Genomic DNA, 68,070 nt, shown 5'->3' with positions numbered 1-68,070 from the left:
CACATCCACACTGACAGAAAAGCAAATAGGAGCTACAAAACCCGTGGCTGGGCCCAGCTGGAACACATCTGGGCCTGGTGTGACTTTATCTGCCACCACCACATTCCAAAGGTAGAAGCAAGAAGAACTGGGCAGAGAAAGTGTTCAGATGAGCAGGAGACTCCTACAGCCCAGTGCCAATCCTGCAGGCACTCAGAGCTTCAAAAACAGCCTCCAAAGTCTAAATTTAGATCCAGCTTTCCACTGTGTAAGTTACAAAAGGATTAACTCTTCCCCACCAGCACCAGAACTGCCCACCCAACCATCTACATCATGTGAGTGACTGAGAAGCTAGCAAACACGGCACAAAAAGGTGATCCCAGGGTAGGAAAGGGAAGCTCTTCTCCTTCCCCCATCCTACCTTTGCCTTAAATTCAGTCACCTTAAATTCCAGGAGCAAAACCTGTCCCCCAGAGCTTCCCCAGCGCTGCCTTTGCACTCTGTGGGCAGTCTGGAATACAAAGCAATGCAGGGGAACTGCTGAGGTCCTTTCTGAAGTGTGGAAACTCAGCCAAAGCAGCAGCAGCTGAGCCTTTGCACCTCTGCATTCCAAGGAAATTCCCACTCTGCAGCTCCCTGAAGCCACCAGCTCCCTTCCCAGCTGGGAATCAAATACCCTCCAGCACTGCACACCCTGCTCCTTCTCAAGCTGCTTCTCCTAGGAGGAGTCTCCCTTACTGGTGAGCTCTCTTTCAGCACCATTCCCATCTTTCCCTCCAACTTCCCCTCCTGTTTCTGGGCACAGTTGGAGCAACAAGACAAAAAAATCCCAAACCTCAAGCACTGAAGAATTCCAGCAACACCAAAACCCAAACCACAAACCTCCTGCACATTTAGGCATTATTTTGGGGGGGGGGGGGGGGGGGACATAACCATAACAAAAGGCAACTTGCAGGACCTTCAAGAAACACCGAACACATCAACAATGCAACAATGCAGCCACAGAGTGATTAGGGTTGAAAGAGACCTTAAAGGTCATCGAGTTCCAACTTCGCTGCCACGGGTAGGGAACAACCAACAGGCAAATCAGGCACTAAAGGACAAAAAGCACACCCACGCCCTGCTAGCAAAGATGGGGCACCCAGGGAGGAGCACCACTCGGCTTCAACACCCATCAGGAAGCGTGGCAGGTCCTTCAAAGATAAGGTTTTAAGCCTAAATGCGCTTCTGGAACAAGCTAATGCGGAATAAAACAAATATCTGCATGAAAATCTCCTTTCTGGCCGCTGGCCGAGGCCGGCAGGCTTCAGCGCAGAAGGCTGCAAGAGTTCCGAACTCCTCGGAAGGCGCTCAGGCCCGCAGCGCAGAGCGGGGGACGGGGCAGGGGCGGGAGGGACATGCCGGAAACATTGGGGTTTGTTTATGAAACCTTCTCTGCAGGAGCTACTCTGCTCCGCACCGCTCCCCAGCACGGGGCCCTTCCCGCCTGCCCGGCCGCCTCATGCCCCAGGGGCCTGCTTCCGTGAGGAACCGGGCTCCGGACAGCCTGGAATCCCCGAAAGAAGGCCAGGCCGGGCCGAGGCGGCTCCTGCGCAGCGCCGCCGCACCTTCCGCAGTCGCCGGGCAGCGGTTAGTCGGACCATACATCAACAAATAGGCGCGCTTATAAGAGCGAAATGAACTAAACACAGCCCCGAGCGCGGCGGGACAGTTCCCCTCCGGAGCCGGCGGCCCGCCGCGGCGGGGGGATGGTCGCTCCGCGCAGCTCCGGCCCGCCGCCGCCGCCTCGGCCGGGCTCCCGCCGTGCTCCGCTCCGCCCAAGCAGGCCCCGGCGGCCGCCCCAGGCCCTCCGTCCCCTGGCACTCACGCAAGAAGGCGGCGCCAGCGCTCACATAACCGGGCCGGGGTACCTGGACGCACAACGAAAGCCCCCTCGCACCGGAAGTGCTGCGGGAATACTTCCGGGTCACGAAAGGGCCGGCGGCGGCAGGCGCAGCTGTGGGACCGAACCACTGGCGGGCAGGGGTGGGGCGAACCATTCGGGAACGCGGGGGGAGCGGCCCCGGGGCTGGACTACCGGAGTGGGGCGCGCCGGGCTGTACCACCAGGGGGCCGCGGGAGGGAGCCGCGCCGCACGGAGGGAGGCAGCGCCGGGACGTGGGCTGCGAGTTCCCCACCCGCGGCACCAGGGTGTCCCGCAGAGGCAGCGCTGGCCAGGGGACTCCCCCCCGGAGCTCGCTGTCCCTTCCCTGGTGCCCCCAGGTTTGGTGGAGTAGGGGCGCAAAGGCCACCGAGTGTCGAGGATACGAGGCCCGTGGGGGGCTGCGCCCCGGCTACGGCGTGCTAGCGGAAACGTGTCACCCCCTGGCCGAGCCCAGCCCCGCCTGCGGTACGAGCTGCCGCCGTCCCCACCGGAGCCGTGGGGCAGACCAGTGGACGGGGCTTCCTCTGCCGAGTGCGCTGGACCGGGAGCCCGCCGGTACCCGGGCAGGGAAGCGCGGTCCGGGAGGGCACGGACCGAGTCCAAACGCCGCGTTAAGGCGCAGCAGATCGCGGCCGAGTGCCTGTTCCCTTTCTAACTTCGCGTAGCTGGTCCCAGCCCAAGTGTTCCCGTTCCTCGGGGTGATCGTGCGCACGTAACTCTCGCACTGTTCCGTCAGCTGCGGTGTTCTGCCGAGCCCCGCCGACACGGCGAGCACGGCCGCGGCTGGCCCCCGCTGCACGGCGAACACGGTCCTGGCTGTACGCCCCCGGCACGGGGCGCCCGGCCCCAGCTGTCCTCGCACGGCCCCGTCCCCGCCGGCATGGGGAGCACGATCTTGTCCCCACACGGCCCCGTTCCTGCCGGCACGGGGGGCACAGCCCTAGCTGGCAGCTCCACCTCGGCGCGGGGAGCACGGTTCTGTTCCCGCCGGGATGGGAAGCACGGTTCTAACCCCGCACGGGCGCATCCCCGCCGGGACGGGGAGCACGGCCCCGGATGACCCCGGATGGCCCCGTCCCCGCCGGGAGGGAGAGCACGGCCCTGGCCGTCACCTCGCCGTCGTCACGGGCAGCACGGTTCTGTCCCCGCTGGGGCGGGGAAGCATGGTCCTGTCCCCGCACGGCCCCGTTCCCACCGGGATGGGGAGCACGGCCCCGGATGGCCCCGTGCCTGCCTGCCGGGATGGGGAGCGTGGCCCCATCACCGCTGGCAGACGGACGTGACCGACAGTTAACGGACGCGTCCTCACAGACACTCGGGGCATTGTCAGGAGTCAGACAGGGGCCGTGGACAGCAAACAAGGTCCCGTTCCTGAGAGCGCGGAGAGCCAGCCCGGCTGCTGCCTGCCCGCGCTGCCGGGGAGCCCTGGCAAAGCCGCGGCCACAAGCGCAACGGACCTCGAGTGTGCCAAGAACCGCTCTGAAGGGAGAACATTTCAATGGGACATTAAGTGATATGGGTTTTGGGGGTACGACGGGGCATGTCCTCCTTCGGGCTGCCCCCCGCGCCCGCCGCGCCAGCAGGAGGATGGAGGAGGTGCAGGGACTACCATGCCCCGCACCGGCGGGCACAGTGCCGCAGCCCCCGCACACCCCTCGGCACCGGGACCGAGTGCAAGCGGAAAACAAAGGGCAGAGCCTCGGGCAGGGCCCAGCGAGGCTGTCCCGGGACAGTAGCGGCCGTGTCAGCAGGACATTCATCCCGGAGATTAAGAGCTGAGCCGCGGGCTCGTCCGGGGCTGGGGGGCAGCGGAGGCCGAGGCTGAGCAGCACCCACTGGCCTCGCGTAGGGCCATCAGACCCTCCTCTGGGCCTGGGGTGGGAGAGGTCTCGACCTTCCGTATTGATTTATTTTCTTTTAAATAACCTCCGAAATGGGAGGCACCACCTGGAGGCAGCGTCAAGGGAGGTGGTGGAGCGCAGCAGCTGAGGGCAGGCGTGGCCCAGCCTGCGGTGCTGGGAGGAAGGTGTTGGGGTGGTGCCCAGCACAGCTCTTTCCACACAAAATACCCGTTTGTGACCGAGTGCTTGCCGTGGGGCCAGCCCACTCCGCAGCCCATCTCCCTCCAACCCAGCCCCGTGCTGGGCGGGGGGGAGATGTAAAGATGTGACTGCTCCGACCAGCTGCTGGGGGAAAACAAAGCCCCCGCACGGCACGCACGCAGCTCGGCAACAGAGGAGGGCATTGTACCAGCTGTCACGCAGCAGAGGGGCTGTCCTCCCCATCCCTCCTCCCCACCAGCCACGGGGCAGTAGAGCCGTGAGGAGCTGGTAAAGGGTCCAGCCAAACCACTTGGGGAGGGGGAACTGCCACCAGCTACCGGCACGACACGTGTGGCTTTGGTTCCACACTCTGCTCAGTGCTGTGCGGGAAGAGCACCACGCTGCAGACCACCACGATGGCTGGTGCCGAGGAAGCTGTCTTGAGGCACAGAATCATAGACTCACAGAATGTTCAGGGTTGGAATGGGCCTCAAGGATCATCCAGTTCCAACCCCCTGTCATAGGCAGGGACACCTCACACTACAGCAGGTTGCTCACAGCCATATCCATCCTGGCTGGAAAAACCTCCACCACCTCCCTGGGCAGCCTGTGCCAGGCTCTCACCACCCTCTTGGGCAACAACTTCTTCCTCACAGCCAATCTCAATCTCCCCACTTCTAGTTTTTCTCCATCCCCCCCATTCCTATCCCTCCCAGACACCCTCCAAAGTCCCTCCCCAGCTTGCTTGGAGCCCCCTACAGCTCCTGGAAGGCCACCAGAAGGTCTCCTGGGAGCCTTCTCCTCTCCAGCCTGCACAACCCCAACTCTCTCAGGCTGTCTCCAGAGCAGAGCAGCTCCAGCCCTCTGCTCCTCCTCCTGGCCCTGCTCTGGACACCTTCCAGCACCTCCAGATCCTTCCTGGAACAGGGGGTCCAGCATGGAGTATGCAGGGCTTGAGTCCTTTTCTGGACAGCCTGTGCCAGCCTTTCAGCAGGGATATGCAGGATGGGCACCAGGTTGCAGACCACCACCTGGTGCCAAGTAAGCTCTCATGAGGCATGCAGGGTTTGAGTCCTTTTCTGGACAGCCCGTGCCAGCCTTTCAGCAGGTGTCTGTCCACTGTTCAGTTGGGGGTCATTGTCGCACCCTAAGTGGTTCTTATGCACACCAGGAGTACTGATGAACTGAGGTCTCACCAACCATGCCCACTCCTCCAAACACTCTGGTTTTTCTCTCTGGGAGGAAGGTGTGTGGCTGTGGGTGGATGGCAGTCAGGTGGCCATCTCTGTGTGTCTTCAAAGAGGTCCCTTCACCTTTTTAGATACAAGGAAGAATGTATTTATGCTGAGGGTGCTGAGAGCCCGGACCAGGTTGCCCAAAGAGGTAGGAGATGCTCCATCCCTGGAACCATTCCAGGTCTGGTGGTCTGGGGCTCTGAGCAGCCTGCTCTAGTTGCAGGTGTTCCTGGTGACTGCTGGATGATCTTCAACGTTCCTTTCCAGCCTCAAGTGCCTTATGATGTTGTGACTCCCCCTTGGTGGGACAGTGCTGCACCGTCTTTGGGGCTGAGGCACCCAGATATTCTCCGTGTTCAAGCGTTTGTTTGCCGGGCGGCTGGTGGGGTCAGAGCGAGCTCCTTCGGCACGGAGATGTCCTCTGGGACACTGCGCACATCTGGGAGGCTTTCGCCGCCCATGCTTTTCGGGCGGAAATGAAGGTTCTGGAAGAAGACTCTTGGAGAGTTGGGACCCGTTACCCCTCGAAGCCATCGTCCCGAGACCCTCCAGGCTAGGGGACACCCCTCAGCACCCCGGGGCACACGGACAACCCACACGCCCCACCGGGCAGGGAACAGCACGGAAGAAAAACGATTAAACCAATTAATCTAACAACGTAAAATGTGACACCCCGACGTGAGAGGCACGCACCCGCGGGGAGCACGGCCGGTGGCACCCCGCAGATCCCGCCCGCTCCCAACTTCCCCCCCGCCCCCCTCCCCGCACCGCCTACGTGCGCCCCGACACTGCCCTGATGGCACGGCCCCGGCGGACCGTACCATGGGCCGGGCTGCGGCGGGGGCGGGACGGGGACGGCCGGGAGAGAACGGGAGGAGGAGGGGGGCAGTGAAGCTCCGGTGGGGATGGAGCTGCCCGCGGGCAGCGCAGCGGGGCAAGGGGGGCGCCGCTGGCGACCGGCGGCTTGCGGCGAGGCGGGGAAGGGCGGGGAGGTGGGGGTCCGGCGGGGCGGAGAGCGCGGGAGGCGGCGGCGGCTCAACAGGTACAAATGGTTCCTCCCCGCAGCAGCGACGTGCAGAAGCGAACGCGCCGCGCCCGCCGCTGTCACGGCCCTGGGGGGGGGCCCCCGCGCCGCCGGCCTCACCACGCCCCGCGCCGCGGCCATTGGGCGGACCCCGAGCAGCCATTGGACGCTGTGGAGAGGGGGCGGGGCCGACTCTCCGTCGGGCGGCGCTGCTATTGGCCGGAGAGGAGCGGGGGGCGGGGCGTGGGCTGTGGCGCGCGGCGTGGGCCGGGCCGGGGCAGAGCCAGAAGTTGGCGGCGGCGGCGGCGGCGGGGGGAGCGCTGACGAGCGGCGGGAGCACAGGTGAGCGGCGGGAAGGGAGCCCCCGCCCCGGCACGGCGGGGTGCAGCCGGCCATGAGGCAGCACGGGGAGGGCCCGTCCCAGGGGAGGGATGGGCGGTGGGAGCTGCAGCCCTGGGTGCCGGGGAGCGACTCCCCTGAGCCCCGTTCACGCTGCCCCGTGTCTGCTGTGCTGCAGGAGGGTCCCGCCGCCCCCTCCACGTCACCCTCCAGGAGCAGGTGAGCCACTGACTAACGCACATTGTGCTCTCGGCGACTCCACTGTGCGTGTGACAGCGGCTAACCTGCTCCTCGGACATCGCTGGGCGGCCGCCGGCGCCGCGCCCCGACGCCACCGACCCTCAACTCCGCACTTCGAATCCGCGCCTTGATGCTACGGACCCCGTGCCTCGACTCCTTGACGCCTGCATCCTTGTCCCACCACCCAGGTGAGGGGCTCCGGCGTGCTCCCTCATCCAGCACTGCTGTTCTGCCTCCAGCGCTTTCCCCTCCGCGGCCCGGTGATCCCGCGACGTGCAGCCGGTAGCATCCCGCGGTCATCCAGAGCGGGAGGTCCCGGTCCTGGCAGCGGGGCTGGGTACATCCAGCGGGCACGGCGGCGAGGGGATCGGAGTCACCCAGGAGGGATGGTGTGGGGGCCTCTCTCCTCCCTGCTCATCTCCAAAGTCACTGAGCTCTTGTGGATTCTGTACCAAGTTGAGGAGAAGCTTCGTCCCAGGCGGTGACGTCTTGCTACCCAGTCAGTGACTAACTGAGCTGCCATTGCCAAGGGTGTGCTAACAGAGCCGGTGCCCGGTGTTGCCCGGGATGAGTCACCTCTGGTCTGTTCAGTGAGCCGTAGAAACGAGCTTCACTTTCCTTTCTCCTTCCTGTTCTGCTTCTCCTCTCACCCCCCAAACTTTGCTTGGTGCTTTCTGCTCCTTCTGCCAGGGCTCCATCAGTCCCCCAGGCCTGGCTGGGCGCTGGCATCCTGCCGTGATGTCACGCTGGGCACTCTGACTTCATGGCCCCGAGGGGCAGGGAAGCAGCTGGGCAGGGACTCCTCCAGCCGCCCGGGGTGGCTGTCACCGGAGGCAGAGGAAGTCACAAAGCAGGCTGCTTCTCCTCCAGTTCTCCCATGCAATTTTTGGGCCAGTGAACAAAACCTGAGCAGTTGAAGCATCTTGTTTGGAGGCACAGTGGAGGTTCAGCAGTAGCTTAACCTCATAATAACCAGGTAGAAGTCACTGCAGCCTGCTGAGATCCCCCAAAGGGCTCAGGTAATCCTTCCTCTTGCTTCATGGGTATCCCTGGACCACTGCAAGGGCTCGACCTGAAGGAAGTGGCAGTTCTGTGGTCAGTAAGTAGTTAAGTGCACAGAAGGCAGAGCAGTCTAAAGTCTGTCCTGGAGCAGTTTTGCCTGTCCCTATCTCCCCTGCTTGAGCTCATTTCTGGTTTCTCCCTCTGGTCCCAGAGGAGCATCTGCTCTTCCACAAGAAAACTCAGCTGCCTCGGTGCCCTGCACAGGCTGAGCGAGCCCAGGGTGCTCAGGCATGCTGGAAAGAGAGGAGGACCACCTGCCTTTACCAGAGCTGCTTCCTTGCTTGCTCAGAAACCAAACGAGCCCTTTTTTGGTGGCTGGGAGGGCACAAGTTTGGAGCTTTCTGAGCCCTGGAAGGTTTCTCTCCTCCCTTCCTGCACCTCCAGCATCTTCCCACTGCTGGTCCTGGGCAGGGTGTAGCCACGTGGAGAGCGGGGGGGAAGCTGGTGCCAGATCCACTCGTGTGTGTGTGAGTGTGTCTGGTGAGCTGAACCTGAAGCCCCACCCTGTGTCCCCCCTCCCCTTCACAGGTGGCAAGCCTGTGTCCTGGTTTCACCCAGCCTGCTCTAACGTGACACCCTGTGTCTGCCAGTGAACTGCTCTGTTTCTCCTGGAAGCAGCAGCCCTGTGCTCGGGACTGTGCTGCTGGGTGGCCACCCCCTGGAGCTGCTGCTGGCAGAAGCAGCTCTGCAGGTCGCCTGGCAAGCCTTGTCCCAGTGCCCACCAGCAGTGCCCTGGGTATGGATGCTTCCAGCTGCCTACAGACCCATCCTGCTCAGCTCCACTAAGCCAAGGCAAGGGCTGAGGTGGTTTGTTTGTGTTTGCTCGGTCTGTGTCTGTCTCCGGTGAGCAGGGAGGGGGCATCCAGCTCAATTCCTGTTTTTAACATTCCTGTGGTGTGATTCAAACCTCACCTGCTGTGCTGTCACCTGAAGCCTTCAATAAATAGTGCAAAACCAGTGTTTGGGTGCTTCTTCCCATCATCCAGGGCTGGAGAGGCAGGCTCTGCCTTCCTGCTGGCACAGCTCATCGTGTGCTGCACGCCCTGCGCCTCCCAGCCCTTGGCTTGCCTCTGTGGCCAGGGAGGGGGGGCTCAAGAAAGAGAGTGGCAGGGAGTGACCTGGTTGAGCCTCCAGCAGAAACCCCAGTGAGTGCTGGTGGCTTTGCTCCTGCCCAAGACACACTAGAGACTGGAAAGGGAGACACTGGCACAGGTTGCCCAGGGAGGCTGTGGATACCTCCTGCCTGGAGGTGTTCAGGGCCAGGCTGGATGAGGCCTTGAGCAGCCTGTGCTGGTGGGAGGGGTCCCTGCCCAGGGCAGGGGGCTGGAACTCTAAGGACCCTTTCTATGAGTTTATGCAAGTCAGCAGAGCTCAGGTGTCCCCTGAGTGTGAGTGCTTCAGTAGCTAATAAAGAGCTTCAGAGGGTGATGCTTAGCCTGGTGACAGGGGTGCTAGAAGCTCGTGCTCAGAGCTGGTGTTCACAGAATGATAAAGAACTTGTTCCCAACATCCAGTTTAAATCTCCTCTGGTTTGAAGCCATTGCCCCTTGTCCTGCCACTGCATCTCCCTTCATCCTTCCTGGTACTGGCAGGCTGCTCTGAGGTCTCCCTGGAGCCTCCTCCAGGCTGAACACCCCCAGCTCCCTCAGCCTGTCCACATAGCAGAGCTGCTCCAACCCCCTGATGGTTTTGGTGGCCTCCTCTGGACCTGCTCTGGCAGGGCCAGGTCCTTCCTGTGCTGAGGCCTCCAGCCCTGGCCCCAGCCCTGCAGGTGAGGTCTCCCCGGAGCAGAGCAGAGGGGCAGGATCCTCTCTCCAGCTCTGGCCACGCTGCTTTGGCTGCAGCCCTTTGCCTTCTGTGCAGCAGGGTTTTGGGGTGTCCCTCAGAGGAGGAGCAGGCCTGTTGCTCTGCCAGGGACTCTGTTCTGTTCCAGCTGCTGGCAGAGGGCAGGGATCAGCCCCAAGGCTCCTGCAGAGCGCGGGGAAGGGTCTGGCGCAGCTCCTGGGCGAGGTGTGCTGGGGGGGTAGCTCCTGCAGGGTGAGCCTGGCTGGAGGAGCAAGCTGGCCCCTGGGGAGGAGGAGGCCATAAATTGTTTAAGAGGAAGTCAGTTAGCTGAATGTGAGCAGAGACTTATATAATAGCTCCTAAAAAAGCCAAAGCAGAAAATGGAGAGGGAGATTTCTGCTGGCAGGAGGTTCTGTGGGGAGAGAAAGTTGCTCATCCATAAACAAGGAAATTTCCCAGGCTCCTCTGCTGCTTCACCATTCTGGGATTTATAGATGCTTGTGTTCATTGTTTCTCCCCTCTTTTCCAGGGCAAGGCAGAGTTCTGCTCACACCTTCACCCTGAGCCACAGCAAGGGACAGCAGCCCAGGCTCCCTGCACGGCCACCCGAGCTGCTTTGCTGTTTCTCTGCCTCATCTGCAGTGCCTGACCCTCAGAGGAGCCAGGAGCAGGCAGCAGAGCATCAGTGGTGGCATGGGGAGCAGAGCTCCTGCAAGCCCTTCACACCTTCCCTTATGTAACTGCTGCTGCAGCCTCTGCTGGGAGATGTGCTTGCCGAGGCCCAGGGCTGGGAGGCAGCACAAACCCTTCTGGCACTCGGGAGGGAATTCAGAGTGGGGGTGGGGTGGGGAAACAACTCCCAGAGCCTTGAGGAACTTGCACAGCTTCACAGCTGTGAGCTGGGGGGGGTTCAGGTGTCTGCAGCTGTTCCCTGCCTGTGAAATGGGGCTGGCCTGGGGCAGAGCTGGGCCCCTGGCTGCAGGAGACACCAAGGCATTGAATCACAGGAATCATTTGGGTTGGAAAAGACCTTTAAGACCTTGCTGTGTCCCTGGAGGTGTTGAAGGCCAGGCTGGATGAGGCCTTGAGCAAGCTGTGCTGGTGGGAGGTGTCCCTGCCCAGGGCAGGGGGCTGGAGCTGGATGAGTTTTGAGGTCCCTTCCACATGGCTGAGGCTCCATCCCTGGAGCTATTCCAGGTGAGGCTGGACAGGGCTCTGGGCAGCCTGCTCCAGTGGGGGATGTCCCTGCTGACTGCAGGGGATTGGACTGGATGAGCTTTAAGGTCCCTTCCCAGCCCAGAGCATTCTGTGATTCTATGATCATTGAGTCCAACCATTAACCCAGCACCCCCAGGTCACCTCCAACCCATGTCACAGCAGCACAGAATCGTGGCCAAGCCATTTCAAATCATCAAGTCCAATCCTTCCCTACCCCTGCCTCTGCCATCTCTACTCTTCAAGCATGTTCCACAGCAGCACAGTTTTGAAACCCTCCCAGGGATGGTGGCACCACTGCCCTGGGCAGCCTGCTCCAGGGCCTGATGCCCCTCTCAAGGCAGACATTATTCCTCATGTCCAGCCTAAGCTGGAGGAGGTGGGTGAGGAGCTGGGAGCCATTGCTCCTGGGCACTGCTCAAAAAGGATGAAGCAACTGGGGAGGACAGAGAGGAGAAAGAGCCTCCAGGGAGGCTGGAGGTGACCAAAGGACTCTCCTGAACGATGCTTTGTGCTGGCAGAGCCTGCAGGTTTGTCTTATTTGAAGGTTGCTGGCTGTGTTCACCAGCTGGGGGGGTGGGGGGGGAAATCAGCTCCAACCTCTGCTTTGTGATTTGTTTCAGTGGCACTAAAGCTGCTGGGGAGGAGGCAGAAGCCCTGCAGCCCATTCCCAGATGCTGTAGGGAAGGAAGAAGCTGCCTGGCAGGGCCTATGGGGGCACAATTCCCTGCTCAGCCACCATGTATGGATCCCTGCTTCTCCCCCAAGCCTCTGCCCTCCCCAGGAGGCATCTCTGTGGTGGTTTTATTTTTTCCTGAGGGCAAACCCCCAACAATGAGCTGCAAACAAAGCAAGAGCAGCCTAGAAAAGGGCAGCATCAGCCCCCCCCCCCCCAACCCCCTCCCTGCCCCAGCAAAAAAAAAAAAGCCTTCTCCCAGGGCATCAAATTTTAATTAGGAACAATCAGGCAGGCTCCTGAAATGGGAAGAAGGGGAGAGGGGAGGGGGGGAAGGGGGGGGGAGAAGGCAAAAACCCATCAATAAAATATTCAATGGCAGAAATGTATTATTGACACAGCCTTTAGAGGAGATAAAAGCAGGGCAGGTATTGAGCCTCACTTAAATTATGTGCTGGGAGGAATATAGGTCAAGCTGGGGGGGGGGGTGGGGGTGGGGAGGGTGGTCCTAAGGTAATAAATGAGTTTAATTAACTCCTCTCTCCCCCTGCCACGGCCGTGGGGAGGGAGGAGTTAATGAAACTCATTTGTTACCTTCCCAAACCTTCCTGCTGCTTTAGAAGACCTCCCCCCCAAACCCCAAAGAGAAAATCCCCACCCAGCTGAAGAGCCAAAGGTAGCCCTCAAGCCACCAGCCTCTCCCCCCAGGTGGTGCTGGATGCTGAGTGCTGCTGCCCCCCACCCCACACAGCCTCAGCAGCTAACCCCCTCCTGCCTTTCACCAGTGGATCAAAGCTAACTGCTCAGGGCAGTGTTTAGTGGCTTCATTGTTAGCCAGGGGGGGTGTTGGGGGGGTTGTTGTTTGGGGGTTTTTTATCCCACCATAGAAAGTTGGTGCTGGGAGCTGGTGAATGGACAACAGTCCACAGGGAGACAGAAAGAGGCAAAGGCCACTGGGCACAGGAAGAACCAACCAGATTCCAACCACTGTCTGCTTCCTGGCTGGAGAATCACAGAGCTGGCAGGGCTGGAAGAGACCCCAAGGCTCAGCCAGCTCCAAGCCCCTGCCATGGGCAGGGACACCTCACACCACAGCAGGTTGCTCACAGCCACCTCCAGCCTGGCTGCAAACACCTCCAGGCAGGAGGCTTCCACCACCTCCCTGGGCAGCCTGTGCCAGGCTCTCACCACCCTCCTGGGCAACAACTTCTTCCCCACAGCCAATCTCAATCTCCCCACTTCTAGTTCTGCTCCATCCCCCCCAGTCCTGTCCCTCCCTCACACCCCAGAGCAGAGGGGCAGGATCCTCTCCCTCCACCTCTGGCAATGGGCACTGGCAGCCCAGAAGCTGAGCTGCCCTTGGCCTTCTGGGCTGCCAGTGCCCATTGCTGCCTTTCTGTCCCAGGCCTGATTCCTGCCCCCCTCAGAGGTGTCCCAGACCCCTATCCCTCCCTGACCCCCTCCAAAGTCCCTCCCCAGCTTGCTTGCAGCCCCCTGCAGCTCCTGGAAGGCCACCAGAAGGTCTCCTGGGAGCCTTCTCCTCTCCAGCCTGCACAACCCCAACTCTCTCAGGCTGTCTGCAGAGCAGAGCAGCTCCAGCCCTCTGCTCCTCCTCCTGGCCCTGCTCTGGACACCTTCCAGCCCCTCCAGAGCCTTCCTGGCACAGAGGCTCCAGAGCTGGCCCCAGAGCTGCAGCTGTGGTCTCAGCAGAGTGGAGCAGAGGGGCAGAATCCCCTCCCTGCCCTGCTGGCCACACTTCTGCTGCTGCAGCCCAGGCTCTGCTTGGCTCTCTGGGCTGCAAGTGCTCCCTGCTGGCTCCTGCTGAGCTTCTCCTCCCCCAGCACCCCCAAGGCCTTTCCTTCAGGGCTGCTCTCCAGCCAGTCCCTGCCCAGCCTGGATCAGTGCCTGGGATTGCCCTGACCCAGCTGCAGGACCTTGCCCTTGGTCTTGTTGAACCTCCTGAGGTTGTCCTGGGCCCAGCTCTGCAGCCTGTGCAGGTCCCTCTGGATGGATCCCTTCTCTCCAGCTGTCAGCAGCACCACACAGCATGGTGCTGAAGGAGCCTCAGTGCCACTGCCCATGGCCCCAGCAAAGATGTTAAACAAGATTGGTCCAGAACTGATCCCTGGAGGTAAATCTATAAATGGAGCCCCCAAGATTAGATACTCCTCTCTTTAACCTGGGGAGGTCATTTTGTTTCCCCCCAGAGGTTATCCCAGGCTCTGGCCAAATCCAAGGAAGATGCTTTTTGGAATCCAACTTCCAGGGTTTTTTTTTCCCCTCCCAAGCAGCACTGAAATGCTCTTTGCAAGCTCTCAACCAGGTGGAGACTCATTTTAAAGCAAGAAGGGGAAAAAACCTCCTGAGTACAAGCCCAAAAATTGAGCAGAGGGAAAACTCTCAGAATCACAGAGTGCTCTGGGCTGGAAGGGAGCTCCAGAGCTCCTCCAGTCCAACCCCTCTGCCCCCAGCAGGGACATCCTCCCGGGCAGCAGGCTGCCCAGAGCCCTCTCCAGCCTCCCCTGGAACAGCTCCAGGGATGGAGCCTCAGCCACCTCCCTGGGCAGCCTGCTGCAGGGTTCCAGCAGCCTCCTGGGGCAGAACTTCTTCCTCACATCCAATCTCCATCTGCTCTGCTCTGCTTTGAAGCCATTGCCCCTGGGCCTGGCCCTGCAGCCCTTTGGGCACAGTCTCTCTGCAGCCTTCTTGGAGCCCCTTCAGGTCCTGGCAGCTGCTCTGAGCTCTGCCTGGAGCCTTCTCCTCTGCAGGCTGCACAGCCCCAGCTGCCTCAGCCTGTGCCCAGAGCAGAGCTGCTCCAAGCCCCTGAGCATTCTCCTGGCCTCCTCTGCAGCCTCTCCATCAGCTCCAGGTCCTTCCTGTGCTGAGGGCTCCAGCCCTGGCCCCAGCCCTGCATGTGAGGTCTCCCCAGAGCAGAGCAGAGGGGCAGGATCCTCACTCCAGCCCTGGCCACACTGCTTTGGCTGCAGCCCAGGCTGCCCTTGGCCTTCTGTGCTGCATCTCTCCCTGCCTGCTCCTGGCCAGCTTCTCCCCCACCAGCACCCCCAAGGCCTTCCTCAGGGCTGCTTTCTGTCCCCTCCTGCCCCAGCCTGTGCTGGCAGTGAGGATTGCTCCAGCCCAGGGGCAGGACCCTGGGACACCTCTCCCCATTCTGATTCCAAAGACGACACCTCTGCAATGTCACCTCTGCTGCAGCCACTCTGCAGTCACAACCAGAGGCACACCAGCCAGCCAAGCAGGCTTTAATCCTTCCACAACACTTGACCAACCTGCTGGGTTGCGGTGGCACCAGAAAAAGCAGCTTTGCAAGGGGCATTCCCCCAGGGACTGGAGCCCAGCAGAGCCCCAGGGGAGATGCTGATAGAGAGCAAGAGCTGATGTTCTTGCTTGTGGTTTGCCAGGTGCAGCTGGAGAGGCTTGAAGGTGGATGGGAACTTTCTAATTACACAGAGCCCCAGCATGGTGGAGTTGGAAGGGACCTCTGGAGATCATCCAGTCCCACCCCTGCCCCAGCAGGGCACCCCCAGCAGCTTGCCCAGCAGTACAATGCATCCGGGGGGGGGGGGGTTGGAAGCTCTCCACCCCAGAAGACTCCACAACCTCTCTGGGCAGCCTGCTCCAGGCCTCCAGCACCCTCACACCAAACAACTCAGATGGAACCTCCTGGCTGCCACTTTGTGCCCCTTGCTGTCCCTTCTGCTGTCCCTGGGCACCACTGAGCAGAGCCTGGCCCCAGCCTCTTGCCCCCCACAGCTCCTTTAGCTCTTGCTGAGCATTGCTCAGCTGCCCTCTGGGGCTGCTCTTCTGCAGGCTCTCAGCCCCAGGGCTCTCAGCCTTTGCTGCTCCCAGAGCTGCTCCAGGCCCCTCAGCAGCTTTGCAGCCTCCCCTGAGCTCTCTCCAGCACTTCCCTGGCCCTCTGCAACTAGGGAGCCCAGCATGGGAACCTGTGCTCCAGCTGTGGCCTCCCTAGGGCAGAGCAGAGGGGCAGGAGAACCTCCCTTGCCCTGCTGGCCACACTCTTCCTCCTGCCCCCCAGGACCCCCTTGGCCTTCTTGGCCATGAGGACACACTGCTGGCTCCTGGGGGAGCTTTTTGTCCACCAGCACTCCCAGGTCCTTCTCCTCAGAGCTGCTTTCCAGCAGGTCTCCCCTCCCCTGTCCTGGTGCAGGAGCTTACACCTGGCCTGGCTGAACTCCATAAGGTTCTGCTCCTCCCAGCTCTGCTCTGCTGTGCAGCCCAGCACCGTCCCTGCCGCTCGCCTCCTGGCCTGGAATGCTCTGTGCTGCTGCTGTGCATTATTAAAGTGCTGCCATGTTTCATCCAGGAGATGGCCAGCCTCTCACTGGAGATGCTCACTGGAGGGAAAGCACTTTGTGAGCTGAGAAGGAGGGAAAAAAACCCCCATCCAGCAGCAGCAGAGCAGCGTGGGGGGAAGCCGCCTGTGGGCATTAAATACTTACAGCTTTCATTCGGTGAAGGAGAAGAGGGGGCTGGGAAAAACGCAGGGGGGGAGGGGGGGGGGCTGTGGGTGGGCAAACACCTTGGACCTGCCCCTTGAACGCTGCCCCCCAGCAGCAGGTGGGGCCAGCTCTCCCAGGGCCGCCGCAGCAGCAGGCTCGGACTCGCTCGGCTCAAAGCCTTTCCCAAGGATTTATTGGAAGGGGGGCGCAGCACGGAGGGCTCCGCGGCGGGGCCGCGCTGGGCGCTCGGGCAACCTCCCGGGGAAAGCCAGCCCCTCCCCGGACCACCCTCTGCCGCTGCAGCTCCAAACCCGGGGCAGCCCACACCCGAGAGCAGCTACTGGCCACGGAGCGCAGCAGCAGGGGAGGGTCACGGCCCGGGCCCCGCTCCCTCCCCGCCGCCCCAGCGGGCGAGGGCTGCTGCTGCTGCTGCTGCTGCTGCTGCTCGCTCCGCTGAGAAACCAGGTGAAAAACGAAGCGGGCTGAAGATAAAAACCAAGCCCCCTGCTGCCTCGAAGCCCGGTCCACAGCACAGTGGAGAAGAGGAGGTTCTACTGCAGGACTCTCCAGAGCGCCGATGGAACGAGGAGGGGGGCAGAAAGCTGTCCTGAGGCCGCTCTTGCGCCCGGGGTCCGCGGGTGGTGCCGGAGGTCTTGGTGAGGCTCCCGCACCCTGCGGCCGTAAGAACTGGCTCCATCCAGGGGAGGCTCTGCTCCAGAGCAAGGGCACCTTCAGAGGGGGTCTTCTGAGGAGGTTCCACGGGGGTGAGAGCACCAAAGAGCTGCTGAGTATCCAAAGCACTTAGGAAAATAGAAGGTGGTGGTCGGCGTCCGTGGGCAGGGGCCGAGGGCTGCTCTGTGTCATTGGTTGCTGGTTTGAGCTTACAGTCAGTAAAAAATAACTCTGTCCACATCCATCCAGGATAGAAAGCAGTAAAAAATAATTATATATATATTCTCTCTATATAGCTCTCTCTATAGATCTCTATGTCTCATCTGGTTTATTTGTGCATTTACACTTGCAAGGCTCCTCTGCTGGCTGGGGCCCTTCTACCTCCAGGTGCTCTGCCTGCTTGATACAACTGCAAGAGAAGACAAAACCACCTCAGTGAGGTCCAGAGATTCACAGGGTCTCACAGCAGGGCTGGGCTGGAAGGGAGCTCAAAGCTCAGCCAGCTCCAAGCCCCTGCCATGGGCAGGGACCCCTCCCACCAGCACAGGCTGCTCAGGGCCTCATCCAGCCTGGTCCTGAACACCTCCAGGCAGGAGGCAGCCACAGCCTCCCTGGGCAGCCTGTGCCAGAGGCTCCCCAGCCTCACTCTCAACCATTTCTTCCTCCTCTCCACTCTCAGTCTCCTCTCTCCCAGCTCAAAGCCATTGTCCCTCAGCCTGGCACTCCCAGCCCTTGGCCAGAGTCCCTCCCCAGCTCTCCTGGAGCCCTTCAGGCACTGCAAGGCTGCTCTGAGGTCTCCCTGGAGCCTTCTCTTCTCCAGGCTGCACAGCCCCAGCTCTCCCAGCCTGGCCCCATAGCTCTATCTATGAGGCTTGAGCCTATAACCCTACCCCCAGCCCAGCCCCCATCTCTCTCCTGGCTTTCAGCAGTTGGAACTGGGCTGGCTGGGAAGCTCTCCCCATGCTGCAGCTCTCCTGCCCTCTGCCAGGGGTGGACATAGTGAGGGGGGCAAGTGAGCCCCAAAACCAGGTGAAGCCTCAGCCTTGGTGGGATGCTCAGCTCAAGACCTTCATGCTGGTCCCAGGTGGTGCTTGTCCTGAGCTCTGACAGAGGCATTGGGGATGCAGCTGAGCAGTGCTGGGGGTGCCCATTGCAAGGGGCAATCATTCTCTGTATAGAACTTCCTCCTAACCTCCAGCCTAAATATCTCCAGGGATGAGGCCTCAACCATGTGGAAGGGACTTTAAACATCATCCAGGTCCAGCCCCTGCCATGGGCAGGGACACCTCCCACCAGCACAGGCTGCTCAGGGCCTCATCCAGCCTGGTCCTGAACACCTCCAGGCAGGAGGCAGCCACAGCCTCCCTGGGCAGCCTGTGCCAGAGTCTCCCCAGCCCCACTCTCAACAATTTCTTCCTCCTCTCCACTCTCAGTCTCCTCTCTCCCAGCCCAAAGCCATTGTCCCTCAGCCTGGCCCTCCCAGCTCTTGCCAAAAGTCCCTCCCCAGCCTTCTTGTAAGTCCCCTGCAGACATTGAAATGCAGCTCTGAGCTCTCCCTGGAGCCTTCTCTTCTCCAGGCTGCACAGCCCCAGCTCTCCCAGCCTGTGCCCACAGGAGAGCTCCTGCAGCCTCTGATCATCTTCATGGCCTCCTCTGGACCTGCTCCAGCAATTTGATTGTGAAGATTGTGAGGAGACAAAGGGAAATGGGAAACTGGACACAAGCAAGCACAAAGCCTGGGCTGGGAGATGGACATGCAGATGGTGAAGGAGGTGGTGAGATGGGGATGGAGCTCTGGGGTCGTGAGGTGGTGGCAAGTGGTGCTTTGCAGAGGGGATGGTGGTGTGGGTGGGATGCAGGTGGCACCACCATGGCAGGCAGGGGTAGCAGAGTTTGCTTTAACTGCACACAAAAATGTGGTGGAAAAAGGAGGCATGGGACATGGAAAAGGTTTTGGGGTGATGTGGCCCCAAAGCTGGAGCAAATGTGTCTCCTGTAAAGGATGGGAGCCAAACAGGGCTCTCAGCCTAAGAAAGACAGGGACCTGTTGGAGCAGGGCCAGAGGAGGCCACAGCAGTGCTGGCAGGGCTGAGAGAGTTGGCCTTGGGCAGCCTGCAGAGGAGAAGGCTGCAGGAGACCTCCTGGTGGCCTTGCAGTGCTCCAAGGGCTGAGCAGAGAGCTGGGGACAGAGTCTGGAGCAGGGCCTGTGGGGCCAGGCCAAGGGGGGATGGTTGGAACTGCAAGAGGGAGATTGAGAGTGGAGAGAAGGAGAAATGTTTGGTGCTGAGGCTGGGGAGAGCCTGGCCCAGGCTGCCCAGAGAGGTGGAGCTGCCCCATGGCTGGCAGCAGTGCAGGGCAGGCTGTGTGGGGCTGGGAGCAGCCTGCTGGGGTTGGGGATGCCCCTGGGGGCTGCAGGGGGCTGGGCCAGATGACCTTTAGAGGTCCCTTCCTGCCTAACCCAGTCTGGGGTTCTATTAAATCTCTGCCACCTCAACCCAGCGAGGTCTGGGCCAGCCCTGGGGGACACAGGGCAGCAGGGGCAGGGCTGAGGAACATCCTCCACAGCTCCCAGCTGGGCACAGCCAGACGGGCAGCTGCGAGCCGCTGGCAGCGGCGTGGGGGCTGCCCTGGTGCCAGCTCTGATCTCCCCAGTGGCCTCTATAAATAGCTCTGCCTGCCTGCCCCCTGCCTGCTCCCCCTGCCTGCCTGCTCACTCTTCCTGCCCACCTGCTCCCCCTGCCCACCCGCTCCCCTTGCCTGCTTCCCCTGCACACCCACTCCCTGCCCGCCTGCCCCTCCTGCCTGCCCGCTCCCCCTGCCTGCCTGCTCCCTGCCTGCCTGCTCCCTGCCTGCCTGCTCCCTGCCCTCTCCTCCTGCCTGCCTGCTCCCTGCCTGCCTGCTCCCTGCCCTCTCTTCCTGCCTGCCTGCTCCCTGCCCTCTCCTCCTGCCTGCCTGCTCCCTGCCTACCTGCTCCCTGCCCGCTCCCCCTGCCTGCCTGCTCCCTGCCTGCTCCCTGCCTACCTGCTCCCTGCCTGCTCCTCCTGCCTGCCTGCTCCCTGCCTACCTGCTCCCTGCCCGCTCCTCCTGCCTGCCCCTCCTGCTTGCCCGCTCCCTGCCTACCTGCTCCCTGCCCGCTCCCCCTGCCTGCTCCTCCTGCCTGCCCGCTCCCCCTGCCTGCTCACTCCCTGCCTGCTCCTCCTGCCTGCCTGCTCCTGCTGCCCATCCGCTCCCCCTGCCTGCCCGCTCCCCCTGCCTGCCTGCTCCTCCTGCCTGCCCGCTCCCCCTGCCTGCTCACTCCCTGCCCGCTCCCCCTGCCTGCCCGCTCCCCCTGCCTGCCTGCTCCCTACTTGCTGTGGGCAGCAGAAGCCTCTCCCTGCTTCCCGTGCCAGGGCCCATAGCTGTACGCACCCTCGGGGTTGAGGCTGGGCACCAGGGGCTCCGGCAGGGTCCTGGGATGGCTGAGGAGCTGCTTGGCACCGGCCCGGGGCGGCGAGTCGGTGCCCGGGCTGGGAGGGAAGCCTGCGGAACAGGGCAAAAGGCCTGGCTCAGGCTGGGCCCAGCGGCCAGGGCCGCAGCAGCAGCAGGGCGGCCGCCGCAGCAGCAGCAGCAGGGCGGCCACAGCAGCAGCAGGGCGGCCGCCGCAGCAGCAGCAGGGCGGCCGCCGCAGCAGCAGCGGGGTGGCCGCAGCAGCAGCAGGGCGGCCGCCGCAGCAGCAGCAGGGCGGCCGCAGCAGCAGCAGCAGGGCGGCCGCAGCAGCAGCAGCAGGGCGGCCGCCGCAGCAGCAGCAGCAGGGCGGCCGCCGCAGCAGCAGCAGCAGGGCGGCCGCAGCAGCAGCAGCAGGGCGGCCGCCGCAGCAGCAGCAGCAGGGCGGCCGCCGCAGCAGCAGCAGGGCGGCCGCTGCAGCAGCAGCAGGGCGGCCGCAGCAGCAGCAGGGCGGCCGCCGCAGCAGCGCCGCAGCAGCAGCAGGGCGGCCGCCGCAGCAGCAGCAGGGCGGCCACAGCAGCAGCAGGGCGGCCGCCGCAGCAGCAGCAGGGTGGCCGCAGCAGCAGCAGGGCGGCCGCCGCAGCAGCAGCAGCAGGGCGGCCGCCGCAGCAGCAGCAGCAGGGCGGCCGCCGCAGCAGCAGCAGGGCGGCCGCCGCAGCAGCAGCAGGGCGGCCGCAGCAGCAGCGCCGCAGCAGCAGCAGGGCGGCCGCCGCAGCAGCAGCAGGGCGGCCGCCGCAGCAGCAGCAGGGCGGCCGCCGCAGCAGCAGCAGGGCGGCCGCCGCAGCAGCAGCAGCAGGGCGGCCGCCGCAGCAGCAGCAGCAGGGCGGCCGCCGCAGCAGCAGCAGCAGGGCGGCCGCAGCAGCAGCAGCAGCAGGGCGGCCGCAGCAGCAGCAGGGCGGCCGCCGCAGCAGCAGCAGGGCGGCCGCCGCAGCAGCAGCAGGGTGGCCGCCGCAGCAGCAGCAGGGCGGCCGCCGCAGCAGCAGCAGCAGGGCGGCCGCAGCAGCAGCAGGGCGGCCGCCGCAGAAGCAGCAGGGCGGCCGCCGCAGCAGCAGCAGCAGGGTGGCCGCAGCAGCAGCAGCAGCAGGGCGGCCGCCGCAGCAGCAGCAGCAGGGCGGCCGCCGCAGCAGCAGCAGGGCGGCCGCAGCAGCAGCAGCAGCAGGGCGGCCGCCGCAGCAGCAGGGCGGCCGCCGCAGCAGCAGGGCGGCCACCGCAGCAGCAGCAGCAGGGCGGCCGCAGCAGCAGCAGCAGCAGGGCGGCCGCAGCAGCAGCAGCAGCAGGGCGGCCGCCGCAGCAGCAGCGGGGCGGCCGCTGCAGCAGCAGGGCGGCCGCCGCAGCAGCAGCAGGGCGGCCGCCGCAGCAGCAGCAGGGCGGCCGCCGCAGCAGCAGCAGGGCGGCCGCCGCAGCCTCCCCAGCTGCTCTGGGGGGAAATGGCTCCCTGGCATCCCCTGTGCCCTTCAGGAGAGCCCCTGCCCCACCGCCTCGCATCCCTGTGAGGATGTGGATGGCACCATGAGGAGGTGGATGGCACCACATGAGCCTGTGGATGGCACCACACAGGGTGAGGATGGCACCACGTGAGGAGGTGGATGGCACCATGCTTGCCTTTCCTTTGCCAAGCACAGAGGTTGTGGGTGCCCAGAGCCAGTCCCCACCAGCCTTGAGCCCCTGGGGGCTGATGCTGGTCATTGGCCACCTGTGCTGTGGAGGGAAGCTGCCTGCAGCCACCCTGGCCCCCAAAGCAGCAAGGCAGCCTCTGACCCCAGCTATGAGCAGCCCCCAGGCTTCCCTGGGGAGGAGGAAGAGGCAGGAGCCTGGGGGCTGGCACAGCCCAGAGACCACCCTGGGGTGGTGAGAGACCGGGTGCCAGCACCCAAAGCCCATCACTGCAGCCTACCCTCAGCACCCTGGGCTGGTTTTGGGGGGCACACCCACAGAGGGGGTGCTGTGCCCCACGGAGGGGAGGCAGGGAGCGGGCAGGGGAGGCAGGGAGCGGGCAGGGGTGGCAGGGAGCGGGCAGGGGTCCCACAGAGCCTGCTGACCTCCATTTCTCCAGCAGGCTGGCAGCTGGCGCGCGCCAGGCTCCGGCTGGGCATCCTGGTCGGGCCTGGCCTGCAGGACGGTGACCGTGGCCCCTGTCTGCTGGATGAACTGCTGCAGGTTGCACTGCCTCAGCTCCTTGTTTAACTCCTCCAGCTCCTGGGTCTGGGCCTGCAAAACACACACCACGGGGAGGGGGCACAGGGTGAGCCTCCTGCTGTGCCCCAACAGCCAGCCGGCACCCGCCCCTAGGGCTGCTCCCCCAGCTTGGGTTTGCCCTGCCAGAGCTGGTGGAGGAGACCTCAGGGTGTGCCACGGTTCAGCCACCCGTCTCTGGGGGCCTGCCGTGGGGACGGGGAAGGGCTGGCGCTGGGCATGGGGAAGGGCTGGCGCTGGGCTCGGGGAAGAGCTGGGCACGGGGGAGGGCTGGGGAAGAGCTGGCGCTGGGCTCGGGGAAGGGCTGGCGCTGGGCTCGGGGAAGGGCTGGCGCTGGGCTCGGGGAAGGGCTGGGCACGGGGGAGGGCTGGCGCTGGGCACGGGGAAGGGCTGGGCACGGGGAAGGGCTGGCGCTGGGCACGGGGAAGGGCTGGGCTCGGGGAAGGGCTGGCGCTGGGCTCGGGGAAGGGCTGGCGCTGGGCTCGGGGAAGGGCTGGGCACGGGGGAGGGCTGGCGCTGGGCTCGGGGAAGGGCTGGGCACGGGGAAGGGCTGGCGCTGGGCACGGGGAAGGGCTGGCGCTGGGCTCGGGGAAGGGCTGGGCACGGGGGAGGGCTGGCGCTGGGCTCGGGGAAGGGCTGGCGCTGGGCACAGCCCTGCTCTGCCGCGCCTCCAGCAGAGGGTGCCGGCAGCCGGCAAACTGCGGCTGTGCCGTGCGGGACGCGCCGGCCGAGAGCTGCCGGGGAGGAGCTGAACGCACGGCAGCTCCCGCAGCCTGCCCGGCCAAAAGCTGCTCCCTCCGTCTCCCCGCCCGGGGCGCGGTGGGTGGAGGGTGGGTGTCGAACTGGACTCCTCCGTGCTGGAGAGGCCAGGACAGGTGAGCCAGGGGCTCAGGCTTACAGCTGCCATCTCCACACCCTGCAGGACCCCGCCATGGAAGTCCCAGTACAGCTTGTGGGTCAGAAGGATCTGTGCACAGGCACCGAGTGGCCCTAAACTATCCACCTCCACGACTCCCTTATCCGAGCTGGCATTGATCCCTGTGCCAACACCACCAGCCCCACGCACGGACCATCTGCTGCAGCCCCACGGGAGCAGGGTGATGCTGAGCTCCACCTGCAGCTGGCATGGAGGACACTGTGGGGTGCCCATGTGCTGGCTGGTGCAGGGGTGCTGTGTCCCCAACAGCAGTCACTGCCACAGGCTCATCAGCCTGGTGGGACACAACCAGCCCCACTCAACCCACCAGCTCCAGGCTGCTAGGAAGTTGGTCCTATCCCATCCCACCCCATCCCATCCCATCCCATCCCATCCCAACCCAGAGGAGGCTGAGGGGAGACCTCATTACTGTTGACAGAAAGGAGGCTGTGGAGAGGCTGCTGCTGGTCTCTGCTCCCAGGTCATTAGGGACAGGACAAGAGGCAATGGCCTCAAGCTGCCCCTGGGGAGGTTCAGACTGGACAGTAGGAAGAAATTTTCCCCATCCAGAGTGGTCAGGGCCTGGAATGTGCTGCCCAGGGGGGTGGTGGAGTCCCCAAGCCTGGAGGTGCTTCAAGGAGGTTTGGATGTGGTGCTTGGGGCTCTGGTTTAGGGCTGAGCCTTGTAGAGCAGGGTTCTGGGATGAACTTGGTGCTGCTGAGGTTCTGATCCAACCTGATTCTGTGATCCCATCCCAAGTGTGCCCCCACCCCACGGGGGCTGCTCAGCCTGGCCCTACCTACCTGCAGGTTCCTCTCCGCTTCCTCCAGGGCCTTCTCCACGCTGGCCAGGCTGCTCTCCAGCTGGGTGCTTTGCTTGACCTTGGCCTCCAGGTCCCTTTTCATCTTGGCAGCCATGTCCTCCAGCTCGGCCGGGCCGGGCGCGGGGGGCTCCTTGCCCCTCTTGGCCCTCTCGGCCATTTCCCAGCGGATCTGCTCCTGCAGGGCCTGGGTGCGGGCGCCCAGCTGGCCGATGCGCTGGGTGTAGTCCTGCAGGCTGGCACGCAGGCTGCGGACGCGCTGCTGCCGCTCCCGCTCGCGCTCCTGCTCCAGCTGCAGCTCGCTCTGCCAGAACTCCTCCTGGCCCAGCTCCGTCTCGTTCCTCCGCACCAGCTGCTCCAGGTAGAGGATCTCCTCCACCTCCTCCTCCTCCTCCTGCTCCGGCCCCTGGCCGCCCGCCCGCTCGCGCTCCCAGAGCCGCAGGTCGGTCTCCAGGCTGTCCCCCTGGGCCTCCAGGGAGTGCAGCTGCTCCTGCTGCCGCAGCACCCTCCGGAACAGCTCTTCCTTGGAGGGCTGCGCCCCCCCCCCGCCCTCCAGCTCCAGCCCCTCCCGGGTTTGGTGCCGCCAGCGGGTCATGGCCAGGAGGTCGGCGGAGCCCGCGGGGCCCAAGTTGAAGGTCATGGATTTCCTGGGCTCCCGGCAGCGGGGCGGGTCCGTGCCCGCCAGCCGGGGCTTGATGGGCAGGCTGGCGCGGATGAACGTCCTCTCGGGGGCCTGGGGGGCGCCCTCCGAGGAGGGTCTCTCCACCACGCTGGGGCCGGTGCGCCGCAGGACGAACTGCACGTCGTTGGCATACTGCCCACACTTGGCCAGCGACTCCAGGGGGCACTCCAGGGGCAGCAGCTGCCGCTCCTTCTCCCGCAGCCTCTGCACCAGCACGTAGCGGCCGGTCTGACCTGCGGGGTGGAGGGGAGCTCAGCTGGGGCAAGCCAGGCCAGCAGCTGGGCACTGAGGCTGTGTGCCCCCTGGCTGGTGGCATCCCCACCCAGCCCAGAGCAGGATCCACATCCATCCCAGAGGAGGACCCATGCTCAGCCCAGAGTGGGACCCACGCCCAGCCCCAGAGCGGGACCCGCGCCCAGCCCAGAGCGGGACCCGCACCGAGCCCCAGAGCGGGACCCGCGCCCACCCTAGAGCGGGACCCGCACCCAGCCCCAGAGCGGGACCCGCGCCCACCCTAGAGCGGGACCCGCACCCAGCCCAGAGCGGGACCCGCGCCCACCCTAGAGCGGGACCCGCACCCAGCCCCAGAGCGGGACCCGCACCCAGCCCCAGAGCGGGACCCGCACCCAGCCCCAGAGCGGGACCCGCACCCAGCCCCAGAGCGGGACCCGCACCCAGCCCCAGAGCGGGACCCGCACCCAGCCCAGAGCGGGACCCGCACCCAGCCCAGAGCGGGACCCGCACCCAGCCCCAGAGCGGGACCCGCGCCCAGCCCCAGAGCGGGACCCGCGCCCAGCCCAGAGCGGGACCCGCGCCCAGCCCCAGAGCGGGACCCGCGCCCAGCCCCAGAGCGGGACCCGCGCCCAGCCCAGAGCGGGACCCGCACCCAGCCCCAGAGCGGGACTCACACCCAGCCCAGAGCGGGACCCGCGCCCAGCCCAGAGCGGGACCCGCGCCCAGCCCAGAGCGGGACCCGCGCCCAGCCCAGAGCGGGACCCGCGCCCAGCCCCAGAGCGGGACCCGCGCCCAGCCCAGAGCGGGACCCGCACCCAGCCCAGAGCGGGACCCGCGCCCAGCCCAGAGCGGGACCCGCGCCCAGCCCCAGAGCGGGACCCGCGCCCAGCCCAGAGCGGGACCCGCGCCCAGCCCAGAGCGGGACCCACACCCAGCCCAGAGCGGGACCCACACCCAGCCCAGAGCGGGACCCACACCCAGCCCCAGAGCGGGACCCAGCCCCATCCAAGGTCTCCCCACAGGCCCCTGCAGACTGGCCGCGCGGCTGCCTGCGCCGCACAGGGACGCCGGCCGGCGGGGACGGCTCACCCATGGCGCGAGCCAAGGCGATGACCACTTCTTGGCAGGTGGTTTGCTCCGAGACGCCGCAGACGACCCTCTGGATCCCATCCACCCAGACCTTCAGCTCCATCCCTGCGTCGTCCGGGCCTCAGGCACGCTGGGGCATCGCAGGACGGGCTGCAGTGGGCACAGAGGAAACCACCTTTGCATCCCCAGCTCCTAAGGAGGGAGCTCCTAATGAGGCACTGTAAGAGCAGTGTCGTTAAATCATCCTTAATGCCAGCATCCCACATGGGGGCAACCTAGGCCAGGCAGTTCCATCCATCCAATCCACACATCCATCCAATCCATCCATCCAAACCACCCATCCATCCAATCCATACATCCAATCCACCCAGTCCATCCAAACCACCCATCCATCCAATCCATACATCCAATCCACCCAGTCCATCCAAACCACCCATCCATCCAATCCACCCAATCCACCCATCCATCCAAGCCATCCATTCAAACCACCCATCCATCCAAGCCATCCATCCAAACCACCCATCCATCCAATCCACCCATCCATCCATCCCATCCACTCATCCATCCATCCACCCATCCAACCCATCCACCCAATCCACCCACCCATCTTCCCATCCAATCCATTCACCCACCCATCCTCCCATCCATCTATCCACCCACACATCCACCCACCCATCCATCCACCCATCCATCCAATCCACATATCCACCCACCAATCCATCCATCCAATCCAGACATCCACCCACCAATCCATCCACCCATCCATCCATCCATCCACCCACCCATCCATCCAATCCATCCATCCACCAATCCATCTATCCACCCACCCATCCTCCCATCCATCCATCCAATCCACACATCCATCCAATCCATCCATCCAATCCATCCATCCAAACTACCCATCCATCCAAACCACCCATCCATCCAATCCACCCAATCCACCCATCCATCCAATCCATCCATCCAATCCATCCATCCAATCCATCCATCCATCCAATCCACCCAATCCACCCATCCATCCAATCCATCATCCAAACCACCCATCCATCCAATCCACCCATCCATCCATCCCATCCACTCATCCACCCATCTTCCCATCCAATCCATTCACCCACCCATCCTCCCATCCATCCATCCAATCCACACATCCGCCCATCCATCCAATCCACCCACCCATCCACCCACCCACCCATCCAATCCATCCCATCCACTCATCCATCCAATTTACCCATCCAACCCATCCCTCCACCAATCCACCCACCCATCTTCCCATCCAATCCATCCACCCACCCATCCTCCCATCTATCCATCCATCCATCCAATCCACACATCCACCCAATCCATCCATCCAATCTACCCATCCATCACCATGTCCAGGTGATTGCTGCTGTGACCACTGCTGGACTTTCACCCCAATTTCAGAGGGATGGAGAACCTCCCCTGTGGGGCCAGGCTGGGAGAGCTGGGGCTGTGCAGCCTGGAGAAGAGAAAGCTCCAGGGAGACCTCAGAGCAGCCTTGCAGTGCCTGAAGGGCTCCAGGAGAGCTGGGGAGGGACTCTGGACAAGGGCTGGGAGTGCCAGGCTGAGGGACAATGGCTTTGGGCTGGGAGAGAGGAGACTGAGAGTGGAGAGGAGGAAGAAATGGTTGAGAGTGAGGCTGGGGAGACTCTGGCACAGGCTGCCCAGGGAGGCTGTGGCTGCCTCCTGCCTGGAGGTGTTCAGGACCAGGCTGGATGAGGCCCTGAGCAGCCTGTGCTGGTGGGAGGGGTCCCTGCCCATGGCAGGGGCTTGGAGCTGGCTGAGCTTTGAGGTCTTCCAACCCAACCCATGCTGTGGTTCTCTGCCCTCTCTGCCCATGTGGCAGTGTGGCACCAGGGCATCTTCCAGCCAGCACTGGAAGAGGTGGGGAGGGAGCAGCAGCTGCCCACCCTTGCCCAGGGCTGTTGGGAGGAGCTGCAGAAATTGCACCTTTTAATCTATTGACCTCCACCTCAGTTTATCACAGAGGGATGAAGATACTCCAATGAGGCCTTTTCTGCACAACAATGTCACCCAAGGTGGGGTTTGGGAGGGGGCTGGGGCAGGAACCCCCGAGGGGAAGCCTGGGCTGCTGGGGAAGGCTGTGCCCAGCGCTGGGCTCCAGCCAGATTCCCACTCGTGGTTATTTCTGCTTCAAGTCCCAGGCAGTGGCCCAGGCACAGCAGCTCCTGCCTCTGCCAGCAGCTCAGCAACTGAGAGGGTCTTAAAAATAAAATACAGAATCATGAGCAAGGCAGCACAGGCTGTAAAGAACCCAAAGCTTTGAGCTCCTGGGGGTCTCAAACAGCCTGCAGGCAGCTTTTCCACCCCTGGAATCCTGCTGCTTCTACCATCAGCCTTGTCTGAAAGCCCCAGCTGGGGGAACCATACAACGGTTTGGGTTGGAAAGGACCTTCAAGATCATCTGCTCCAACCCCCTGCCATGGGCAGGGACACCTCCCACCAGCCTAGAATGGGCCAGGTTGGAAGAGACCTCAGAGATTATCTACTCAAAGCCCCCTGCCTATTCTCAACCAGCCCAGATTGCTCAGGGCCTCATCCAGCCTGGCCTTGAGCACCCCCAGGCAGGAGGCAGCCACAGCCTCCCTGGGCAGCCTGTGCCAGAGTCTCCCCAGCCTCACACTGAACAACTTCTTCCCCAGCTCCACTCTAACCCTGCTCTGCCTCAGCTCCAAACCATTCCCCCTGGGCCTGGCTCCAGACCCCCTCAGCCAAAGTCTCTCTGCAGCCTTCCTGCAGGATCCCTTCAGCTCCTGGCAGCAGCTCTGAGGTGCCCCTGGAGCCTTCTCCTCTGCAGGCTGCACAGCCCCAGCTCCCTCAGCCTGTGCTCCCAGCAGAGCTGCTCCAGCCCTGGCAGCATCTTTGTGGCCTCCTCTGGCCTCCCTCCAGCAGCTCTGAGTCCTTCTGCTGCTGGGGACAGCAGAGCTGGAGGCAGGGTTGTAGGTGAGGTCTGAGCAGAGCCCAGGGGCAGAATCCCCTCTGCTGCCCTGCTGCCCACCCTGCCCTGGCTGCAGCCCAGCACCCAGCTGCCTGAGGGCTGCAGGAGGCACTGCTGGCTCCTGGGGAGCTGCTCAGCACCCAACACTCCCAAGGCCTTTCCTTCAGGGCTGCTTCCAGCCCACTCTGCACCCAGCCTGGATTTGAACCCAGTGACTTGCTGAAGCTCATGCAGCTGGCACTGAGCCACTTCTCCAGTCTGTCAAGATCCTTCTGATGCCATCCCTGCCCTCAGGTGAGTGCCCTGCAGCACACAGCTTGGTGGCACCAGCAGACCTGCCAGGGGTGTGCTCAATGCCACTGTCCACGTCTCTGCCCGAGAGGTCAAACAGGTCTTAAACACCATCCACATACAGGAAATCTTCAGGTCCACCATCCAGAGGGCCCCAAACCATTTCCCCCAGCCTAACCTGAGCGGTCACAGCCTCTCCAGCCCTCAGCTCCAGCTGGCCCAAGCTTGCGGCGAGCTGACCTCAAGTGAAACCCTGCTGGCTTGTTTCGCTTTGTCTGCCTGAGCGATCAAAGGGAGGGCTCCGAGAGTGCCCCTGCGGGGAGCAGGGCTTGCGAGCCACGCTGGGAGCAAGCCGACACCAGGAAAGACAGGGCTTGGTGCGGCCGCTCCTCGGGGCTTGCTGGGGCTCCCTGGTGCCACCCCTCTGCCCACCTCCCAAGCGTGGATGAAGAGCGTGGGCAGAGAGCAGCTCGGCTCCCAGCTCCTGTTTGCCTTGGCTGGGCAGCCGGGCAAAGCCGGCAGGGGTGAAGGGCACCTCGGGCTCGGCCAACCTCCCCCCGGGCCCGAAGCCACCCGAACGCGCAGGGCTCGGCCCCGTTTCGCCCCAAAGCTGCCTGCTGGCGCCGCTCCCCGCTCCGCGCATTGCAGGCTGCCAGCAGCCCCCGGCACGGAGCGAAGTCCACGCACGGCCGCGGCACCACCCAGCGCCCCACAGCCTCCTTCCCCGCGGGCTGGAAGCGCATCCCGGGGAGCATGGCCCGGACCCCGGCCAGGCACTGAACCGCACCTCCCCGAGCCCGCGGGGAGCGTCCGGAGCTTGGGCAGGAGGAAGGGGAAGCGACCCAGCGGGCGGAGCGGAGCTGCGGAGCGGAGCTGCGCCGCGCAGCCTCCCCTGGCCCCGGCGCTCCTGCGGGCGCCGCCGGGAGCGGGGTGGCCGCCAGCACGCCAGTCCCAGGCACCTGTTTGGGTTCAAACCCAGCCCCGCCCGGGCTGGCCACCCTGGCAATCATTTACCGGCAGCCTGCGCCGCACGCCCTGCCAAAAGGCTGGGAGTGGTGGCAGCCAGCTTCCCTCCGGGCGTGGGGAGAACCTTCCGCCCCCTCCCAGCAGCTGCTGAGTGCCTTCCCTCCCTGCTGCATCCCCCAGCAGCCCCAAATCCCAGCGGCTTCATTTCCCCAAGCCCCTGCAAGCACAGGGGCTCCCCTGCTCATCGATTGCTCGCTGGAACGCTAAGGGTTTGGGGGTCACTCTCCCCAGCTCCCTGCCAGGTAGGGGCTGTTATCTGCCCTCTTGCAGTGGGGTGGTAAACAGGGCTGGGGGCTGATCCCCAGCTCTCCCTGCTCTCCTTGTCCCTTCCCAGGACAGGCTTAGCTCCCCCAAGCCCACCTAAAGCCATCCTGGCTCCCCCCAGCTCTGGCTGCCCTCCTTATCCCTTCCCAAGTCAGGCCCAAGCTCCCCCAGCCCCCCAAACCCAGCCTAGCTGCCCTCAGCTCTGCCTGCTCCTCCTTATCCCTTCCCAAGTCAGGCCCAAGCTCCCCCAGCCCCCCAAACCCAGCCTGGCTGCCCTCAGCTCTGCCTGCTCCTCCTTATCCCTTCCCAAGTCAGGCCCAAGCTCCCCCAGCCCCCCCAAACCCAGCCTGGCTGCCCTCTTTCCCCAGAGCCCTCAGCTCCTGGAGGATGGGATGAAGGCAGCTCATGGAACCATAGAGTTGTTCTGGTTGAAAGAGACCTTTAAGATCATCAAGTCCAACCTCCAACCTAACACTACCACAGCCATCAAACTCATCCTCATCTTGGGGGGAGGGGGGGAGTAGAGCTGCTCCTCAGAGCCCCCAGTGCCTGCATGGGACACACCACAGCTCACATGTTGGCACAGTGGGAGACTGGGGACAGCACCTCCCTGCCTCAAAAGCCACAATCCAAAGAGCCACCAGGCAACCAACCCCAAACCTCCACCTCACCCCCAGCATCACCTCCCCAGACCTTTGCCATCACCCCTGAAAGGTCAGCAGCTGGGGGGGGCCTTGCTGCTCCCAGCATGCCCTCCCCCCCCCTGCGTTAAGCAGGGGCTGCCCTCACTACACCCCCAGCTAGCAAAAAGGGCTTTGGGGGGAGGGGAGGGGGATAGCAGAGTTCCTTGGCAGCAGGCAGGCTCCCAGCTGCCTCTGTTTGTTGCCTCACCCTCGGTGGTGACTTTGACCATGACCCCAAAGCAGGGGCAGCTGCCAGGCCCTGCTGGCTGCCCCCAGGCCAGCCTGGAGGCGGCGGTGAGCAGGCAGCAGGACAACGTGAGGGGCACTTCCAAAAGCCTCTCTCCCTCGATTCTTACTCCCCCTTCCCCTCCCCAGCTCCACCATGGGCTCCTAAACGACTTTGATTGGAGGCAGATTAACTAAGTGACTAATTTTCTGCTGCCTTCCCCAAGCAACGGGGCCTAAAAATTGAGGGGAGGGGATGATTCATAGCACGACTCCAGTCCTGATGGGGAGCTGGAGCCTCAAGTGCTGACTCTAAAATTAAAAACAAATAGGAAAAAAACCCAAACCATAAAGAAAGTTATTAATAAAAATCAAAGAAATTAGCAGTCTTGGAGCTTGCAGCTTTATTTTGGCTCCCCAGCCTCTCCCGGGCGCTGCCAGGCTGAAGGCAGAGGAGGAGGAGGAGGAGGAGGAGAGTTTCTGCCTGTTGCTGGAGGATGCACGTCTTGTGCAGCTCCTGCAAACTCCATCCTGATGGCTGCCAGGGCTTGGAGGGCTTCAGTCCTCTCCCTGCACCTGACATCAGACACAAGCAGCCCAGAGAAGTGGCTGCTCAGCCCCCTTGCAGGAGTGAGGTCTGCAGGGACCCCCAGCACGGCCCTCCCAGGACCTCTCGGAGAAGCTGAGGCAGCTCCTTCCAGCCCAGGGCTGCAAACACTTTGCCTTTAGCATCACAGAATGCTGAGGGGGCTGGGAGGGACCTCTGGAGATCAGCCAGTCCAAGCCCCTTGCCGGAGCAGGGCACCCAGGAACACTTCCAGGTGGGGCTTGAAAGTGTCCACACCAGGAGGCTCCACAGCCTCTCTGGGCAGCCTGCTCCAGGCCTCCAGCAGCCTCACAACAAAGAAGTTTCTCCTCCTGCTCAGATCCAACCTCCTGGGTTCCAGTTTGTGCCCCTGGCCCTTTGTGCCTTTCTCCCACATTTTGCACTCTCCAGTTAGGAGCAAATCCACCAATACTGCACCCAGCTGACACCCAGCCCCTGCTGCACCCCCAGCACTGCTCAGCTGCATCCCCAATGCCTCTGTCAGAGCTCAGGACAAGCACCACCTGGGACCAGCATGAAGGTCTTGAGCTGAGCATCCCACCAAGGCTGAGGCTTCACCTGGTTTTGGGGCTCACTTGCCCCCCTCACTATGTCCACCCCTGGCAGAGGGCAGGAGAGCTGCAGCATGGGGAGAGCTTCCCAGCCAGCCCAGTTCCAACTGCTGAAAGCCAGGAGAGAGATGGGGGCTGGGCTGGGGGTAGGGTTATAGGCTCAAGCCTCATAGATAGAGCTATGGGGCCAGGCTGGGAGAGCTGGGGCTGTGCAGCCTGGAGAAGAGAAGGCTCCAGGCAGACCTCAGAGCAGCCTTGCAGTGCCTGAAGGGCTCCAGGAGAGCTGGGGAGGGACTCTGGCCAAGGGCTGGGAGAGACAATGGCTTGGAGATGGGAGAGAGGAGATTGAGAGTGGAGAGGAGGAAGAAATGGTTGAGAGTGAGGCTGGGGAGACTCTGGCACAGGCTGCCCAGGGAGGCTGTGGCTGCCTCCTGCCTGGAGGTGTTCAGGGCCAGGCTGGATGAGGCCCTGAGCAGCCTGTGCTGGTGGGAGGGGTCCCTGCCCATGGCAGGGGCTTGGAGCTGGCTGAGCTCTGAGCTCCCTTCCAGCCCAAGCCCTGCTGTGACCCTGGGAATTTGCACTCGAGAGCAGGCTGGGACCAGCTCCCCACCCAAGGAGCACCAAGGTGTCCATGGGGGCCAGCAGCTCTGCAGCCCTCTGGGGTCCTCTTGCTCTGAAGCTGCCATCCTTGCTCCTCTCCCAAGCCTGTGCTGGGAGGATGCTCACCCCAGGTGCAGAAGACACAAGTGGATAAAGGCCCAGTAAGGGAGGCAACAGCAAGGGGTGGTGGGAAGGGAGGAGTGTCCCCTGCCACCAGCTCTCTGCTGCAGGCTGCCTGTGACTCACTGCTGGGGATCAGCTGCTGTGCTGACACATCCAGCAGCTATCTAATGCTTCCTCAGGTCCCTCCCTGCTGCAGCACCAGGCCCTGCTCCAGGCACCCAAGGGAAGAGGATGGAACTTGTCCACGTGTGGAGAGGATCCCCAGGGAATCCTGATGGCTGTTTCTGGTGGTGCCCAGTGAGGGGCCAAGGGCAGAACATGGGACCCAGGAGGCTCCACCTCACCAGGAGCAGAAACATTGTTTGGTGTGAGGGTGCTGGAGGCCTGGAGCAGGCTGTGGAGTCTGCTCTAGAGACTTTCAAGACCCATCTGGATGCATCCCTGGGTGCCCTGCCCTGGGTGCCCCTGCTTTGGCAGGGGGCTTGGGCTGGGTGATCTCCAGAGGTCCCTTCCAACCCCTCTCATTGTGTGATTTATGGCCCTCCCCCTGCAGCAGCAGCTGGGAGAGGACAGGCTGTGGTCCAGGCTCCTCTCCTTTGACACTCAGTGTCCTCCTGCCTTGGGTCCCTCCTCTGGAGTGGCATCACCTAGCCCTGGCTGGAGCTCTGCAGGGACAGAGCAGCTCTGCTGGGCTCTCCTTGCCACATCCATCCCAGGCCAGCAGGCGATGCCCTGGTGGAAGGTGGAGGCTGTGGCCAGGGGGTGGACCCTGGGCAGAGCTCAGCCGTGGCAAGGGCTGCTGCTGTGGCTCTTCCCACACTCAGTGGCATGCCCCATGCTGGATGATCATCCACAGCAGATTGGTCACCTCCAAAGGTCACTGCCACTGCAGCCATGCAGCACAGGACCTTTCCCTCCCGAGGGTGCTGGCCCCAGGCTCCTGAAGGGACACCACCCCCTGACCTGGTGCCAAGCAGCAGCCATGAGAGACACCTACCAAAGAGGTCATTGTCCCCTCCTGCAGCCTGGGGGCAGGACACAGGCACAGGGCTGCAGCCTGGAGCAGCAAAGGGGTTCCTTCGTCCCAGCACAGAGAGCTGGCAGGGGTTAAACGAGCTCAGGAGGTGACAAAGGAGTCCTGCCAGAGGGGTCCCAGCTCAGAGAGGCTTCTTCACCCTTCCTCCTGCACGGGGAGGGTGTGCAGGCTGCCCCAGGCCTATCACAGCCACCAGCTCTTATGCAAGGCAAACAGCCAGTGGTGAGGAAGTGGCAGGCACAGGGCTGTAATTCACACTCAGGTGGGTTATTTAGGGGTAGCCCATAATAATCCTTGCATCCCTGGTGCACCTGCCGTGCCCCATTCAGCTCTGCCTGTCCTGCCACAGTCTGTCTGACAGCAAGCCCTGCAAATCAGCAGGTGAATGAAATTGGTCACTTTGAAAGCACAAGGAGGGTTTTGTGGACTCAGATCTCCTGCTTCAGCTGGAGAAAGCCCAGCTGGGGCCAGGGACAACCACTGCAAACCTCCCCTGGAGGAGCAGCTTCAGCAGAGCTGGGCCATGGATCCCAGCCCAGGAACACCCCCAGGGGCTGCCATGCTCTAGAGAGCCCCAGACTGCCTTGGGCTGGAAGGGACCTCTCAGGCTCCCCCAGCCCAGCCCCTGCAGCCCCCAGGGACAGCCCCAACCCCAGCAGGCTGCTCCCAGCCCCACACAGCCTGCCCTGTACTGCTGCCAGCCATGGGGCAGCTCCACCTCTCTGGGCAGCCTGGGCCAGGCTCTCCCCAGCCTCAGCACCAAACATTTCTCCTTCTCTCCACTCTCAATCTCCCTCTTGCAGTTCCAACCATCCCCCCTTGGCCTGGCCCCACAGGCCCTGCTCCAGACTCTGTCCCCAGCTCTCTGCTCAGCCCTTGGAGCACTGCAAGGCCACCAGGAGGTCTCCTGCAGCCTTCTCCTCTGCAGGCTGCCCAAGGCCAACTCTCTCAGCCTGGAGCCTCCCAGCAGAGGGCTTCCAGCCCTGCCAGCACTGCTGTGGCCTCCTCTGGCCCTGCTCCAGCAGCTCCCTGCCTGTGCTGAGGGCTCCAGAGCTGGACAGAGCACAGCAGGTGCCCACAGTGGTCCTGGCCCTTCTGCCCCCTGCACAAGGAGCTGTGTAGCACAGCAGGGATCAGTGTAGCACAGCAGGGGTCAGAGGGCTGGTGACCTGACTGCAAGCAGCTCCTGCTGGTGGCATCTCCCTCTTGGCACCTGCAGAAGGTGCACCCATGTTTCAAAAGGGCTTTGTTCCACCCAGGAGGAGATTGAAGAGCCAAGGCCAGGACAACCAAGCCTTGTGACACTTGCATCACTCCAGAGCTGGTGTCCCTGCAGCCTGAAGCCCCAGCCCCAGGGTGCCCAGCACCCCAAAGGAGACAGGGCCCACATTAGGATCTTGCAGGAAGCCTCCAGTGAGGCAGGGCTGTGGAGAGCCAGGGGCACCACGCCAGCAACCCCCTCATTAAGAGCCAAATAGAGGCTTGGGAATCCCCTGCCTCACTTCCTCCCCACAATTACAGAGCCCCAGCACCGTGCCCAGGGTGTTGCAGTGGGGCTGGCTGCTGCCCAGCAGGGTGGGAAGAGCTGGGGACAAAGCCTGCCCAGGGCTGGGAAGTGGTATGGGGATGGGCCTCAGGGTGATGGCCTTGGGCAGGGATCCAGGGGAGGGAGGCTGCCAGCTTGGCTGGTGCAGAGCAGCTCACCCCATCCCAGCTCCACCTGGGGGCATTTCCCTGCACCTTCCTCTCACCCAAGCTTTTGGCTTTGCTGCAGCATCAGCCCCCAGGAAGGCTTCAAAAGCAGCACTGGGAAGGAGCAGGGCAGAGCCAGGTTGGACACCAGGAGGGAGTTCAGCCCAGGGAGGCTGGGGAGGCTCTGGCACAGGCTGCCCAGGGAGGCTCTGGCACAGGCTGCCCAGGGAGGCTGGGGAGGCTCTGCACAGGCTGCCCAGGGAGGCTGGGGAGACTCTGGCACAGGCTGCCCAGGGAGGCTGGGGAGGCTCTGGCACAGGCTGCCCAGGGAGACTCTGGCACAGGCTGCCCAGGGAGGCTGGGGAGGCTCTGGCACAGGCTGCCCAGGGAGACTCTGGCACAGGCTGCCCAGGGAGGCTGGGGAGGCTCTGGCACAGGCTGCCCAGGGAGGCTCTGGCACAGGCTGCCCAGGGAGACTCTGGCACAGGCTGCCCAGGGAGACTCTGGCACAGGCTGCCCAGGGAGGCTCTGGAGGCCCTGGAGCCATTCAGGCTCAGCCTGGCTGTGTCCCTGGGCAGCCTGCTCTGGCTGGAGCTGTCCCTGTTGCCCATGGCAGGGGCTGGCACAGGATGCCCTTGGAGGCTCCTTCCCCCCTGATGCCATCTGTGAAGCTTTGAACTTTCTTCCCTTTCTAAAGCAGGATTTGAGGCCACGGTGTGGCCATCCTGGACCACGGGCAGGGGTGGCAGCTCAGGGATGTTTAGTGGCACCCTGCTGCTGAGGGACCAACCAAACCTCATTACAAATTAAAAGCAGCAACAAGCACCCCCAGCCACAGCACACACTCAGGTTACAGCCTTCCAGCCTGGAAGGGGAAGGATCATCTTCCTCACCCTCACACATGGCATCGTGTTTCTGCCTGGCAGCAGGGAAGGGAAGGGACCAGAGGAGCTGGCAGGGCTGGGCAGGAAATCTGCCATGGAGCTGAGGGAAGGGACTGAAGCTTGAGGAGGGCAGATTTAGACTGCAGATCAGGAAGAAATTGTTGGGAGTGAGGCTGGGGAGACTCTGGCACAGGCTGCCCAGGGAGGCTGTGGCTGCCTCCTGCCTGGAGGTGTTCAGGACCAGGCTGGATGAGGCCCTGAGCAGCCTGTGCTGGTGGGAGGTGTCCCTGCCCATGGCAGGGGCTTGGAGCTGGCTAAGCTTGGAGCTCCCTTCCAACCCAAGCCCTCTGTGACTCTGTGAGGGTTTGCAGAGCAAAAGGAGCAGCATCTGCAACCATCCCCCCCAGGTGACCCCAGGGAAGCAGCCAGGAGTCACTCCAGCAGTTCTTCTCCAGTGGGCAAAGCAGAGTGAGCCAGGTGTGGGTTAGAGGGGCAGGGAGAGGCTCCTGCATTGCCACTTTGCTCTTGTGCAATGGAACCACCCTGGGCACCAAGCCCAGGAGGGGCTGGGGAAGTATCCAGCTCCCAGCACAGGGGTGAGGCTGGGTCTAGGTAGCTCTGGGCTCTAGGCTGACCCAGATCAGACCTAGCTTATGGATTCCTAGAATGGGTCAGGTTGGAAGAGACCTCAGAGATTATCTACTCAAAGCCCCCTGCCTATTCTCAACCAGCTCAGGGTGCTCAGGGCCTCATCCAGCCTGGCCTTCAGCACCCCCAGGCAGGAGGCAGCCACAGCCTCCCTGGGCAGCCTGTGCCAGAGTCTCCCCAGCCTCACACTGAACAACTTCTTCCCCAGCTCCACTCTGCCCCTGCTCTGCCTCAGCTCCAAACCATTCCCCCTGGGCCTGGCTCCAGCCCCCCTCAGCCAAAGTCTCTCTGCAGCCTTCCTGCAGGATCCCTTCAGCTCCTGGCAGCAGCTCTGAGGTGCCCCTGGAGCCTTCTCTTTGGGTTGGTCTTGAAAGCCTTTCAGGGTTGAATCTGTCCCCTTGATTTCCACCCAGAGCTCTTCCTTTCATTTCTGGCACACAACAGCTCCAGCTGGCTGGGGCTGGCCCTGCCTCCTGCAGGGGGTTGGAGCAGATGACCTTTCGAGGTCCCTTCCACCCCACTGCCTTCTGTGGCAATGTGCTGCTTGCTATTCAGCTGTCAGGGCAGCACCGTGCCCAGGGCTGCTGCCAGCCCCAGCACAGCAGCTCCAGGGTGCCCAAATGCCCATCACCCCCAGGGGGTGCAGGGAGGGAGGGAGGGAGGGAGGGGAGGGTGACTCACAACCCAGCTCCTGCAAGCCAAGCTGTGAGGGGGACCTGCCAAGCCATCCCCCTGCAATTGCACTCCTGGCAGGTGCCCTGCCAGCAGCTCCTGCAGCTCCATCTGCAGCAGGCAGCAGCAGAGGGGCAGCTCCCTCAGGAGCCCCCAGAGAATGCAGGGTGCAGGTAGTGAGTGATGCCTGCTGGTACACTGCCAGCTCCCACCCCAGGACACAGCTCCTGATCACAGCAGGGCTTGGGCTGGAAGGGAGCTCAGAGCTCAGCCAGCTCCAGCCCCTGCCATGGGCAGGGACCCCTCCCACCAGCACAGGCTGCTCAGGGCCTCATCCAGCCTGGTCCTGAACACCTCCAGGCAGGAGGCAGCCACAGCCTTCCTGGGCAGCCTGTGCCAGAGTCTCCCCAGCCTCACTCTCAACCATTTCTTCCTCCTCTCCACTCTCAATCTCCTCTCTCCCATCTCCAAGCCATTGTCTCTCCCAGCCCTTGGCCAGAGTCCCTCCCCAGCTCTCCTGGAGCCCTTCAGGCACTGCAAGGCTGCTCTGAGGTCTCCCTGCAGCCTTCTCTTCTCCAGGCTCAACAGATATCTGTATATTCCTCACTGGATATTATATTCCTCATGGAACAGAAGGAATGCTGCAAATCTGGAGATGCAAGAGCCTGTTGGAGCCTTGGAAATACTCTGGAGTACCCAAAATGCCTGTGTGCCCCTGCCCACCCAAAAGATCTGCTCCATCTCCCTCAACATTTCCATTTGCCTTCCCCCCTCAAGGGTGAAACCAACCTGGGGAACCCCCAGCCAGTGAGCTGCTTCTCCCAGGGCCTCCAGAAGAGCCAGAAATGGTCCTCAGAGTGCAGCTTCCTTGGGATGCTCCCAGCTGATCCTGCAGGCTGGAGGATCAGATGCAGCCTGTGCTGGTGGGAGATGTCCCTGCCCAGGACAGGGGCTTGGAGCTGGCTGAGCTTTGAGCTCCCTTCCACCCCAACCCAATTCTGTGCACCTTGGCCACTGACAAGGCAAGTGGAGACAGGCACTGGCCTGCTGCTCTCCCCAGCTCATCTCTGAGTGATCAATGATTGCATTCCCATGGGATGAGAGGACAATGCAGGCTCTGCAGCTCTCCTCTGAGGGGCACCAAGGACATGACAAAGCCAAATGATTTTTTAGGATGTCAGGGAGGGACAGGCCTGGGGGGGATGGAGCAGGACTAGAAGTGAGGAGATTGAGATTGGCTGTGAGGAAGAAGTTGTTGCCCAGGAGGGTGGTGAGAGCCTGGCACAGGCTGCCCAGGGAGGTGGTGGAAGCCTCCTGCCTGGAGGTGTTTGCAGCCAGGCTGGAGGTGGCTGTGAGCAACCTGCTGTGGTGTGAGGTGTCCCTGCCCAGGGCAGGGGGTTGGAGCTGGCTGAGCATTGAGCTCCCTTCCACCCTGGCATCCTGGCCTGCATCAGGAACAGTGTGGCCAGCAGGAGCAGGGAGGTCATTGTGCCCTGTGCTCAGCACTGCTCAGGCCACACCTTGAGTCCTGTGTCCAGTTCTGGGCCCCTCAGTTTCAGAAGGACATTGAGAGACTTGAAGGTGTCCAGAGAAGGGCAACAAGGCTGGGGAGGGGTCTGGAGCACAGCCCTGTGAGGAGAGGCTGAGGGAGCTGGGGTTGCTTAGCCTGCAGAAGAGGAGGCTCAGGGGAGACCTCATTGCTCTCTCCAACTCCCTGAAGGGAGGTTGGAGCCAGGTGGGGGTTGGGCTCTTCTCCCAGGCAGCCAGCAGCAGAACAAGAGGACACAGTCTCAAGCTGTGCCAGGGGAGGTTCAGGCTGGATGTTAAGAAATTCTTCCCAGCAAGAGAGATTGGCCATGGGGATGTGCTGCCCAGGGAGGTGGTGGAGTCCCCATCCCTGGAGGTGTTTAGGCAGAGCCTGGATGAGGCCCTTGGGGCCATGCTTTGGTTGATCAGATGGTGCTGGGGGAGAGGTTGGACTTGAGGATCTCAAAGGTCTCTTCCCACCTGGTTAATTCTGTATTCTGTGATTCTATGACCTACAAACATTGTATGTGGGGGTGGCCCTGTGGGGGTGAGGGGCCCTGTGTGTGGGGATGGCCCTGTGGGTGTCCCTCTGTGGGTGTGGGGAGGGTCCCTGTGGGTGTGGGGAGGGTCCCTCTGTGGGTGTGGGGGGGGTCCCTCTGTGGGTGTGGGGAGGGTCCCTCTGTGGGTGTGGGGAGGGTCCCTGTGGGTGTGGGGAGGGTCCCTCTGTGGGTGTGGGGAGGGTCCCTGTGGGTGTGTGGGGGGTCCCTCTGTGGGTGTGGGGGGGGTCCCTCTGTGGGTGTGGGGAGGGTCCCTGTGGGTGTGGGGGGGTCCCTCTGTGGGTGTGGGGGGGGGGTCCCTCTGTGGGTGTGGGGAGGGGCCCTGTGGGTGTGGGGAGGGTCCCTGTGGGTGTGGGGGGGTCCCTCTGTGGGTGTGGGGGGGGTCCCTCTGTGGGTGCCCCCTGCCTTGCAGCCTCTTTCAGCAGAGCTGCTGTCAGCCACCAGCAGTCCTCTTCCCACTCCAGTTCCCCTGGCAGCAGAGAGGGCAATCAGTGAATGAGCACAATGCAGGAGCAGGGGAGAGGGAAACCTTCCAGGTTTGACTTGCCCCTTCCAGAAGCACTCAGAGAGTTTTCCTGCCCTGCCCTGGGCAGTGGCCAGAGGCCCAGGACACGCTGCTGGGGCTGGGGAGGTGCTGTGCTGAGGGCCAGGCAGGTGTCCTGCTGCCACCAATGGTTGTTCATAGCCTTGCTGGCCTCCAGAGGCCTCTTGATGACCACCTGAGAGCTGCAGTGGCTCCTTCCTTCCCTGCCTCAGACGTGCACAGGCAAGGAGTCAAGCAAAGAGGAGGCAGGATAATCCCAGCTGAACCCTCTGACAGGACACTTGGGTGTTGCACAGCTCCCTGCTGCCACCCTTGCAGGCACAGGATGAATGAGGAGGAGGTGTCAGCAAGGCCAGGAGCCACCCCAAGCTAGTGAGCTCTTTGAGGCACTGAGATGGAGACACATCTCTGGAGAGAGACCTCAGTGCCCTGCCTGGCACTGAAGCACAAGAGGCCATCCCTTGGTGGGGACAAGGCACAGCCCTTCAACAAGGGATGGAGCTCAGGGCTGCATGAGCAGCTTGGGGCAATGGCCTGGAGCTGGGAGAGAGGAGACTGAGAGTGGAGAGGAGGAAGAAATGGTTGGGAGTGAGGCTGGGGAGACTCTGGCACAGGCTGCCCAGGGAGGCTGTGGCTGCCTCCTGCCTGGAGGTGCTCAGGGCCAGGCTGGATGAGGCCCTGAGCAGCCTGCTCTGGCTGGAGCTGTCCCTGCCCCTGGCAGGGGCTTGGAGCTGGCTGAGCTCTGAGCTCCCTTCCAGCCCAGCCCTGCTGTGATGATTCCATGAAGATGCTAACCAAAGCAGCCATGCTGGGGGTGGGGGCAGTGGGGCTGGGGACTGCACCAGCAGTGCAAACCCCACAGCCAGCCAAAGCACCTCTGTTTGGTTGTGGGTTTTTTCAGGAGCATTTAGGAGCTTCCTCCTCATGCAGCCCAGGGGCACCTGGGGCCACCTTGGGGAAACTCAGCAGTTTGAATCTCCTGCCCCAACTCCCAGGAGGTCATCAAACAGCCAAATGAATTCCAAGAGCACAGCACCAAGCCCAACATCCCAGCCCAGGCAACCCCCAGCCAGCCCAGGCAACCCTCAAACCACTCCAGAGGCTCCTGGAGGCAAAGCAGATCTGAGGGACAGCAAGCCCTTGGCATGCAGCATCCCAGAGAGGCAGTGATGCTGCTTCTGCTGCATCCACTCCTGGGTCCCAAGGGTACTTCCCACCAGAGTGGGAGAGCAAACACCCTTCTGGAGCAGAAGGCACTGAGTTTGTGAGAGTCTGAGAAGACTAAAACCCTCCCTGTGGTGCAAAGCTCTGTGCAGACAGGACCTGAGTCCCCACTGCTGGGTGGGCAGGTGGGAGTACACTGGGCTGGGTCTGATGTGGTACAGCCTGGTGTCCAGGCTGAGTCAGCCCTGGGGAGAGCCCTGCAGAGACAACCCTTTGAGATGGGACCCTGGAGACTTGATGAGCTGCCCCATCCCAAAGGCATCAGGGCAGGGAGGAGAGGAAGGAGAGAGGTCCACAGAGCAAGCCTGGGAGAGAGCTGAGTTCCTACAGCCACAAAGCATGAAGCAGAGACTTGGGGCACAGTGGTGAAGGCCCCAAGGGCCACAGAGTGGCAGGGGTTGGAAAGGACCTCTGGAGCTCACCCAGTCCCACCCCTGCCCCAGCAGGGCACCCCCAGCACCCTGCCCAGCAGCACAGTGCCCAGGGGGGGTTGGAAGCTCTCCACCCCAGCAGACTCCACAACCTCTCTGGGCAGCCTGCTCCAGGCCTCCAGCAGCCTCACACCAAACAACTTTCTCCTCCTGCTCAGCTCCAACCTCCTGGCTGCCACTCTGTGCCCCTTGCTGTCCCTTGTGCTGTCCCTGGGCACCACTGAGCAGAGCCTGGCCCCAGCCTCTTGCCCCCCACAGCTCCTTTAGCTCTTGCTGAGCATTGCTCAGCTGCCCTCTGGGGCTGCTCTGCTGCAGGCTCTCAGCCCCAGGGCTCTCAGCCTTTGCTGCCCCCAGAGCTGCTCCAGGACCCTCAGCAGCTCTGCAGCCTCCCCTGGGCTCTCCCCAGCACTTCCCTGGCCCCCTGGGACTGGGGAGCCCAGACCTGGACCCAGGACTCCAGAGGTGTACTCTGACCAGGGCAGAGTAGAAGGGCAGGAGAACCTCCACAACCTCCACCAGGAGACTCCACAACCTCTCTGGGCAGCCTGCTCCAGGCCTCCAGCAGCCTCACACCAAACCACTTTCTCCTCCTGCTCAGGTGGAACCTCCTGGGCTCCAGCCTGTGCCCCTTGTGCTGCCACTGACCACAACATGCCAAGAGACAGAAGCTGCCTGCCTGCTCAGCTCAGCCCTCCCACCACCAGGCCCTTGGCTCCCTGCAGAGGGAAGCTTTGCTGCTCCCAGAATCACCTCAGCTTGGCAAAGAAAAATCAGTAAAACTCCACAGGTGAAAGCAGCAAAGCCTCCAGAGCCCCCCAGCCAAACCACCTTCATCCCTGCCTGGAGATGTCTGGGGGGCTCATCCAGCCTGCTGCACAGCACCAGCCGCCTCAGGCAAGCATCCAGGGGCAGAGCAGCTCCCTGCTGCACCTCCTGGGGAGAGCTCTGTTCCCAGAGGGAATCACTAAACCAGCAGGAACCCCAAAACTCAGCCTCCAGGTGGGATCCCCCTCAGCCTCCATGGCAGCACCAGGGTGCCCCCAGCCCTCGCCTCTGGCTGGCAGGAGCAGCAGGAGGCCAAGGGGAGGAGGATGCTTGCTGGGCTTCTCTGCTGAGCCTGCAGGGTGCCAAAGGTCCCTCCAGAGTCCCTGTGCTCAGGAGCAGGCTGCTAGGTCTAACAGCAGGGAATCAATCACAGCCCCAGGGAATCAATCACAGCCCCAGGGAATCAATCACAGCCCCAGGGAATCAATCACAGCCCCAGGGAATCAATCACAGCCCCAGGGAATCAATCACAGCCCCAGGGAATCAATCACAGCCCCAGGGAATGGCTCAGGCTGGAAGGGAGCTCAGAGCTCAGCCAGCTCCAGCCCCTGCCATGGGCAGGGACCCCTCCCCCCAGCACAGGCTGCTCAGGGCCTCATCCAGCCTGGCCTTCAGCACCTCCAGGCAGGAGGCAGCCACAGCCTCCCTGGGCAGCCTGTGCCAGAGTCTCCCCAGCCCCACACTGAACAACTTCTTCCTCAGCTTCACTCTAACCCTGCTCCAAACCCTTCCCCCTGGGCCTGGCTCCAGACAGCCTCAGGAAAAGTCTCTCTGCAGCCTTCCTGCAGGACCCTTTCAGCTATTGGAAGGCAGCTCTGAGGTCTCCTTGGAGTCTTCTCTTCTCCAAGCAGACCAAGGCCATGAACATCAAGAGGGATCTCTGCAGGGGACCTGCACAAGGGACTCTAGACCCCAAAGTGCTTGCTGAGAGCACTGCAGCAGCCCAAGGTCAGTCCCCCTGCTAGACAGGAGGCACTTGCTGGGATCTGGGGAGCTTTGAGCACACTTGGACATAAGCAGTTCCATCTAAACAATACCTGAGGGGTGGGGGTCAAGAGGAGGGGGGCAGGGGTGCACAGCAATAGGACAAGGAACAACTGGGTCAAGCTTGAACATGGAAGAGGAGAACCTTCTTTGGTGTGAGGCTGACAGAGCCCCAGAGCAGGCTGCCCAGAGAGGCTGGGGACATTCAACCCCCACCTGGCTGTGTTCCTGGGTGCCCTGCCCTGGGGGACCCTGCTCTGACAGGGGGTTGGACTGGATGGGCTCCAGAGGTCCCTTCCACCCCTGCCCCTGGCTGAGCCCCAGAGTTCCCTTCCACCCCTGCCCCTGCCTGAGCTCCAGAGGTCCCTTCCACCCCTGCCCCTGGCTGAGCTCCAGAGGTCCCTTCCACCCCTGCCCCTGCCTGAGCTCCAGAGGTCCCTTCCAGCCCTACCCCTGCCTGAGCTCCAGGGGTCCCTTCCACCCCTGCCCCTGGATGGGCTCCAGAGGTCCCTTCCACCCCTACCCCTGCCTGAGCTCCAGAGGTCCCTTCCACCCCTACCCCTGCCTGAGCTCCAGAGGTCCCTTCCACCCCTACCCCTGCCTGAGCTCCAGAGGTCCCTTCCACCCCTGCCCCTGGCTGAGCCCCAGAGGTCCCTTCCACCCCTGCCCCTGCCTGAGCTCCAGAGGTCCCTTCCACCCCTACCCCTGCTTGAGCTCCAGAGGTCCCTTCCACCCCTGCCCCTGGCTGAGCCCCAGAGGTCCCTTCCACCCCTACCCCTGCTTGAGCTCCAGAGGTCCCTTCCAGCCCTACCCCTGGATGGGCTCCAGAGGTCCCTTCCACCCCTGCCCCTGCTTGAGCTCCAGAGGTCCCTTCCACCCCTGCCCCTGCCTGAGCTCCAGAGGTCCCTTCCACCCCTACCCCTGCCTGAGCTCCAGAGGTCCCTTCCACCCCTGCCCCTGCCTGAGCTCCAGAGGTCCCTTCCACCCCTAGCCCTGCTTGAGCTCCAGAGGTCCCTTCCACCCCTGCCCCTGGCTGAGCTCCAGAGGTCCCTTCTAGCCCTACCCCTGCTTGAGCTCCAGAGGTCCCTTCCAGCCCTACCCCTGGATGGGCTCCAGAGGTCCCTTCCAGCCCTACCCCTGCCTGAGCTCCAGAGGTCCCTTCCACCCCTGCCCCTGGCTGAGCTCCAGAGGTCCCTTCCACCCCTGCCCCTGCCTGAGCTCCAGAGGTCCCTTCCACCCCTGCCCCTGCCTGAGCTCCAGAGGTCCCTTCCACCCCTGCCCCTGCCTGAGCTCCAGAGGTCCCTTCCACCCCTGCCCCTGCCTGAGCCCCAGAGGTCCCTTCCAGCCCTACCCCTGCTTGAGCTCCAGAGGTCCCTTCCACCCCTGCCCCTGGCTGAGCCCCAGAGGTCCCTTCCACCCCTGCCCCTGGCTGAGCTCCAGAGGTCCCTTCCACCCCTGCCCCTGCCTGAGCTCCAGAGGTCCCTTCCACCCCTACCCCTGCTTGAGCTCCAGAGGTCCCTTCCACCCCTACCCCTGGATGGGCTCCAGAGGTCCCTTCCAGCCCTACCCCTGCCTGAGCTCCAGAGGTCCCTTCCAGCCCTACCCCTGCCTGAGCTCCAGAGGTCCCTTCCACCCCTGCCCCTGCCTGAGCTCCAGAGGTCCCTTCCACCCCTGCCCCTGCCTGAGCTCCAGAGGTCCCTTCCACCCCTGCCCCTGCCTGAGCTCCAGAGGTCCCTTCCACCCCTACCCCTGCTTGAGCTCCAGAGGTCCCTTCCACCCCTACCCCTGGATGGGCTCCAGAGGTCCCTTCCACCCCTGCCCCTGGCTGAGCTCCAGAGGTCCCTTCCAGCCCTACCCCTGCCTGAGCTCCAGAGGTCCCTTCCACCCCTGCCCCTGCCTGAGCTCCAGAGGTCCCTTCCACCCCTGCCCCTGGCTGAGCTCCAGAGGTCCCTTCCAGCCCTACCCCTGCCTGAGCTCCAGAGGTCCCTTCCACCCCTACCCCTGGCTGAGCTCCAGAGGTCCCTTCCACCCCTACCCCTGGATGGGCTCCAGAGGTCCCTTCCACCCCTGCCCCTGCCTGAGCTCCAGAGGTCCCTTCCAGCCCTGCCCCTGCCTGAGCTCCAGAGGTCCCTTCCACCCCTACCCCTGGCTGAGCTCCAGAGGTCCCTTCCAGCCCTACCCCTGCTTGAGCTCCAGAGGTCCCTTCCACCCCTGCCCCTGGCTGAGCTCCAGAGGTCCCTTCCACCCCTGCCCCTGGCTGAGCTCCAGAGGTCCCTTCCACCCCTGCCCCTGCCTGAGCTCCAGAGGTCCCTTCCACCCCTGCCCCTGGCTGAGCTCCAGAGGTCCCTTCCAGCCCTACCCCTGGATGGGCTCCAGAGGTCCCTTCCACCCCTGCCCCTGGCTGACCTTCAGAGGTCCCTTCCACCCCTGCCCCTGGCTGAGCTCCAGAGGTCCCTTCCACCCCAGCCCCTCTGTGATGCTGGCAGCATGTGGCTCCTAAGCTCAGGAGCTCCAGCAGGTCCTGCACTGCAGCAGGGCCAAATGTTTCAGCTGAGGGCTGATCCAGCTCTGCCCTGAGGTAAGAACTGTTGTGGTTTGGGGTTTATTTCCCCCCTTTTTTTCCCCTTTCTGTTCTTCCCCTCTCCTGTCTGAAGCTACAAGTTCTTCAGGATGGGTGGCCTGAGGCAGCTGGAGAGCACCCCAACCCTCAAGAAAGTGCTGACTCCAGCCCACCAAAAGCCAGGTAAGTAAATCAGCTGCCGTTGGAAGCTCCTGAACTTGGCACCTGGAAACCTGGGGAGGCCAGAAACTTGTCAGCCATGGTTTGCCATAATGGGGTTTGGTTAAAAACCTGCTGTGGAGACACACTTATGGCTCCAGGTCAGTGCCCAGGCTTCCAGGAGCAGAGACAAGCTGGGACAGATGGAGGAACAGCCCTTGAAGAGATGCTTTGAGGAACCAGGCATCCACAGCAAGCCAGCACTGAAAGCAGCTCTCAGCAGCCTGGCCTGGAGCAGCAGTGCTGTGGGCAGCAGGGGCAGGGCAGGGATGGTGCCCCTGGGCTGGGCACTGGGGAGGGCACAGCTTGAGGGCTGGGTTCAGCTCTGGGCTCAGCTCTGGGCTCCTCAGTCCCAGAAGGACTTTGAGGGGTGAGCAGGGCCAGAGAAGGGCAATGGAGCTGGGGAAGGGTCTGGAGAGCAGGGCTGGGGAGCAGCAGCTGAGGGAGCTGGGGGGGTTCAGCCTGGAGCAGAGGAGGCTGAGGGAGACCTCATTGCTCTCTGCAGCTCCCTGAGAGGAGGCTGCAGGGAGCTGGGCTTGGGCTCTGCTCCCCAGGCTCAGGGCACAGAAGGAGAGGAACTGGCCTGGAATTGTGCCAGGGGAGGCTTGGGTTGGAGAGGAGGAGAAATGTCTTTGGTGGCAGAGTGGTCAGGGCCTGGCAGAGGCTGCCCAGGGGGGTGGTGGAGTCCCCATGGCTGGAGGGGTTCCTGTGGCCATGGCCCCTGGGGCTGTGGCTTGATGGCCACGGTGGGGCTGGGCTGATGGTTGGGCTGGGTGAGCTCAGAGGGATTTTCAAACCCAAACAATTCTCCCCTGGCACATTTTCAGGCCATTCCCTCTCCTTCTATCACCTGATACTAGGGAGCAGAGCCCAACCCCCAGCTCACTGCAGCCTCCTCTCAGGGAGCTGTGGAGAGCAATGAGGTCTGCTCCAGCCTAGCACAGGGCTTGGGTCAGCTCTGAAGCCACCACAGGAGGTTTGTCCCACAGCAGAAGACAGAAATGGGAGAGGACAGAGAGAAGTTGGAAAGCCTGGATGAGATGAAGCAGGGGGAGTCTGGCAGATGCACTCAAGCCCAGCAAGTGCTGCTGGTGAAGGCAACCAGGACAACATCTCCTCTGTGCCCAGGTGGGCAGCACACAGTGCTGGACAACAGCAGCTTGCACCCAACCCATTCCCCAACCAACCATGGAATTGGCAGGGCTGGAAGGGACCTTAAGGCTCAGACAGCCCCAACCCCCTGCCATGGGCAGGGACACCTCACACCACAGCAGGTTGCTCACAGCCACCTCCAGCCTGGCTGCAAACACCTCCAGGCAGGAGGCTTCCACCACCTCCCTGGGCAGCCTGTGCCAGGCTCTCACCACCCTCCTGTGCAACAACTTCTTCCTCACATCCAGTCTCAATCTCCCCACTTCTAGTTCTGCTCCATCCCCCTCAGTCCTATCCCTCCCTGACACCCTCCAAAGTCCCTCCCCAGCTTTCTTGCAGCCCCCTGCAGCTCCTGGAAGGCCACAATGAGGTCTCCTGGGAGCCTTCTCCTCTCCAGCCTGCACAACCCCAACTCTCAGTCTGCCCTCACAGGAGAGCTGCTCAACACACCTAGGGACAGAAGCTGCTCTCTGCCCAGCCCCAGCAGACCCCAATGTCTCTGACAGCTACACCTCCCTCCCCTTCATGGCCAAGGCCTGTTCCCAGGAGCAGGGAAGGAGCTCCCTGGGCTGATTGAGACCACTTTGGCCAGCTGCCATCTGCTGCCAACAGCTTTGGTGGCACCTTGGCAAGCTGCCCAGCACAGGCCCTGGGACCTGTGGGCATCCAGAGCTACCAAGTGCCTGAGCACAGCCAGGAGTGGCTTTTATTATGTGTAAGGGGAAAACAAACCCATACACAAGAACTGGGGGTGCTGGGGGAGGAGAAGCTCAGCAGGAGCCAGCAGGGAGCACTGGCAGCCCAGAGAGCCAAGCAGAGCCTGGGCTGCAGCCAGGGAAGTGTGGCCAGCAGGGCCAGGGAGGGGATTCTGCCCCTCTGCTCCACTCTGCTGAGACCACAGCTGCAGCTCTGGGGCCAGCTCTGGAGCCTCTGTGCCAGGAAGGCTCTGGAGGGGCTGGAAGGTGTCCAGAGCAGGGCCAGGAGGAGGAGCAGAGGGCTGGAGCTGCTCTGCTCTGGAGACAGCCTGAGAGAGTTGGGGTTGTGCAGGCTGGAGAGGAGAAGGCTCCCAGGAGACCTTCTGGTGGCCTTCCAGGAGCTGCAGGGGGCTGCAAGCAAGCTGGGGAGGGACTTTGGAGGGGGTCAGGGAGGGATAGGAGTCTGGGACACCTCTGAGGGGGGCAGGAATCAGGCCTGGGACAGGGAGTCAGCAATGGGCACTGGCAGCCCAGAAGGCCAAGGGCAGCTGAGCTGCCCTTGGCCTTCTGGGCTGCCAGTGCCCATTGCCAGAGGGGGAGGGAGAGGATCCTGCCCCTCTGCTCTGGGGTGTGAGGGAGGGACAGGACTGGGGGGGATGGAGCAGAAGTAGAAGTGGGGAGACTGAGATTGGCTGTGAGGAAGGAGTTGTTGCCCAGGAGGGTGGTGAGAGCCTGGCACAGGCTGCCCAGGGAGGTGGTGGCAGCCTCCTGCCTGGAGGTGTTTGCAGCCAGGCTGGAGGTGGCTGTGAGCAACCTGCTGTGGTGTGAGGTGTCCCTGCCCATGGCAGGGGGTTGGAGCTGGCTGAGCCTTGAGCTCCCTTCCAACCCTAACAACTCTGTGGTTCTGTGATTACAGACAGATCAGAGTCAGCTCTTAAGCTGTTCCATCATCTCAGGGTCAGCCTGTGGGTCACATCCTCCCCTTTCAAGCCCTGGGCAGAACCAACTCCTGCATCTCCCTTGTGCTCACTTGCAGAGTTTGAGGTTTTTACAGCAACCATCATCCCCTTGCTGGGAAATGCCAGACCCACAGGGCTCCATGCAGTGGGGTGGGCACCCAGGGGCACTGCAAACCCTGCACCCCAGCCTGGTGACTTTCCATGAAGAGGTGGAAGCAAGGCTTTAGGAAGATGAATGTGCTGGGGGGGGGGGGGGGGGTGGTTATTGATTTCCATGTGTGGGGAATTACAGCATGGCAGGGTTTGGAAGGGACCTCTGGAGCTCATCCAGCCCAACCCCCCTGCCAGAGCAGGGCACCCAGGGCAGGGCACACAGGAGCACATCCAGGTGGGGCTTGAAAGTCTCCACACCAGGAGACTCCACAACCTCTCTGGGCAGCCTGCTCCAGGCCTCCAGCAGCCTCACACCGAAGAATTTTCTCCTCCTGCTCAGATGGAACCTCCTGGGTTCCAGTTTGTACCCATCACCACTTGTCCCATCACTGGGCACCGCCCAAAGGAGCCTGGCACCTCCGGGAAGCCGGGGGAGCTCTGCAGGGAGGGCGGCCAGGCGCCCTGCTCGGCTCTCCCAGCAGATAACCGGGATGCAGGAGCATTCCTGGCATTCCAGCCACGCCAGCAGAAGGTAGGACCGTCTGCCCCCCGCTGAGCGCTGCGGGCACCCTGCGCGGACGCAGGACCTGCAGGCTCGGCGGCTCCCCTCTGCCCGCCAGGGCTGCAATCCGAGCGGCCTGACCCCACGCAGCCCCCCCGGCAGGCCGTGGCCGTCTGACATCCCTGCCCCTTCCAGCGCCTGCCATTAGCGGGCCGAGCTCCGCGGTCCCTGCTGCCACAGGCTGCCGGTGCCCGCCCGGCAAGCCTCGGCAGGGCACTGCGCCGGGTACCCCCACCGGCCTGTCCTCAGCACCGGCACCCCCGGCACCCAGCCCGGCAAGCCTCGGCAGGGCACTGCGCCGGGTACCCCCACCGGCCTGTCCTCAGCACCGGCACCCCCGGCAGCCTGCCCGCCCTCAGCACCGGCATCCAGCCCCCCTTGGCACCGGCACCCCCGGCACCCCGCCCGCCCTTCGCACCGGCACCCAGCCCCCCTTAGCACCGGCACCCCCGGCACCCAGCCCCCCCTTAGCACCGGCACCCGGCCAGTCTTTAGCACCGGCACCCCCGGCAGCCCGCCCTCAGCACCGGCACCCCCGGCACCCAGCCCGCCCTTCGCACCGGCACCCAGCCCCCCTTGGCACCGGCACCCCCGGCACCCAGCCCCCCCTTAGCACCGGCACCCCCGGCACCCCGCCCGCCCTTCGCACCGGCACCCAGCCCCCCTTAGCACCGGCACCCCCGGCACCCAGCCCCCCCTTAGCACCGGCACCCGGCCAGTCTTTAGCACCGGCACCCCCGGCAGCCTGCTCCCCCTAGCACCGGCACCCCCGGCAGCCTGCTCCCCCTAGCACTGGCACCCCCGGCACCCAGCCCCCCTCAGTACCGGCACCCCCGGCAGCCTGCTCCCCCTAGCACCGGCACCCCCGGCAGCCTGCCCCGCCTTAGCACCGGCACCCCCGGCAGCCTGCCCGCCCTCAGCACCGGCACCCCAGGTAGCCGGCCAGTCTTTAGCCCCGGCAGCCTGCCCTTAGCAGCAGCCAGCTTCCTCCTCGCCTCCTCAGCTCCTCTCTCACTCCTTTCCACCTGCCTCTTCCAGGTTTCTCCCCAACTCAGCCATCCCGAGCGGAGTGCCGTGGGCTGTGCCAGGGACAGCTGCTCTGAGGGAGAGGTGCGTGGCCGTGGCCCCTTCGTGGGTGGAACGGCAGCCCCCAACCCACGTTTGGGTCTTTTAAGCCGCAGTTGGGTTTTTAAGGCGCAGCTCCAGAGCTGGACAGCACAGCGGGGCAGGGATAAGCCGGGCAGAGGAGTTTGCTCTCCCACAAGTGGAGTTACAAAACAACCTGCCGGCAGAGTTCACAGCAGGCATCAGAAGTATGCAGCCAGGAGCCAGGATCTTATCGAGGAATTTAACCCCTCTCTCCTCAGGGAGCCGGGGACGTCTCGGAAGGGAGGAAGGACAAGACGGCTCCGCTCCGTGGATTCAGACTGTGAGGGGAGGAGGCTCGGGCATGGGTAGCTGAGACTTTTGTGCCACCTCAAGACCCCAGTGACACCTCAAGGCTCCCGATACCACCACCTCAAGACACCCTAGGACCTCAACACTGCCCTGAGAATCCAGCACTGCGTCAAGACCCCAATGACAACCTTGACACCTCCCTTCCCCCACACCTCAGGTCTCCATTGCCGCCTCAAAGATCCAAATAGCACCTTGAGACCCCCATGACAACCTTGGGACCCCAATGCCACCTCGAGACCCCCACATGAACCTCAGAACTCTGATGCCTCCTCAAGACTCCACTCCTGGCCTGAGATATCTCGAGATCTCCATGCCACCTCCAGACTCCCACACCACCTCTGGACCCCAACATCATATGGGGGCACCCCAGTACAACCTCGGCTGCTCGTCCGCCCTGGGCTTTGGTCAGGACCATGATGCTGCTCCTTCGAGCGGCCATGCGTGGACCATCCCGGTGGCAGGGGCTGCTAGGGCTGCCTGTGCCAGCTCCCGGTGCCCCGAGCAGGTGGGAGGCGAAACCGCCCAGTGCTCGACCAGCGTGGACAGGACCAGCGGGGCGCTGGGCAGCTGGGCAGCTGGGCGGGGGTGGTTCCTGCCAGCGCCGAGAGCCACTCCCGGCCACCCCAGTCCAGGCACTCTCTAAAGGGGTCAGGGGCTCTGCAGGCGCTCTGCCCCCGGTCGCCCCTCACCGTCCGCGCCCCACTCCGCACACCCCAAACAAGAGGGTTGTGCCCCCGCTGCCCTCGGGCCCTGCCAGGGGGGACGCGGAGCCGGCTCTCCGAGGGGGCGACTCAGCCGCGGGAATACCCGGCCCCAGCGGCCCCGCCGCCGCCACCTTCCTCCCGCGGGAACCGGCCCGGCTCGGGCAGGGCCGCGCCGCACCCCGCTGCTGCCAAGCGGCGGCGGCCGCCCCTCGGCGGGAGGCCCCAGCCCAGCCTCACCGCCCCGGTGAGCACTCACCTGCCGCCGGGCCGACCGCGCCGCCGCGGACACAGCAGCGACCCCGGCTTCTCTCCCTGGCTCCGGCCTCGCTTCCTCACCCCCTTCCGTTCCGTTCCGCTTCGGCCCCGCCGCTCCGCACCGCAGCGCAGCGCGGAGCCCTCACTGCGCCCCGCCCCCGGCAGGCACCGCCCGTCAATGGCTCCGCCCCCGGGGCAGGTGAGACCCGCCCCCTACAACTAAGCACCGCCCCCAGCAAAGCACCGCCCCTTCAACACGCTCCCTCCCCTGAAAACCAAACACCGCCCACCTTAGGTCCCCTCCCTGGAAGACGAGCCCCGCCCCTGCACACAAGCCCCGCCCATCAACCAAAAAGCCACGCCCCTAAACATAACGCCTGCTCTCCGCTAGCCCCGCCCCCCGCATGCAAACCCCGCCCCCCGCAGGTGAGCCCCGCCCCCAGCTCTGCCCCTTCCCTTGGCTTGGGAAGAGAGGCCTCAAATTCATCTCCCACTGCCCAAATGAAAAGAGCTGAATCCTACTTATTAAACATTGGGCTTTATTTTTAAAATAAAAACCCTAAATTCTCCTTTTTTAAAAAAGAAAACAACTTCAAAATTCTTGTTAAAAAGAATAGCTTTTAAAAACAAAGTCTCCTTAAAGCAAAAGAAAATTCAAATTCTCCTCAGGAAAAAAAAAGTGAAATACTTCAGTTGGTTTTCTAAATGATTTTCTTTTGTTTTAAGAAAAGGTTAAAATTCTTCTTAAACAGACTTTGTCCAAATTCCCTTTAAACCAACCCAATGACACCAAGCTGTGTGGGGCAGCAGGCAGCTGGAGGGAAGGGATCCATCCAGAGGGACCTGGGCAGGCTGGAGAGGTGGCCACAAGCCAACCTCAGGAGGGTCAACAAGACCAAGGGCAGGGTCCTGCAGCTGGGTGGAGGCAACCCCAGGCACAAATGCAGGCTGGGCAGGGACTGGCTGGAAAGCAGCCCTGAGGAGAGAGCCTTGGGGGTGCTGGGGGAGGAGAAGCTCAGCAGGAGCTCTCAGTGTGCACTTGCAGCCCGGAAAGCCAAGCAGAGCCTGGGCTGCAGCAAGAGAAGTGTGGCCAGCAGGGCCAGGGAGGGGATTCTGCCCCTCTGCTCAGCTCTGGGGAGACCCCACCTGCAGTACTGCCTCCAGCTCTGGAGCCCCTACTGCAAGAGGGATCTGGAGGGGCTGGAAGGTGTCCAGAGCAGGGCCAGGAGGAGGAGCAGAGGGCTGGAGCACCTCTCCTGTGAGGACAGACTGAAGGAGTTGGGGCTGTTCAGGCTGGAGAAGAGAAGGCTCCCAGGGGACCTCATTGTGGCCTTCCAGGATCTGCAGGGGGCTCCAAGAAGGCTGGGGAGGGACTGCTCAGGATCTCAGGCAGTGATAGGACTAGGGGGGATGGAATGAAGCTGGAGGTGGGGAGATTGAGGCTGGAGGGGAGGAGGAAGTTCTTCCCCAGGAGAGTGGTGAAGCCCTGGGATGGGTTGTGCAGGGAGGTGGTTGGGGCCCTGTCCCTGGAGGTGTTTAAGCCCAGGCTGGCTGAGGCTCTGGCCAGGCTGATCTAGTGTGGGGTGTCCCTGCCCATGGCAGGGGGGTTGGAACTGGCTGAGCCTTGTGGTCCCTTCCAACCCTGACTGGTTCTATGATTCTATAAATTCTCCCTTTTCCTAAAACTTTAAAATCCTTCTTAAACCCCACAATATTCTTCCATAAAGCCAAAGAAACTTAAAATGCTCCTTAAAAAAAAAAAAAGAAAGCAAATATAAAAGTTAAAGAAAATTCAGGTTTATAGAAAATGTAAAACAGAAAAGTCCAAAATTCTGAATTGGCCTTTTGTTATTTTTGTTTTTAAATGAGAAGTTTTTAATTCTCTTTTTTTTGGGGGGGGGGGGGGAGAAAAACTTTAAAATTATTCTTAAAAAAAAAATTTAACAATTCACCTTAAAAAAAAAAATTAAAGTTTTCCTTAAAAGAAAAAAGGAGGAAAATGTAAAAGTTGTCATTAAAAAAAAAAATCTAAATATGTATTAAAAAAAAAAAAAAAGGAACTCTTAAATTCTCCTTTTTTTTCTTGTTTTTTTTTTTGAAAAGAGCTTTAAAATTCACTTTAAAGTAATGGAAGGTTTCAACCCTCCTGAAAGGAAAAAGGACTTCAAAAACTCTCCTTAAAAATTAAATGGAAAATTGCAACATTCTCCTTTGGTTTATAATAGAATAAAGCAGGTTGGGAGAGACCTTCAAGGTCATCGAGTCCAACCTATCATCCAACACCACCTAATCAACTAACCCATGGCACCAAGCACCCCATCAAGGCTCCTCCTGAACACCTCCAGAGATGGGGACTCCACCACCTCCCTGGGCAGCACATTCACAGGGCCAATCTCTCTCCCTGTAGAACTTCCTCCTAACCTCCAGCCTAAACCTCCCCTGGCACAGCTTGAGACTGTGTCCTCTTGTTCTGCTGCTCAGTGCCTGGGAGAAGAGACCAACCCCCACCTGGCCACAACCTCCCTGCGGGGAGTTGCAGAGCAAGAAGGTCTCCCCTGAGCCTCCTCTTCTGCAGGCTAAGCAACCCCAGCTCCCTCAGCCTCTCCTCACAGGGCTGTGCTCCAGACCCCTCCCCAGCCTTGGTGCCCTTCTCTGGACACCTTCCAGCAGCTCAACCTCCTTCCTAACCTGAGGGGCCCAGAACTGGACACAGGACTCAAGGTGTGGCCTAAGCAGTGCAGTGAACAGGGGCAGAATGACCTCCCTGCTCCTGCTGGCCACACTGTTCCTGATGAAGGCCAGGATGCCCTTGGCCTTCTTGGCCCCCTGGGCACACTGCTGGCTCCTGTTCAGCTGCTGTCACCCAGCACCCCCAGGTCCCTCTCTGCCTGGCTGCTCTCAGCCACTCTGCCCCCAGCCTGTAGCACTGCCTGGGGTTGCTGTGGCCAATGTGCAGCCCCTGGCACTTGGCTGTGTTCAGTCTCCTGCCCTTGGCCTCTGCCCATCTGCCCAGCCTGTCCAGGTCCCTCTGCAGAGCCTCTCAACCCTCCAGCAGATCAACTCCTGCCCCCAGCTTGGTGTCAGCTGCACATTTACTGCTGACTGACTCAATGCCCTCCTCCAGATCATCAATGAAGATGTTAAAGAGGCTGGGGCCCAGCACTGCTCCCTGGGGCACACCACTGGTGCCTGGCTGCCAGCTGGCTGTGGCACCATTCACCACCACTCTCTGGGCTCAGCCTCCAGCCAGTTCCTAACCCAGCTCAGAGAGCTGCTGTCCCAGCCAGGGGCTGACAGCTTGGCCAGCAGTTTGCTGTGGGGGATGGTGTCCAAGGCCTTGCTGAGGTCCAGGTAGATTATTTTTTTCCCTCAAAATTCTTTATATTTTCTTCAAAAGATAACTCCTGAATTGTGCTTAATATATATATATATATATATATATATATATATATATATATATATGAAAGAATCTCAAAATCCTTGCAAACAAAAAGAGGAAATTTCAGAATTGTCCTTAAAGGAAAACCAAACTCAAAGCTCTCCTTGGACAAAAAAAATAAACCCTAAAATTCTTCTTCAATGTTTTTCCCCTAAATTCTCCTTTTTATTTTTAAAGAACTCTTTAATTTGTCTTTTTTTTCCCAAGACATTTTAAATTCTATTTAAAAAATGCTAAATTCTACTTTTGTTTTCCCCAGAAGAGAACTCTTAAGTTCTCCTTTTGACCCCCAAAGACTTAAATTCTCCTTTTAAAAAGACTCAAATCTTAAGAAAGACTTAAAAAAATATAAATCTTCCTCTTATTTCTAACAAAAAGAACCTTAAATTCTCTCTTTTATTTAAAAAAGGAGCTTGAAGCATTTTGCTTTTTAAAATGTTGGAAGAAAAAAACTCTTTATTCAGAGAACCACAGCAGGCGTTGGGTTGGAAGGGAGCTCAGAGCTCAGCCAGCTCCAAGCCCCTGCCATGGGCAGGGACACCTCCCACCAGCACAGGCTGCTCAGGGCCTCATCCAGCCTGGTCCTGAACACCTCCAGGCAGGAGGCAGCCACAGCCTCCCTGGGCAGCCTGTGCCAGAGTCTCCCCAGCCTCACTCTCAACAATTTCTTCCTCTTCTCCACTCTGAGTCTCCTCTCTCCCAGCTCAAAGCCATTGTCCCTCAGCCTGGCACTCCCAGCCCTTGGCCAGAGTCCCTCCCCAGCTCTCCTGGAGCCCTTCAGGCACTGCAAGGCTGCTCTGAGGTCTGCCTGGAGCCTTCTCTTCTCCAGGCTGCACAGCCCCAGCTCTCCCAGCCTGGCCCCACAGGGGAGGTTCTGCAGCCTCTGCTCACCTTGGTGGCCTCCTCTGGAGCCTCTCCAGCAGCTCCAGGTCCTTCTTGTGCTGGAGGTCCCAGTGCTGCAGGTGGGGTCTGAGCAGAGCAGAAGGGCAGAATCCCCTCCCAGTGCTGCTCTCTCCCTGCTCTGGCTGCAGCTCAGCACTCAGCTGGCTCTGGGCTGCCAGGGACCACTGCTGGCTCCTGGGCAGTTTGTCACCACCTGACCCCCCTAAGGCCTTCTCCTCCAGGCTGCTCTCAGCCACTCCTCCCCCAGCCTGGATCTGTGCTGGGGATTGCCCTGCCCCAGCTGCAGGACCTTGGCCTTGTTGAACTTCCTCACCTCTGGTGTGGAAGAGCTGTGCCTGGCCAGGGCTGCCGGTGCAGCCCCCCCTGCACCACGTCCGTCAGCCACGGGGGCTGTGAACAGCTCCAAGCCGCATCCATGTGGCAGGAGGAAGACAGGTCGGGCCGGTTTGGGAAGGAGCAGGTGCCTGCTGCCTTTCTGGAGGCTTTGGAAACTCCTTATCTCCTCCCTCTGCCTGTTTTGCCTGTGCTGGCTCCCCAAAAGCCTCACACACTGATGCCCTTCCTCCATAGCCCACCATGCAGTGAGGACAGCCGTGGTGGCACCAGCCTCAGGGTCACATCCTGCAGGCATGCCCATGCAGGCGTAAGTCCAGCGCTGAGCACCTCCCACGGTGGGGTGGGCACACAATGACCTTTCTGTTTCTACACCCAGAAGCTCTTGTGCAGTGTCCTGCTTCTCATGGGGAAGGGCAACCCGACCCCTCAGGTCAGGAGGGGCCAGGTGGCTCTTCTGAATGCACCCTGGGGCTGCTGCTGCGCCACAAGAGCTGTGTTCATGGATTCATCAGCTCCACAACGAAATCTCCAGCTTGTGGTGGTCTAACCAGGCCTACAACAACATCTCCAGCTCATGTGGACCTCCTCAGGTCTACAATGACATCTCCAGCTCATGGATTTCATCAGGTCCACAATAAAATCTCCAGTTTATGTTGGTCTAACCAGGCCTACAACAACATCTCCAGCTCATGTGGACCTCCTCAGGTCACCCACATCTCCAGCTTGTGTGGGCCTCACCAGGCCTACAACAGCATCTCCAGCTCATGTGGACCTCCTCAGGTCTACAATGACATCTCCAGCTCATGGATTTCATCAGGTCCACAATAAAATCTCCAGTTTATGTTGGTCTAACCAGCACTACAACAACATCTCCAGCTCATGTGGACCTCACCAGGTCTACAACATCTCCAGCTCATGTGGACCTCCTCAGGTCTACAGCAAAATCTTCAGCTCATCTGGACCTCACCAGGTCTACAGCAAAATCTGCATCTTGTGGACCTCACCAGGCCTACATCAACATCTCCAGCTCATGTGGACCTCACCAGGCCTACAACATCTCCAGCTCATGTGGACCTCCTCAGGTCTACATCAACATCTCCAGCTCATGAGGACCTCACCAGGTCTACAACAACATCTCCAGCTCATGAGGACCTCCTCAGGTCTACAACAACATCTCCAGCTCATGGGGACGTCCTCAGATCTACAACAACATCTCCAGCTCATGTGGACCTCCTCAGGTCTACATCAACATCTCCAGCTCATGTGGACCTCACCAGGCCTACAACATCTTCAGCTCATGTGGACCTCCTCAGGTCTACAACATCTCCAGCTCATGTGGACCTCCTCAGGTCTACAACAACATCTCCAGCTCATGAGGACCTCCTCAGGTCTACAACAACATCTCCAGCTCATGAGGACCTCACCAGGTCTACAACAACATCTCCAGCTCATGGGGACCTCCTCAGGTCTACAACAACATCTCCAGCTCATGTGGACCTCCTCAGGTCTACAACAACATCTCCAGCTCATGGGGACCTCCTCAGATCTACAACAACATCTCCAGCTCATGAGGACCTCACCAGGTCTCCATCAACATCTCCAGCTCATGTGGACCTCCCCAGGTCTTACACCAAACCCTCCAGCTGATGAGGGCCTTGTGAGGCTTGCAGCGCCCTCCGCCACTGGCCGTGTCCAGGCTGCGGGGCTGCGGAGGTGATGCAAGCCATGAGCTGTCCTTCGGCAGCTGTAATTGGGCTGGAGCTGAGGTCTGCTGCTGTTCTGACACATTCCTCCTCCTTATGAGCTCCTCCAATCAGATAATGCAGCTGGCACTCCAGAGCACAGTCCATGCCCCGGAGACCTTACGGCGCAGGAGGAACAAAGCTCTCTAGAAGAAGGCAACAAAAGCTGTTCTCAGGAGATCCATATCTCATTGAGCAGCTTGGGTGCTCTGCCGAGATCCTATCAGCCACAGGCTGAGCAGACAGCTTCCTTGGCCACTGCTGAGGACCAGCAGGGCCAGGGAGGGGATTCTGCCCCTCTGCTCCACTCTGCTGAGACCACAGCTGCAGCTCTGCGGCCAGCTCTGGAGCCTCTGTGCCAGGAAGGCTCTGGAGGGGCTGGAAGGTGTCCAGAGCAGGGCCAGGAGGAGGAGCAGAGGGCTGGAGCTGCTCTGCTCTGGAGACAGCCTGAGAGAGTTGGGGTTGTGCAGGCTGGAGAGGAGAAGGCTCCCAGGAGACCTTCTGGTGGCCTTCCAGGAGCTGCAGGGGGCTGCAAGCAAGCTGGGGAGGGACTTTGGAGGGGGTCAGGGAGGGATAGGACTGGGGGGGATGGAGCAGAACTAGAAGTGTGGAGATGGAGATTGGCTGTGAGGAAGAAGTTGTTGCCCAGGAGGGTGGTGAGAGCCTGGCACAGGCTGCCCAGGGAGGTGGTGGCAGCCTCCTGCCTGGAGGTGTTTGCAGCCAGGCTGGAGGTGGCTGTGAGCAACCTGCTGTGGTGTGAGGTGTCCCTGCCCATGAGCAGGGGCTTGGGGCTGGCTGAGCCTTGGGGTCCCTGCCAGCCCTGCCAGCTCTGTGGTTCTAGGATTCCCTCCCAGACTGCATGGAAAATCCTGGCAGATTATTGCCCCCACCCATCCTGCTTGCCAGCCAGATGTTGGGGTGCTGATGCAGATTAAAATGCATCCCCAGCCAGCTGTGGCCCTCTGCCCTGTTTCAAGCAGCTCAGGAGGAAATCCTCTCTCTTGTTTTCCCTCTCAGTCCTGCCCTTTCCTGCTCTTCTTCTCCTGCTCTCTGCCTGTTGAAGCCCCAGCAGCAGCCCCTGAGCACCGTGGCACAGCTTAGGCTGACTGGGAGGCTTCCAGAGGGAGCCCAGGCACTGTGCACAGCACAGCAGAGAGGAGAAGATGCCTCTGGGTGGAAGTTAGAGCTCTCCTCCTCCTCCCTTTCTCATCCTGGAGCCGGCAGCTCTGTGGCTCTGTGCTGGTGTCAGCACAGCTCAGCGTGGGGGCTGGGGGGGATCCGCAGCCTCCAGAGCACCAAGCATCAACTTCACTCTCCGCTGCCTGTTGCAAGGACTTCTCTCTGTCTCCTGGTTACAAGGGAAGGAAAGGAGCTGCACAGGGAGGGGGGCACAGGACAAACCCTTCAAGGGGGAGCTGGATGCTATCTCCTGTGCTTTGGACGCTCCTGCCCCATCTCTGCCCGGGCCAGCTCTCCCCGGGCCAGCTCTCCCCGGGCCGGCTCTCCCCGGGCCGGCTCTCCCCGGGCCGGCTCGCCCCGGGCCAGCTCTCCCCGGGCCAGCTCTCCCCGGGCCAGCTTTCCCCGGGCCAGCTTTCCCCGGGCCAGCTTTCCCTGGGCCAGCTCTCCCTGGGCCAGCTCTCCCCGGGCCAGCTCTCCCCGGGCCAGCTCTCCCCGGGCCAGCTCTCCCCGGGCCAGCTTTCCCCGGGCCAGCTCTCCCCGGGCCAGCTCTCCCTGGGCCAGCTCTCCCCGGGCCAGCTCTCCCCGGGCCAGCTCTCCCCGGGCCAGCTCTCCCTGGGCCAGCTCTCCCCGGGCCAGCTTTCCCCGGGCCAGCTCTCCCTCAGCATGTTTTCCACCTTCCTGCTTTGAGCAGCTGTTACAAACATTGGAAGTTTCTTTCCACTTGGAAAGACAAAGCTGGAAGCCATCTTCTGACTCTGCAATCCCACATCCCTATGATCCCTGGATCCCTCACCCTGCAGTTCTGCTCACCTGCCATCAACCAACCTGGATGAAAGCATCCAGGGGACAGCTGCCTCTGGTGAGCTCCTGCAGCCTGGCTGCTCACACAGCATCTCCTCCAACCCTCACCAGGTCTCAGGTTCTTTACCTCGAGCTCAGAAGCTTCTGTGACACCAAGGCCATCTCCAGGAAAGTGCCAGAGCTGCTTTCTGGCTTTGTGCTCGCTGCTTCCTCGCTGGCTCCCAAAGATGCATCCTAAAGCTCTGAGAAGCCTCACTCCCATTGCACCCCGAGCAGCCAAGCTGCTCCTGCCAGGAGGGCAGAGCTATCTTGGCATCTGGAGCAGCTGGATTGCAACCAAACAGGTGCTTTGGTGTCTCCAGCAGCCTGCCCAGTGCAGATGAGATAGCAAACCCTGTCTTGAGTTTCCCCAGAGAAGATGGTGCTGCCTTGATGGTGTGCTCAGGGCTGCAAGAAGACTCCTTGCTCTGAGGCTTCCTAAGGCACAGAATACACCTGCACCAAAATGCCCTCATGAGGGCAAACATACCCTGTGCTAGCAGCAGGTCATCAGCTGGTGACAGGGAGGAATAACAGCAGGCACCAGGGCAGGCCAGGGGCTGCCGTGCTGGAGAGCAGCTCCATGGAGAAAGACCTTGGAGTGCTGGAGGGCAGCAAGCTCTGCATGGGACAGCAAAGTGCCCTGGGGGCCAAGAGAGCCAATGGGCTCCTGGGTGCAGCAAGAGAAGTGTGGCCAGCAGGGCTGGGGAGGTTCTGCTCCCCCTCTGCTCTGCCCTGCTGAGACCACAGCTGCAATCCTGTGTCCAGCTCTGGGCTCCCCAGCTCCAGAGAGACAGAGACCTGCTGGGGAGAGTCCATGAGGATGCTGAGGGGACTTGAGCATCTCCCCTGTGGAGAGAGACTGAGAGCCCTGGGGCTGTTTAGTCTGGAGAGGAGAAGGCTGAGAGAGGATCTGATCAATGCCTATCAATATCTGAGGGCTGGGGGGCAAGGGGAGGGGGCCAAGCTCTTTTGGGTGGTGCACAGGAATGAGACAAGGACCAATGGACACAAACTGGAACAGAGAAGATTTCAGCTCAGCAAGAGGAGAAAGTGGTTTGGTGTGAGGCTGCTGGAGGCCTGGAGCAGGCTGCCCAGAGAGGTTGTGGAGGCTCCTGGGGTGGAGAGCTTCCAACCCCCCCTGGCTGCACTCCTGTGCAGAGTGCCCTGGGTGATGCTGCTCTGGCAGGGGGCTTGGACCTGCTGATCCCTTGAGGTTGTGCTGTGCTACTGTGAGCTCAGCACAGCTCCATGGAGATGCTGCCCTCAGCCAGCTCAGGCACAGCAGCTCCCTGGGCCACAGTGTGACACTGCATGGGCAGCAGGAGGGATGAGGGGGAAAGGGATTGGAGGCACCAAAATCTGCAGAGCTGCTGGGGTTGGGCTTTGTGCTGAAAGCCAGAAGCCTTCAAGCTGTTGTTGGAAGCAGAGAGCAGAGGCATCCTGGGCTGTGTTGAGAAGAGTGTGGCCAGCAGGGCAAGGGAGGTTCTCCTGCACTTCTACTCTGCCCTGCTGAGGCCACAGCTGGAGCCCTGTGTCCAGGTCTGGGCTCCCCAGTTGCAGAGGGCCAGGGAAGTGCTGGAGAGAGCCCAGGGCAGGCTGCAAAGCTGCTGAGGGGCCTGGAGCAGCTCTGGGAGCAGCAAAGGCTGAGAGCCCTGGGGCTGAGAGCTTGCAGCAGAGCAGCCCCAGAGGGCAGCTGAGCAATGCTCAGCAAGAGCTAAAGGAGCTGTGGGGGGCAAGAGGCTGGGGCCAGGCTCTGCTCAGGGGTGCCCAGGGACAGCACAAGGGACAGCAAGGGGCACAGAGTGGCAGCCAGGAGGTTGGATCTGAGCAGGAGGAGAAAGTTGTTTGGTGTGAGGCTGCTGGAGGCCTGGAGCAGGCTGCCCAGAGAGGTTGTGGAGTCTCCTGGGGTGGAGAGCTTCCAATCCCCCCTGGGCAATGTGCTCCTGGGCAAGCTGCTGGAGGTGTCCCTTGCACTGGGAGCTCAAAGTGGCTTCTATGGTCTGGCACTTTGACTTTCTCTTCAGCATATGCTTGTAGTAGGGTTGGAAGGTGCCTCTCAGCCCTTTCAGCACCCTCAGAGCTTTGGGCAGGTGTGGAGATGTGAAGTTTCTCCAGGTTTGGCAGGTTTGAAGCCAGCCTTGTTTTCCTGGCAGAGGGTTTGTTATGCAACCAAGCACTGCCTTGCTGAGAGCCACAAGCTGCTGCCTGGAGTGGAACAAAGGGGCTCCTCTGCAAGGATTTTTCCCTCTGTTTCTAGGACAACAAGAGCCATGAGGGAGGAAAGATGCTGCAGCATCACAGGAAAGCCAAATTGGGGCACAGCACCACAGAGCCGCTGCAGCTGAGTGCCGGCGTACCCTGGGCCACACCACCGCATTCACCTGCAGCCCTGGCTGGGTCAGGCCCTGCAGGAAGCAGAGAACGTGGTCTGGTGGGAAGATGTTGGCCCAGTGGGAGGATATTGGTCTGGTGAGAAGACCATGGTCTGATGAGATGACCTTGGTGTGGCAGGAAGACCTTGGTCTGGTAGGAAGACCTTGGTTTGATGGGAAGACCTTGGATCAGTGTGAAGAGCTGGTCTGGTAGGAAGACCTTGGTCTAGTAGGAAGACCTTGGTTTGGTGGGAAGACCTTGGATCAGTGTGAAGAGCTGGTCTGGTAGGAAGACCTTGGTCTAGTAGGAAGACCTTGGTTTGATGGGAAGACCTTGGATCAGTGTGAAGAGCTGGTCTGGTAGGAAGACCTTGGTCTAGTAGGAAGACCTTGGCTTGGTGGGAAGACCTTGGATCAGTGTGAAGAGCTGGTCTGGTAGGAAGACCTTGGTCTAGTAGGAAGACCTTGGCTTGGTGGGAAGACCTTGGATCAGTGTGAAGAGCTGGTCTGGTAGGAAGACCTTGGTCTAGTAGGAAGACCTTGGCTTGGTGGGAAGACCTTGGATCAGTGTGAAGAGCTGGCCTGGTAGGAAGACCTTGGTCTAGTAGGAAGACCTTGGCTTGGTGGGAAGACCTTGATGCAGTGGGAAGAGCTGGCCTAGAAGGAAGACCTTGGTCTAGTAGGAAGACCTTGGCTTGGTGGGAAGACCTTGATGCAGTGGGAAGAGCTGGCCTAGAAGGAAGACCTTGGTTTGGTGGGAAGACCTTGATGCAGTGGGAAGATCTTGGTCTGGTGGGAAGACAAGTGGGAAGACAAGTGGGAAGACCTTCATCCAGGGGGAAGACCTTGACCCTAGTGGGAAAACCTTTGTGTGGTGGGATGACCTTGGTCTGATGGGACAGCCTGGATTTGTTGGGAAGACTAATTGCCCTCCTTCCAGGGCAGGCCCCCTGAAGCTTGGTAGATTTCCTGTCCTCCTGCATTAGTCCAAGAAGCCTTCATTCTGTTCTGCCACAGGCCTGCTCAGCACCTGCCTGTGGTGGCTGCAGCAGGGATGGAGATGCTCAACAGCAACATGCAGCATCTCAGCCCCAGACAGCCAACTTTCTGTTGCATTGATGTCCTTACAGAGTCAGACTTGTTTGGGGTGGAAAAGCCTTCTAAGATCCTTGGGTCCAACGGCATGCCCAACCCCACCATGGCCATCAAACCCTGGCCCCAGCTGCCATGGCCACATGTTTCTGGAACACCTCCAGGCATGGGGACTCCACCACCTCCCTGGGCAGCCTCTGCCAACCCCTACCCCTTGACTTCACCTTGTAGGTGTAGAGCACTCTTCTGAGACACTGAGAGCAGCTGCAACATCTGCCTGTGCCTGCCTGCTGCCAGGCTCTGCTGGGGGATGCCCAAGGACAGCACAAGGGGCAGGGGTGGAAGCTGAGGCAGAGGAAGCTCCATGGAAACAGGAGGAAGAATTATTTCCCTGTGAGGGTGACAGAAGCCTGGAGCAGGCTGCCCAGGGGGCTGTGGAGTCTCCCTCTCTGGAGGCATTGAACACCTGCCTGGATGTGTTCCTGTGTGATCTGCTCTGGGTGCCCCTGCTCTGGCAGGGGGTTGGACTGGATGAGCTTTGGAGGTCCCTTCCAGCCCCTAACATTCTGTGACTCTGTGACTGTGTCTCTGTGACTGTGACTCTGTGACTGTGACTGTGACTGTGACTCTGTGATTCTGTGACTGTGACTCTGTGGCTCTGTGACTCTGTGACTGTGACTCTGTGACTGTGACTCTGTGATTCTGTGACTGTGACTCTGTGACTGTGACTCTGTGATTCTGTGACTGTGACTCTGTGACTCTGTGACTGTGATTCTGTGACTGTGACTCTGTGACTCTGTGACTCTGTGACTGTGTGACTGTGACTGACTGTGATTCTGTGACTGTGACTCTGTGTCTCTGTGACTCTGTGACTCTGTGACTGTGATTCTGTGACTGTGACTCTGTGACTCTGTGACTCTGTGATTCTGTGACTCTGTGGCTGTGAATTCTGTGGCTGTGATTCTGTGGCTCTGTGGCTGTGATTCTGTGGCTGTGACTCTGTGGCTCTGTGACTCTGTGACTGTGACTGTGATTCTGTGGATCTGTGGCTGTGATTCTGTGACTGTGACTCTGACTCTGTGATTCTGTGACTGTGACTGTGATTCTGTGACTCTGTGGCTGTGATTCTGTGGCTGTGATTCTGTGGCTGTGACTCTGTGGCTCTGTGACTCTGTGACTGTGACTCTGTGACTGTGACTCTGTGATTCTGTGACTGACTCTGTGATTCTGTGACTCTGTGACTGTGACTCTGTGACTCTGTGATTCTGTGACTCTGTGGCTCTGTGGCTGTGACTCTGTGGCTCTGTGACTCTGTGACTGTGACTGTGGCTGTGACTCTGTGATTCTGTGACTGTGGCTGTGTGGCTGTGACTGTGGCTGTGATTCTGTGACTCTGTGGCTGTGATTCTGTGACTCTGTGGCTGTGACTGTGGCTGTGATTCTGTGATTCTGTGGCTGTGATTCTGTGGCTGTAATTCTGTGGCTCTGTGGCTGTGATTCTGTGGCTGTGATTCTGTGGCTGTGACTCTGTGGCTCTGTGACTCTGTGACTGTGACTGTGGCTGTGACTCTGTGATTCTGTGACTGTGGCTGTGTGGCTGTGACTGTGGCTGTGATTCTGTGACTCTGTGGCTGTGATTCTGTGACTCTGTGACTGTGACTCTGTGGCTGTGACTGTGGCTGTGATTCTGTGATTCTGTGGCTGTGACTCTGTGGCTGTGGTTCTGTGGCTGTGATTCTGTGACTCTGTGGCTGTGACTCTGTGGCTGTGGTTCTGTGGCTGTGATTCTGTGACTCTGTGGCTGTGACTCTGTGGCTGTGGTTCTGTGGCTGTGATTCTGTGACTCTGTGGCTGTGACTCTGTGGCTGTGATTCTGTGGCTGTGATTCTGTGACTGTGACTCTGTGACTGTGACTCTGTGATTCTGTGACTCTGTGGCTGTGACTCTTTGGCTGTGATTCTGTGGCTGTGATTCTGTGACTGTGACTCTGTGACTGTGACTCTGTGATTCTGTGACTCTGTGGCTGTGACTCTTTGGCTGTGATTCTGTGGCTGTGATTCTGTGACTCTGTGGCTGTGACTCTTTGGCTGTGATTCTGTGGCTGTGATTCTGTGACTGTGACTCTGTGACTGTGACTCTGTGATTCTGTGACTCTGTGGCTGTGATTCTGTGGCTGTGATTCTGTGGCTCTGTGACTCTGTGGCTGTGATTCTGTGGCTGTGATGCTGTGATTCTGTGGCTGTGATTCTGTGACTGTGGCTGTGATTCTGTGGCTGTGATTCTGTGGCTCTGTGACTCTGTGGCTGTGATTCTGTGGCTCTGTGATTCTGTGGCTGTGATTCTGTGGCTGTGATTCTGTGACTCTGTGGCTGTGATTCTGTGGCTGTGATTCTGTGGCTCTGTGGCTGTGATTCTGTGGCTCTGTGGCTGTGATTCTGTGGCTCTGTGACTCTGTGGCTCTGTGACTCTGTGGCTGTGATTCTGTGGCTGTGATTCTGTGGCTGTGACTCTGTGATTCTGTGGCTCTGTGACTCTGTGGCTGTGACTCTGTGACTCTGTGACTCTGTGGCTCTGTGACTCTGTGGCTGTGACTCTGTGACTCTGTGACTCTGTGGCTCTGTGACTCTGTGGCTGTGACTGTGGCTGTGATTCTGTGGCTGTGATTCTGTGGCTCTGTGGCTGTGATTCTGTGGCTCTGTGGCTGTGATTCTGTGGCTCTGTGACTCTGTGGCTCTGTGACTCTGTGGCTGTGATTCTGTGGCTGTGATTCTGTGGCTGTGACTCTGTGATTCTGTGGCTCTGTGACTCTGTGGCTGTGACTCTGTGACTCTGTGACTCTGTGGCTCTGTGACTCTGTGGCTGTGACTCTGTGACTCTGTGACTCTGTGACTCTGTGACTCTGTGGCTGTGACTGTGGCTGTGATTCTGTGGCTGTGATTCTGTGGCTCTGTGGCTGTGATTCTGTGGCTGTGACTCTGTGGCTCTGTG

At 61.5% G+C, this 68,070-nt stretch overlaps 2 protein-coding genes across 2 annotated transcripts in view; both read right to left on the bottom strand.

Annotated features, from left to right (window-relative positions):
• Positions 1-1,938, bottom strand: part of PHRF1 (PHD and ring finger domains 1) — a 62,319-nt gene extending 60,381 nt beyond the window's left edge. The window contains exon 1 of the mRNA XM_054171999.1: positions 1,847-1,938. The gene's annotated coding sequence lies outside the window, so the exon portion shown is untranslated. The remainder of the gene's footprint in view (positions 1-1,846) is intronic.
• Positions 1,939-14,719: 12,781 nt separating this feature from the next.
• Positions 14,720-53,312, bottom strand: LOC104300427 (ras association domain-containing protein 7-like). Its single transcript, XM_054171998.1, has 7 exons — positions 53,178-53,312; positions 26,089-26,238; positions 24,067-24,998; positions 22,194-22,362; positions 20,049-20,190; positions 15,799-15,890; positions 14,720-14,739 (listed from the first exon to the last, which is right to left on the bottom strand). Exons 2-7 carry the CDS (start codon positions 26,189-26,191, stop codon positions 14,720-14,722), a joined length of 1,458 nt encoding a protein of 485 aa, XP_054027973.1. The 5' UTR covers positions 26,192-26,238; positions 53,178-53,312.
• Positions 53,313-68,070: the final 14,758 nt, after the last annotated feature.

This window comes from Dryobates pubescens, chromosome 22, assembly GCF_014839835.1.
Source record: "Dryobates pubescens isolate bDryPub1 chromosome 22, bDryPub1.pri, whole genome shotgun sequence".
NCBI classification, from domain to species: Eukaryota; Metazoa; Chordata; class Aves; order Piciformes; family Picidae; genus Dryobates; species Dryobates pubescens.
Note: the sequence above shows the minus strand (reverse complement) of the source record. Positions and strands in the feature narration are given on the sequence as shown.

Coding starts and splice junctions, on each gene's coding strand:
- LOC104300427 (XM_054171998.1), bottom strand. CDS start 26,191: ATGGAGCTGAAGGTCTGGGTGGATGGGATCCAGAGGGTCGTCTGCGGC. Junction 24,999..26,088: donor CGCCTTGGCTCGCGCCATGG/GTGAGCCGTCCC, acceptor TCCACCCCGCAG/GTCAGACCGGCCGCTACGTG. Junction 15,891..20,048: donor TATGGGCCCTGGCACGGGAA/GCAGGGAGAGGC, acceptor CCCTCCAGTGAG/CATCTCCAGTGAGAGGCTGG.